Here is a 72,089-nt window from a genome sequence, read left to right as displayed (position 1 = left end):
GTTCATGAGTTTGAGCCCCATTTTGGGCTCTGCTCTGACAATGCAGAGTCTGCTGGAGATCCTCTCTTTCTCTCCCTCTCTCTCTGCCTTTCCTCTGCTCTCTCTCTCTCAAAAATAAATAAATAAACTTTAAAAAAAGAAAAGTATATGACTAAATGTGAAATGAAATATAGAGGTCATTTCTGTAAAGTAAAAATAGGGGCTAAAAGGAGGAGGGGAGTAGTCACTTTGGATAGGGTGACTATAAATGGCATTGGTGAGCAGATAACATTTGCGGAGGGACATGAATGAATGGGAAGCAAGACACAGAAAGATGTTGAGAAATAACATTCCAGGTAGAGCGAAAAGAACATAAAAATTGCTGTGACACAGATAAGTTGAGCATGTTCTAGCAATGACCAGAAAGCCAGTGTTTTTCAGGACCAATAAACAAAGGAGAGAAGGATGGGGGATGTGGTCAGGAAGGTAGGGAAGGCAAGAAAATAATGGAGCCTTGTAGCTCCAGGGCAAGGTCTGGAATAAATTTTGACTACCTCAACATACCACTAGACAGTTTTGAATGGGCGACTGATGTTCAGATTTTCAATTTTAAAACATCATTCTGGTTTCCAGGTGTAGAATGTACCATAAACATATAAGAATAAAGGTACGAAAGCATGCTAGGAAGGAAATTATCTCAGTAATCCAGGAAGGAAACCAATGTTGCTTGAACTAGGGTGTTTATTCTGAAGCTGGGAAACTCGCTCAATTTGAGATCAATTTTTAAATTAGAGCAAATCAAGAGGACTTGGTTTTGGATTGGATAAGGTATCTGAGAGGGTGACAAAAGACAACTTGGTTTTTTTGGCCTGAGCTGGTGATGCCCTTTATTGAAATGGGGCAAACCTGGTAAGAAATATTATGTGAGGGTTATAAAATTAGGAGCAGGCCTTTGTGCAGAAACCGAGATATTTTCATTCTCCTTGAACTGGTTATATGCCCAATGAGTATTTGGTAGGTACCTGGAAATATGGGATAGTCAATGGCTATATACTTTTGATGCCCAGATTCACTACTGAATTCTACTTTGCCTCATTAGTAAGACTCTAGGTTCACTTCCTTTTGAATAGAACACTGTCCAGAGATTGGGCCCTTATATTTGGATATTCTAAGAGTGTGGTCCTTTAAAAATTTATGAGCTGATAACCATTTATGCCCTAGCCTCCCAAACTAGGGAAGGAAGAACAGGGAATAAATTCTAAATTTTGAAGCCCTAAAGTTGTAATCTGATGACAGACATTGATGAGCCATAAAGTCCAGTCAAATGACTCCTTGATAAAATTGTCCTCTGTCATTTCCTCAGAAATCATAGACTACCTTAGAAAGAAATTAAGCAGAATTGATATCAACAGTCTCACCCCTAAGTGATTCAAACATTCATGAAAATGTTTCTACATTCTAGACAATTTTTTATTCATAATGTCATAGGTAAGCATTTAAAAAAATACAGTAAGACTAAACTTGGTATTCATTCTTTTTCTCCTTCTTATTCAATTTTTCTTACTTTTATGAACATTTATATACTTGGGAATGGAGGGTCTTTCAAGTATATTTACCACAGCTAAGTTAGTGCCCTTTAAGTATAAAAATGAAAAGAAAAATGGTATGAGTTGGGAGCTGTGGGCAAGCTAAGTAGGGGCAGAGTGTCTCAGGAACTCCAGGTGGGACAAAAAATAAAAAAGATTTTGTAGATCAAAAGCACTTCCGGAGTTTGATATGTTTTGAAAGCTTCCCACAAAGCAGTTTAATATAATCCATCAGTGGTATAATTACAGCTGAAACTACAGCACAATAAAATAAACCTATAAACCTTAATCCATTTCCATACAAATATCCTTACTAATGAAATCAGGAAAATGAATAGGAACTATGTACAAAGGCAGGCTGTGCTGAAAAAAGCCTTCAGTTCCACACAAGTTCTCCATAGGTCTCTAAAATATTATGCCATTTATGCAATTACAATCAGCTACTATTCTTAGGGGTTAAAGGCCCCAGCAAAATAAATGGAGATACTACTTCGGTAAAGACGCCTCAATCAATCTGGAAATGTTTCTGCTTGTTCAGGAGGGTGACATACTCTAATCTGTACGGCAGACAATGGAGTTTCATTAAAAATCCTGATTTCACAACTCATTATATGATTGTCACATGAATGCATCCAGTCCCAATCTTGATAGTATAGGTTTTGTATTTCTCCTGGGTAGCAGGCACTGTATTGCACTAGAAAATGGAGCACAACCAGCCTTTTATGCTCCTTCTGAGAGGAGTGACTAGGAATATTGTAAGAATTCAAATTTTCTGATCAAAGTGATTGTTCTTCCAGGAAGTAATAGCATATAAAAGCAGGACCAACAGGGGTAGATGGATGCAGAGAGAAAAACCAATACAAATTATAGGGACCAGACCTTGACTGCATTGTGTATCATTACATATAACACTTAAAAATCATCACATCATCCCTTGAAGGTGTGAGAGTTTGCATGTCCAGCTGCAACCAGGGCCTAAACCCACTTAAGCTAGCTTGGTCAAGGCAAAAATATTTCCCTTCATAGAGAAATCGATAGCCAATAAAAATATCCATTTATGTTCTCTAACATTAAATGGCTCCACATGGAAGGCATTTTGGTCCCTGGATAGTTACATCCTTGGCAGCAACCCAATTTCTGCTTATAAGCCCGATTAAATGGCAGGAGGAAATAATGTGGCAGGCTTGCTAGGAGAAAACTCACTTTCAGAGGGCAGCTGAGGTTGCATGTAGCTGGGAAAATAACGTCAAGTAACACTCTGAATATTGAGGCAGGAGTTAAAAAGGGAAAGCAAATAATGTTCTGTAAGTTGGAATGAACAGACAATATGGAGTGCCATAAAAAATGGATTCAAGCAAGGCATTCAGACCAATGCTGTAAGTTGTCCCCCTTATCCATGGAGGATACCTTCCAAAACCCCCAGTGGATGCCTGAAACCATGGAAAGTAGCAAACCTCCATACATCCTGTTTTTTCCTATCTATACATACCTAAGATAAAGTTTACTTTAGAGGTTAGGAACAGGCAGAGATTAGCGATGACTAATAATAAAATAGAGCGATTACAACAATACACTGCTGACCCCTGAACAACACGGGTTTGAAATGCACGAGTCCATTTCTACATGACTGTTTTACAGGCCTGTAAATGTAAATTTTCTCTTCCTTATGATTTTCTTAATAACATTTTACCTCTAGCTTACTTTATTGTAAGAATACAGTATATAATACATATAGCATACAAAACACGTGTTCATCGACTACTTTATCGGTGAGGCTTCTGGTCAACAGGTTTTAGTAGTTAAGTTTTGGGAAAGTCAAAAGTTAGGGGAAGATTTTTGGCTCTGCTCAGGGTCGGCGCCTGTAACCTCATGTTCAAGGGTCCACTGTACCATAAAAGTTATGTGAATGTGGTCGCTCTCAAAATATCTCATTGCGCTGTACTCACCATTCTTGTTCTGATGTCGGGAGATGATAAAACGCCTGTGTAAGGAGACCAAGCCAGGTGAAAGATGCAGGCATTGCGAGGTAGTCAGACTGCTATTAACCTTCTGATGATTCGTCAGAAGGAGGATCGCTGGCTTCCAGACCTCAGTTGACAGTGGGAACTAAAACTGTGGAAAGCGAAACTGCGGATAAGGGGAAAGTACTGCATTTTCCTCTAAATGCCGCCTATAGCTAAGACTGAGACAGCAGGTGATGGTGATTAGGTAGAGCGCTCCCACAATTAGAACGTAATTCCAAGGGGCTCCTGTGTGGCTCAGTCGGTTAAGCATCCAATTCTTAATTTCTCAGCTCGTGATCTCACAGGTTTGTGAGTCTGAGCCTCACATCAGGCTCTAGGCTCACAGTGCAGAGCCACTCTGACATTCTTTACAAGGTGGCCAAAACAGAGCAGGGATATTCTCAGGAGACATAAATTTCCTACCCAAATGAAGCCAAGAATATTTCTCAGGCTACCCAAGGATATTGACATGTCTTTCTCTTCCTGTGAGACTTTTGACCTGTGAGTTTCTTGATGGTGTAGTCTCTTCCTTGGATTGTGAGAGATCTTGGCAGCAAGGACACCCTCATCTACAGAATACTTAAGGAGGTAAAAGCAAACAAACAAACAAACAAACAAACAAAAAACAGGGCACTCATTTCTCAAGACCATCTACTACCACTTTCAGAAAAAAATCTCTCATATCAAATACAAAATCTATAATATGTGCAATTAGATGCTGAACCCTGTAAGTATCTGGCGGCTCTGTTGTGTGTTTTGGAAGATCTTATGCTCAAATGTATGCGCATAAAAATGAGCATAGAAAATGTGAGCTTCTTGAGATGGAAATGATGGTTTAGAGACTGGACATTCAGGATAAGGAAGAAGCAGGGAATGAATGACTGAAGCCCAGAAACTAAGGTCAAGAAGTAGAAGTCTACTTCTGCCACATGTGTATTGCTATATCTGTTTTGATAACCTCTCTTTATCATGAAGAATTGCCTAGATATCTGAAGGACTATCTGCTATGCAATGCCCATAATATCAAAGACATTCTGAACCATCTTACTTACCTACATAGAACTCTACTTCCCCTTTAAAAAACTAAGCATTGGCTTTTTCCACCTTGATTTCCACAGGGGGGAAAATATGCTTTGAGCTTGGTTTCTTTTTAGAACACATATCTCCCAGATGCTGATTTATGTTGTTGACTTCACCAAACTGAGTTGTTTGTAAGCCTGGCTTCTATCTTTGTTTGCTCAGCCTTAGCATTATTTTTAGACGCTAAAGATTTCTCAGGAAGTTTATGTTCAATGAATTTTGAGTTGGGCCACATAATATACACAACAATCACTTTTAAAATCCCATTTCTGATATTCACAAGGTTGCAAAGACCAAATTGCTTTGTTGATCAATGAATTAAGTACATTCAGTGACTTTGTATCCAATAATCCTGACCATTCACAGTTGGAGAGCCACTCTGTGATTCCGTCTTTTCTCTAATTCATGCTCACTGGGTGATTCTCCTGTATGCCTACCCTTCACCTTAGTCTTTTCTGTCTTCCCTTTCCCCTGCAAAAGCCTCAGCAAGAAAGGGTGTTCAGGATGTCATAAAAAAAGAGTATCACACTATAGTCTCAAAGAATTTTTATTATTATGACATAACAGAACCATCCTCTCTCCTTCATAAAAGGCTGTATTCTCTTAAGTGTATTTTCAAAATGTCAGTTCAGCTAGTAACGATTCATGTTAGAAATATGCTGTACGAAATAAATATGACAACAGTAATAATGATACTACTGATACAAATTTAAGCTCATGGAATCATTCAGTTCAAATGCAACAACAAACAAAAAAGAAAGTGAACAAAAAGAAAACAAAAAAAAAAAAAACCCAAAAAACAAAACCCATAAGCTTCAGGGTCAGTCAATAGGAAATACAGAAGAGCAGGTATGTTTTCAATTTGTCTAGGGCCAGAGGCTCAGATTTCCCTAGAAGCAAGTTTTGCTATTGAGTTATTCTATCACATAAATTGAGAATCTATAGAGGAGTTAGATGTCTAGAATTCTACACAGAATCCTTCATTCGAAATGTCAAACCATATGTTTCCTCATGTTCTGGAGAGATCTTCTATGCTAGCAGAGTTCAGGAAAATTTTGTGACCATCCTCAAAATAAGGAGGTTGGCTAGATACCATCTAGTGTTTTCTAACACTAACACTTACATGGTTCTAAACTATGGCACACAATGTACTTAAATGGAGAGAGTGAACAGTGCATTGAAATCAGAATCACCCTAAAATTTTAATTAACATAAGGGCGCTAAATGGAACACCTCTTATCTGTATCATCAGTTAAACATATTGTTTTAATTTTTACATGGAAGTCTGTGTTGTTTCCCATAAGTGCTACATTTTCCTTTCTGGAAGGAAAGATAATATTACAAATAGTGACCAATGATCTCAGAAGGCTGCAATTAAAGACACTTAAAACAATTAGCCTGCACTTGAATTCCTTCACACAAGCTGCATTTATGGTTCCTGCATAGCAAGGTAGTAATAAGCAGCTTAGAACGTCTGTTGTCCTGGCACCTCTGCCAGTATATTCTTGCTAAGAGCAGAGCCATCAGGAAGTGAGAATGTTAAATTTCTGCAAAGGATATCAATTGCACTTACCAGCTCTGCTCACCAAACCCTCTTCTGTTAAAGTATGTGGATATTAAATTGAATAATTCACCTTTTACTATTGATTGAGTAAAAAAAGGTTATTTGTTCCCGGTATAAGAATTATTTGAGTTGATTAATATATAAAGATTTTCTCTAGGACACACCTAAAGAACATTTAACATGTTCTCACTATAAATACATGATTACATACATGGTCACTCACTCACACATTTAAGAGATATTAATTGAGAACTGATTATATGCCTGACAGAGTAATAGACTTTCCAGATTTATCAGTAAGTATAACACAATACTTTCATTCAAGGAACACACGAGAGATTAAGACAAACATAACTGATACTGTTCGTTAAAGACACATTGTGTCTATGTGCATGCATGCATGGGTGAGCTCATATTCACGTGCGCATGTGTGTCTTCTAAGGCTGCCTCACTCTTGTGTGATGACATAATGGATGGTCTTGCAGTCATTTGACCTGAGTTTGAGCCCATAACTCCATCTTTAACAGCAAATATCCTTTGCTTAACTAAAAAGCTTTGGAACCTAACAATACACATGGAATATAAGGATACTTAACCAGTATTGTTTTCCATGTGAAAATTCATTTATATAACATGTGACATTTCATAATTTATATTTATAATTTGAACAAGCCGTCTTTAACATCGCCAATGTGTATGCATTTTCTTTTTTATCATCTTTTCTCTGTGAAACTTCCTGCACAGGCTTTAAAACCCTCTCACATATCAGCACTAATATGTTGTCTATTCACAACTTTAATTGTTTGCTCTGGCAGAAATGACATCCTCATGACTGGCCAACCAGGGCCACTAAAAACAGTATCCCATGCCCTATACCAAAGTGTTGTTTATCCGTCTAGGGAGCTTTATAAAAATTGCCCCCAAATTGAAGAAAATATGAGCAATGACAGTTAGAATGCCGACTGCCGATTTCTTACTACATAATGGGCATATTGCGAGATATACCAGAATCTAACTCAAACAACAAAAGGACTAAAACTTCGAGTGCTCAGCAGTTTAACATATTTTTAAAGATACTGCTAATGCCTTTATCCAAGAGGAGACAATTTTTGATGAGGGCAACCTAAAATCTGTTTAAAATCAATAAGGTCTGTAACTTTACCCTTTGAATATGATGTTAGAAAATGTAGAACAATTGCTAAAAGTTACATCAATTACACATGAATATAGAGTAGGTGATGCACTGAATCTATCCTGCAACCCCCCCTCCAGTCCCTGAAACAACTCACTTGAGCGTGAAAGTCAATTTAATTTTTTTTTTCAATTCAAGAAATGGAATTTTCATTTTGTGTCATATTCATAAAAAAACTCATATATAACTCAGCAGGGTACTCACATGTGCTTAGAAACAATATTAGGTATGGGAATTACCTTTTGTACCATAAAGACAAAATTACTCACTGAGAAATAAGATTTTAAAGGATCTTCAGGAAGCAAACGAAGAAAAAAAAAGATACAGGATTTCATCCGAGACTGAAACTGTTGTATTGCTCATCTGCAGGCTAGCCTCATCCCTCCTGTTTCAATTTTACATCTCTACTTAGATTCTCTTCTCTCTCAGGAACACGAAAGACTGTTAGATTTTAATGAAGACGTGTTGCAGAGGGAGCCATGGGGCTAGAAATATGAGTTCGAATCCTACAAACTGTTTCTTAGGAACAAAAGCATGGAAGATTAGGTATAAAGGGATTATAGATACAGGTGCAGTTACAGCAAAGTAAATTTACTTAATATACCATTAAGTATTTTCTATGTTATTAGAAAGTCTTCAGAATTATCATTCTAATGATTGCATAATATTTTATAAAGCAGATGCACCATAGGCTACTTAACTAATTCCCAGTTGGAGACATTCATATCTTTCCCCCTATTTCGTACTGTAGTAAAACATATTACAATAATCTTCTTTGCCCTTTAGTGTTTCCCCTTTCCCCACACACTTTATGTAGTCAGAATATTTTTCTTGGTTTATATTCACAGAAGCATATTTATTAGGTCAATATTTATAAATATTTTTAAGCTCTTCTCATATTGCCAAGTTCCTTACCAAATGACTTATAAAAATGTAGCTTTATAAACAAGTGATCGTTTCAGTTTATCTTTGCAAGCACTGGGTATCATTTTTTTAACCTTAAGTTAACTAAATTGTAAACACATGACTGGTGTGCATGGGTGGTGATATGGCGGAAATGGACCCAAAGTCTGAATTTCTCAGTGATTCATTCACTTCTACTGAAATGGTGGTAAAACCTGGTCAGAACAGAAAAAAATCTTGGAAGAGCCTTAAGCAAACTTATAGGAGTTCTTTCTTCTCATGGTATCTTGAGGAATAATTGACAAATAAATTATATTTTAAATGTACAATATGGTAATTTGATATATTTATACATTGTTAAACGATTCTCATATTTTTTAATTATAGCTTAAGAGAGAGGCATATACTAGGGCCCAATGTCAAAGAGATCATTTGATCATTTGGATCGCCTTTGCCTTTTAAAAAAAGTTTTTATTATTGAAGTATCGTTGACATTCAACATTATATTAGTTTCAGGTGAACAACATAGTGATTCAACAATTCTATAAACATTACACAATGCTCACCATGATACATGTAGTTACCATCTGTCACCATATGTTATTACAATATTATTGACCATATTCCCTATGCTATACTTTTCATTCCCATGACTTATTTATAACTGGAAGACTATACCTCTTAGTCCCCTTCATCTATTTTGCTCATCCCTCATAACCCTCCCCTCTGGCAACCACCAGTTTGTTCTCTGTATTTATGAGTCAGTTTGTGGTTTGTGTTTGTTCATTCATTCATTTGTTTTGTTTCTTGGATTCCACCTATAAGTGAAATCTTATGGTATTAGTCTTTCTCTGTCTGATTTCACTTAGCATAATACCCATGTTGCTGCAAATGGCAAGATCCCACTACTTATGGCTGAATAATAGTCCACTATACACACACACACACACACACACACACACACACATATATATATAATATCACATCTTCTTTATCTATTCATCTATCAGTGGACCTTTGGGTTGCTTCCATATCTTGGCTATTATAAATAATGATGCAGTAAACATAAGGGTGCACATATCTTTTTTTAATTCATGTTTCTGTTTTCTTTGGATAAATACCCAGCAGTGGATTGTTTTCTAATCCAATTAAGTATTACAAAAGAATGTTAGGAACTGAATATAATGCAAAAGGTATTTATCAGCAATGGACTGAAATATATGCATACTTTATTCAGAAAGAAACTTGAAGGGGCACCTGGGTGGCTCAGTCGGTTGAGCATGTGACTTTGGCTCAGGTCATGATCTCACAGTTCATGGGTTCGAGCCCCGCACTGGGCTCTATACTGACAGCTCAGAGCCTGGAGCCTACTAAGGATTCTGTGTCTCCCTCTCTCTCTGTCTCTCTGCCCCCTCCTCCACTCATACTCTGTCTCTCTCTCTCTCAAAAATAAATAAACATTAAAAAAAGGAAACTTGAAAATCAACTATTTGTAAAACTGTCATATGCTTATACAACATCATATTTCATATATTATTTAAAGGTTTCCAAGATATAGCCATGAAAGTGTCAATGAGTGACAATGAAATATCTGCTTAAATGTCAATATTTTATATATATTGACAATGAATGACAATGAAATATCTGCTTAAATGTCAATATATACACACACACACACACACACACGGTTTGGTAGATTTAATATAAGCTTTGACGTTATATAAATCTAAATTAAAAGTATGATTCTATTATATACTAGCTTTCTGATTTTGACTCATTTTTTTAACCTTTCTAAAACTATGTGTGAAAATTGCTAGCACATGGTATGTGCCTAATAAATGGAAATAAACCATGAGGAATGGGCCAGATAGTTAAACTAACATATCTTATAGTTAGCTATCGAGTGACTGTTGCACTCCAGATCAGAGAACTCCACTACTGATGCAGGACAGCTGTGGTTATGGAATTTAGATTCAGCAGAGTGGTAGCAATGTATCCCTGAACACAGTTATCATAAATGTAGGCAAATGCAAATGTTAAGAACCCTGGAATATATATGTGATTGGAGGCTACTAAAATAATAAGCAATACAATTAGCAACTCTTCCAAATAAGGTTCCATACCTGTCACACCACATATTTCTGGGGACTACTTCACCCGCTAACAACGGGATCATTGAAGCATTCTTTGGACAAACTGGCAGGTGAGTCTGACAAATATAATTACACTGAGAAATAAGATCTCAATTCCCAAGGAAGGTAATTCGGAGAGTTAGATGCCAGGAGAAGAAAAACTGGTTCAGCCAAAGGGGGCAATGGGGAAATGAATTAGTACAGCAAAGTTGTCATTCATTCATATATCCTGTCGTTTGCAAAGTCTAGGGGCCAGCAGGGATTGATTGGACCCAGAAATCTGTTGAGCTGTAGTATGTGAGTCTGTCATGTCTCTCATACAAACTTCTTCCTTGCTAGAATAAAAGTAGTAATCATGAATAGCAAGGCATCATTTTCTTGCATAAGAGAGAGAAAACACAAGGATATAAAGATAGAAAATATAGTCTTTACCTGCTAGCCTAAAAACACTACCTAAAATTAAAAAGTATACCTAGAAGAAATTGAGAATGAACCACCCAAGTGCACTCATCTGATGGCTCCAGTCAGAGGAGGTTACGGGATCTTCATTCATCCATCCATTCATTCGACCTTAATGGAAGGGCTACTATGTACCAGGTATCAGTAGCACCAGAAATGATATATGACCCTCGAAGAATCTCATGATCTGGTAAGGGAGATCAAGAAGTAAAAAGAAGCCCAGTAGAGTGAAATAAACATTATGATGGATGGTTTTACAAAAGGTCAGTGGAAGTAGAATGGTAACCCTCAAAGGACTATCATTTTATGTATAACTAAAGAAGAGTCCAATCAACATTTTCTGAGTGCTTACTATATGAAAGGAAAGTTGGGGTTTTTTGGCTAGGGAAAATAACCATCTCCACATTCAAGAATACTATCGACATGAAGGAGAGACAAAAGTCATCCATTAATTATTAAAACATTTTTTCATATTGTATCTCACAGATATGTGCATACCAAGTATTCACAGAAGAGAATTCCTTACACTTTTCTTCATTGGACATTGTGAGGAATTGTGCCATAACTCTACTATCTCTCTGCTGAAGTTGGTTCCATTTGCCAATGATGTTGTTCAAATATGGTGTCCAGAACTGAATGTTATATTCTGCAGGAGACCTTGAGGTCCCCATAGGCAAAGGAGATGTGAAAGAAGAGATATAATGCCAGGAGAAGAGAGAAATGACAACCCAGCACAAGCTGATTTAGATGAGGTTGTATGGTTTTCCTTCTAGATTTCATGCTTGTAAGTGAAACGTAAAGGAGAGCCTTCCTCCAACACTCAAATGGCTTTAAGGAACATTTTTAGAATGCAATTGATTTAATGTATTTTAAAGATAAGTACAAGCAGAGCTCTTGTTGTCTTTGTCTCTCCTACAGGAATTAAATGCACAATATGAAACTTCACCTGTCTATTTTTTCCTCTCTGTATAACCTCATTGCACTGCATTGGCTTGGCAGGACACATCCCATTGGTGCTATCCCACTAACCTCTCATCACCTGTTGGATGCTCTGCCTCTCACTGCTCTTGCATGACTCACATGCCATTCTCAGTGGCTCTATTTCTAAAAGTTGCTCTCAAATCTCTAGCTTGGAAAGAGTTGGGGATGTCCCGAGGCTTTTCCAAGGATTGTTTCTCGATTTAAATAAAACATTATTGCATTCCTGTCTACAGGTACTCCTGGGCCTATGCAGATGATGGTATCCTGATACTTTATTTAGGAAAAGAAAAAGAATCCCGCAGCTTTCTTTGCTGCCTTGGTTAAGAATGCATTTCACTGGCTCAACAGGAGTCAAGTGATGTCCACAGTGCACATGGCTATATGGTCCCTCATGCTCTTGTCTTTGCTGTGAGCAGCCAGATTAGAAAAATCACAGGTCTCCAAAGCTAGTTAGACAAGGAAAATTCCAGTTTGTTAGCTTTTGCTAGGAATTTCTTGGCTATATAAATATCACTTGCTTCCCTGCAGAGGACGGCAATGCTAAAGGCATAGCCATGGGCTGGCATCTCAGGGGTCATTTGAACATTGAGGGTCAATGAGGTTAGATCTGGGCTTGGTAAAATTGGCTCCAGGTCAAACAGTGGCAGAAAAAGATATTATCTCTGGCCGAATTTTTACTTGTGCAATGTAAATAAGAGAGGTGAGAGCCCTACTCTACTTGTAAGCAATCAGTATCCTCCCTGAACCATTTATCACATACACTCTGAGAACCATATGGCAACATTGACTCACTGATCTAATTCTTTCTCCACACAAAGAATTTTCTGACAAGTAGAAATCTAACTCAAGAGGGTTGAATTCCTAGTCATTGAAGGTATTGAAGAGGGCATGTCATAAAAATTCAAGGTTCAGACGGTCATGGCAGCCAATAGACGACCTTGGGATACCTGGCCCTGAAATTCTATCCTTCTGTATCTCTTAGTAATCTCAGGTCATGATGAACTATATTCCAATGCCTAAGTGAGATCTTTTTTTCCAAGGTCCTTATCTAGCCACAGATACTACTGTTACCAACAGTCCAGCTAGCAATCCTCCAAAAGTAGGCCCTGATACCAGACTTGAGTACAAGTAGGTTACTTGGTTAGTGCAGGGAACACTGACAGGATATGAGGAAGTGACACAGGGATGGAAGTCAGCCAAAGAAGAATATGTCACTTAGCCAACCAAATGTGGGCAATTGGAGTATTCATCTCAGGAGAGAAAATCTGGGTAACAGTACAACACTCAGGCTTTAGACATTCCGTATGGGTAAGGGAACAAGTGTTTACATACCATGAGCTATAGGCCACTGTTTTAGGGTTGCTCTGGCATAATGTCCTTTCTCTGGCACTTCTAGACTGCTGTTGACTGGAGCAAGTGGCTGTCCATGCTTACTGAAAGAAGGTTCAAACACTGATAGGTAGTGGCAAAGGGGAGCTATCTACAGTAAAGTCTGAGGAATATGAGCCAGCCACTGGCAGGTCCTCCACATGCATTGTACCACATATTTTCTACATCTCACATGCTAACTTCCAGAAAGTGCCTCGTTTACCCAAATAGGAACAACTATTAACCTAACTCTCCTAGAATTATGTTTTTCCTGATCGTGGTCACTCTGTGTTCTGGGCTTTTCAAGCTGCACCTAGAGTTTTGTGACAAAACAGGTACTACGAATGTGTATACTGAGGAAGGATGCTCCACATAAGGAGCCAAACAATTACAGCCTTCAAAAAGTATCTTGCATTCAATACTGTATTTTAAGAATAGTCCAATGTTATTTCTTTTCTAAAACAATGTGTTGAATTAGAGATAAAAATAAAAATATTTTAAACCTTTGTGATCCCCAAAGTCAAAGAAAGTAACAATTAATATTTTGGTATATTTTCCTTTTCTCTTTCTCTCTGTCACTCTCTCCCCTCCCTCCCTCCCTCTGTCCCTCACTCCTTCCCTCCCTCCCTCCCCTTGTCCCTCTCTCTCTCCCATACACACACATTAATTGAATTTACCTGAGAAAAACATGAATTTAAATGAGTGCAACTAAATCAAGTTTAGTTATGCATAAAGATTCAAAATATATCCAAGCCCAAGAAAGACACCCAAACTACAAGCAGTAGAATCTTTCTGTTGAGATCAGAATATGACTATAGAATTTTGATTCAGAGGAACCAGATGGTTAATTTCCCATTTTCCAAAAAAAATGAGTACTTTTGAATGCCTGGTACATATGTTAATATGTAGTGATTGCCAAGATCACCCCCAGGAGAAAAATGCCAAGTGAAAATAGCATGTACATTCTCTCATTTGTGTGACAAAATATAAACATGGACTTATATACTCACAACTGATTTCGTATGGAGATGGTATTTCTAGAAACACAGAATTTTTATTTTACTTTTATTTTGAAACTCAGAGAAAAATCAAAGAATAGTAAAAATGAGGTTTTCCTGAATTATTTGAGAGTAAATTGCCCCAAACCCTTGAATAATTAAAGTTATTTTCTGGGGCACCTGGGTGGCTCAGTCCATTAAGTGTCAGACTCTTGATTTTAGCTCAGGTCATAGTCTCATGGTTTGTGAAATCGAGTGTCAGGTTCTGCACTGACAGCACGGAGCCTGCTTGGGATCCTCTCCCTATCTCTGCCCCTCCCCACCTCAAAATAAACAAGCATAAAAAAATTATTTCCTAACAATGAGGACATTCTCCTACACAACATAATAGAACCGTAACAATTAGGATATTAACTTTGCTGTATTATTACTACTTAACCTTCAGACACTTCCAGTTTCACCAATGTCCTCTTCAAGTTCTGCCAGTTATCCCAACAAACATCCTTTAAACAAAATTTACGATCCAGAGTCTTACATTGCATTTAGTTGTCATCTTCTATTAATTTCCATTGATCTGGAACATTCCTCAATCTTCTCTTGACTTCTATAACCACATTTCTCATAGGCCAGTTACAATGCAAACTTTCTCTCAGTTTAGGTTTACCTAATGTTCCCTCATTACTAGATTTAGGTGATGTATCTTTGACAACAAGATCATAGTAGTAATGCTGTGTTTTCATTGCATCCTGTCAGAAGGCACTAAATTTCAATGTATTCTATTACCGGTGATGTTAATTTTTATCATCTGATTAAGGGGGTGTTTCCAGGCTTCTCCATTATAAAGTTATTTTCCCATTATAAATAATAAGTATTTTGGGGAGAGAGATTATACAAATCTCATTCCTCATCAAACTTTCAATTTATTCATATATTTATATCACTATGGTCTTAGGGATTCTTCTTATTCCATGAGTTTTCATCCATTACTTTCATTATTTAATGTGATGCTAAAATCCACTCAGATTTGACCAGATGGAGCCCGTTTAAGCTGGTGTCTGTTTATTTTTATATGTTTTCATCATTTTTTATTTTCTAGCTTATTTTTTCCTGCGTCAGGCTTGGAATCAGCCATTTCTCCAAGGTGTGTTGATTCCATTTGGTAAAAATTACATTTAGAAACCATGATGCGGGCGCACTAGGTATATTATTTGCCATTGGGTATCACAGATAACCGGCTCTTTGAGTGGACAGGGCTAGAAATACATTCACACACACATGCGCACACACACACACAAGTCTCACATTTATATTTATATCCAATCTTTATCTCTATCTTTTAAAAACTATAAGCTCATATGAATATCTTCCAATTCAACACCAGGGTTTATCACAGGTTTTTTTTTTTCCTTTTTGCATTTAAAACACTCTTATCTGACAGTGAGAAACCAGGCTTCTATTATAATTAACATTTGATTTCATAATCTGTACTCTACAAGTAACCAATCTCTCTTCTGGCTAACCCATGTGTATGGTGGAGACCTGCTCATTACATTCCTGCTGTGGCTCTCACTATGTACATGCCCTACTACCCTCCCTCTTGGAGTCTTATACTCAAATCAAGTAGGCTCCTTACCCCTGGCACTGACTGAATCTTCATTTTGCTGCAGCTCTAATGAATGCATTGGACCATTGGAGAACCTCTGACCTCGTCAGGATGTCTGTCTTGTGTGGCCCCATCTAATGATTTTAGATAATCATTCAAGAGAAAAGGGAGGGGAGGGAGGAAGAAGAAGAGCTAAGGAACTCAACTGAAGTTGCTGCTAGAGAGGAGAATTAAATATTCAAAGATAAGAGAGTGCTTTAATTTTTTAGCATATACCCTTTCTAAAATTTGATAGCTTCACATAAATGATATCTTACATTACTTTTCCAATTTAAAAGTTAGGTGAAAAGAGTTTAATGGATGAATATATGTAATCTAAACATTTTAACTGATCAACAGTAATCATTTTTATTATGAATATATAGTTATATAATTATGTTCTTACATGCTTCCTCTTAAGCCACTACAAATGTTTTACTTTATAGGAAGACAGGAAGGAAGGAAGGAAGCAAGGAAGGAAGGAAGGGCGAGAGTGAGAGTGAGAGTGAGAGCGAGAGCTAGAGCAAGCAAGCAAGAAAGAAACAAAGAAAGAAAGAAGAGAACCTGAAAATGGTACCTCTAAGAACTTAGTAGTGATAGAGCATGTCTCCTAAATAAATCACCCCTGAGATTGATTCAAAGCCTACTGTACATTATAAAGGGTTATGCATAAGGAGGCATTGTTTTTATTCAATAAGGGACCACTAAACTGTCTAGTTCATGTGCTCTTGACCACAGTGGTGCAAAGTAGGTAGAAGCGATTCAGTTCTCAGGTTTTCATGTCAATTTGGCTCCAGAACCCAAACACAGGTCATTCAAATGACACCACACATGGCTATTTAGAGTCTAATTGATCTAAACTTGCAGTGTTTTAAACCTCAGCAAGCTACCCAGACTCCCCTTATGTTATTACTCTTCTGTAAGAAATTAAAACTTCTTCATAAGTAAGAAACTGCCAATACCAAAAAAATAAAGTGCCTAAGAGATATCTACCATAGAAGAAAAAATTTATAAATATTCATATTTTACAGAGCAATCAAGATGTTGATGTTAATATTAGAGCAATAACTTTAATTGTATTTCAGCAAACGGATGCCAATTAGGAAACAAATTATCTCATAGAAGCATGTCTTGCACACAGTTTTGCCCTGAAGGTAAGCCGAGGGCTATGCCAGCTTTCTGAATTTTAATGCACAAGTGAACACCTCCAAAATTATTAAAATTAAAAATGAGCATTTAAAAGCTTTAAATTATGCCAAAAAATAAATGACAGCTGCCTGCTTACTGGTAAAGGCAGAATATTTTCTCCCATAGATGGAAAAAGAAAATCACTTCTAAGAAATGTTAAAAGAGGTCCATTTAGGCTGCGATCCCCCCGTCGTTTCCGATCAAGAACTTAGAATTATAAATTGCCATGCAAACCTCATTTGAACTTTCTAAGCTCTAAAACTCCACATTGCTGAAAATACCAAGGTTTCACTTCAGATTTCTCTTTGCCTATCCAGAAAAGTTCCAATGTGAAGATCCAACAGGATAAAAGATGCATCAAAAAACACATTTGTTCAAAGGGATCCAGGAGAGTCTAGGAAATTGCTGATTTTTCAAGGTGTCCAGAAACTCTAATGCATCTAATTCTGGCGTAATATCTCTCACAAGTTAAGACTTACAGGCTAGAGCAGGATCTGTCCTCTGAATACATGCTGTAGAGTTTGCCTGCCTCAGAAAGACTTTGAGCATCCCAGGAGCTGGTCTTCCATTTGAGCTTTCTGTTTATTGCCATGACAAGTTGCTCACATTCTTGATATTGCATGGATCGTGGTACAGTGTGAATGTTTGACCAGAATGGTCTCCCTTACTGGGATAGAGGCATCTCACAAGAATGCCTTAGTTTTACATGCGTATCTGTGTTTTTAGCAGAACCTGGATTAGTTCTCAGTAAAGGGTAAGTCAGATGTCAGCTGAGATCTCCCTGGCTCCTCAGTTTTTATGTAAGTTTATCTGGAACACCCCTGTTCATGACATGGTGAAGACAACAGCCTCCTTACATTTAAGAAAGTTCCTAGGAACTTATTTTTCCACGGACCCTTTTGTTTCTGAATTCACACCTCTGAACATGTGTGTTCAGACATGACCTAATACACTGGTTTCAACAGACACAATTCACTTACATATTTTCCCATGAATAGAGTAGACTTTACTGGGGTAGCATTATGCTTTGCCTGCCCAAGTGAATTAAATCTCACCTTAGGCATTCCTGTTTTAAAACAATCTTGCCAAAATCCCCATCATGGGCTGCATGTGCATCCTCCTCTGGTCCCTCTCCTCTTCTCCCTCTTTCCCATTTTCCCCTTTACCCCCAAAAGCCACATTCAAGAACAACAAATTTATCTCTCTTTTGCATTTTTTAATCTCCAAATTTTTATAATAAGCTTACCTTGCCTATCAACCCAGACCATAGTTATCAAGATATTTTATTTTACCAAAGACTATTACAAAAAAAAAAAAATTCAATCTCACCTATCAAGAGAGTTGAGAGACATATGTAAAGACTAGTCTATAACAAGGTGGTAGTATGAGTTCAATGCATTAGAAGAATAAAGAGCTTGGGGTGCCTGGGTGGCTCAGTCAGTTAAGCATCTGATTCGGTTTCGGCTCAGGTCATGATCTCATAGTTAGTGAGTTCAAATCCCGCATCAGGGTTAGCACTAACAGTGTGAAGCCTGCTTAGGATTCTCTCCCTCTCTCTCTGCCCCTCCCCTCCCCTGCGCTCTCTCTCTCTCTCTCTCTAAATAAATAAATAAACTTTAAATAATAAATAAATTTTTTTTAAAAAAGAAGAAAGAGCTGAAATAACATATTGAGTATATGGTTTATAGAGCTGGACAAAGGATAGGGTCTGTTTGTCCAGTTGAAATATACAGAATAATGCAGTCATTATTTATACCATGCACACGCTAATCTGCACTAGAAATTAGAAGTCACAGACTCATCCCTGGCCTGGGATTTATTTATCTGAGTTAGGACTCAGACACCCTATGATGACACCCTATGAGGCAGAGAAAGCTACTGCTTGAAACCATTAAGCAAAGCTATGCTGCTGGGAAGAAAAAAAAAAAAGAAAAGACTATGCTGGAAGTGGCAGATCACTGAGGATTGCTCAGGCTAAAATTATGAAAACAAAAGCTGGAAATTTCTTCCATACACATCCCTCTCTTCTTTTTCTCTAGCTCTCCAATCTGTTTATTTTCTGGGTACTCGAATAGGGAACTTTTGTTTTGTTTTGTTACTAATTAATTAATCTAGAGAGAAATATTTCTATAGCCTCTTGATTTGCTTTCAAAACAACATTCTAGTGACGGTTGAACAGTCTTAACAAAACCCTGAGTTTGACACATTTGCCAAAGACTTGAGGTTATTTGGAAGTTCACACACAGGCTACAACAGGCTTCCATCCCAATGGCATTTCCAGCCCGATTTCCAGAGTGGGATTTTTGTTGGCCCCCCAGGCAGTTTTGAAAGCACCTGTTTTCTAAGAGCACCTGCATTCAATGCATGGTTGCAACCAATTCTTCAGAAAGTCCTCTCTAACTGCTGAGGAAGGGGATTCCAACCTGCCTTGGATGGTCCCAGTGCTTCTAGGTTCTTCTGTTCCAAAGTCTGCCATGATTCCATGCATACTGACCAGGGCAGCAATTCCAGGAGCCGCTCAAGTAATATTATTATAAGGAACAAGCCAATGAGATGTAACCTCATGCCTTTACTGATATTTTTCTGAAATTGTGGACTGTCTGCAACTCATCTGGATTCTATGTTCTTGAAGGTGCACTAAGATAGCCACCAGCTTTATGGCCTATGCCACCTAAAAAATATTTGAAGGCTTTAAAATTAGACCTACGATTCCCAGTGTGAGAAGTTGTTTTCCTGAAGATAGCCAACTGCCAACTACCTCCTCACACAGGCTCCTTTTGAAGCGTAAAATTGAATGTACCAAGATGCTTGGTACTTATATTTAGTTAATTGTGGGTGCAATCAGCCAACTGAGGATACAATTAGACACTGCAATTAGCTACTGTGGTCCAAAGTATTGGAGAAAGGCAAAAGGGGAGGTGTGGCCACAGCTTTTTAAAGATGCAGGTCTGTGGACAAAATCACTGATGAAAGTCATTCAAATTAATGTATTTGAAAAGCTGAAGAGAAAGTTGGAAAATAGCATATGCTAAAACTTATTTGTAGAACTGTAGGAGAATAACAGTATTACTCCACTTGCACATGTGTATGTATATTTTTTATAGTTTACAAATTTGCTTGCAAAGCCATTATACCACAGGCTTATTTTACCTAAAAGATGTCCCACTTCAACTACCTAGTGGAAATTGCAATGTACTATTTTGGAAGCAAAGATAGAAAAAAAGTCTCTCCCACTGGTAGATACTATCTAACTGAGATCAAATGTTCCCTCTCCTGTTAAAATTCCACAATTTGATAAGGTAAAAGGGAGAAAAGCTAATATCTACTTACCATCTCCTAGGTTCCAGGACATGCAGTGGACACGTGACAAGTGATATTACATGTAATCTTCATAACAACTCCACATGGGAGACGTTGTTTCTACCTTTACAGATGAAGAAACTGAGCCTCAGTGGAGTTAATGGTGAGACACAGCTCAGTAACACTAATAAAGTCTATCTGACCTCAAAGTCTCTTTCTTCAAAATTATGATCATCCAAATGTGTGACTTATTTTCTGTAAGATTTAAATACTACCATATGTAACTCTGGAAAACAGAGCTTAAACTCAAGTCTAAACTCCTAGACAACGTCAATCGCCTAATAAAAGTTGGTCTAAAACATTTACAAAAGGATCCTTTTCCTTTTTTTTTTTCCTTAAGTTTATTTATTTTGAGAGAGACAGAGACAGAGCAAGTGGGGGAAGGGCACAAAGAGAGGGAGAGAGAGAGAATCCCAAGCAGCAGGCCTGATGTGGGGTTCGGACTCACAAAACCATGCAATCACGACCTGAACCGAAACCAAGAGTCAGACGTTCAACCGACTAAGCTACCCAGGTGCCCCAAAGGAACCCTTTCCTTGGTGGGGACCACACTGATAATGAGTAACATCTCAATAGTTGCCATTGTATTCTATACATTCTCATAATTTCATATATACTTTACATGGTTATGGGTTCTCAAAATATTGGGGGTGAGGGGGACTGCTCTGATGATTAGCCAGTGAGTTCTTCCATAGAATTTTAATTTTGAATCACGCCTTTGTTTCAGCATTTAATTAAATTCTGTTTTAGAAATTCACCAAAATGGTTAAAAGAGGGGGAAAGATAAATGGTCATATGGAATTCAATGCTTTTTAATTACAGGAATCCATTCACTTTGTAATATCAGTGTAACAACTCCTTAATGAAATTGAATTATTTCTTTTAAAATTGACTTAATTAATGATTCAATTTATATTAGATTGATTTTATAATCTAATTTTAACTATAATAGTAAAGTTTAGAGTTTCTTTAAAAAGATAATTTTAAGAACTATTAAAATCTGAACTTCTTTGAAGTAGAAGTTTATCTGGGAAAAAAAAGATGAGTTTAGTTAAGACACTCAAAATTTTACTACTCTATTTTGTTTAAGGAAAAAATGCAATAATTTTATATTGTAATTAATTTTAGGGTTTTAAAAATCCAATTATTTCCTGAATAAGCTATTAAATGTTATTTCCTTATGTAAGAAGTGAACTGAACGCTTAGAAAAGAATGGCTCCACGGTATGTAACGGGCTTTTAGTCTGTTATTGAATCCCAACACTCACAACCTGCCAGACTCTTGGAACTGCTCACATTAAACTTGCCTCCCCTCTGCCTAAGCCCAGGTCTAGGCTGTAAGTCTGATCCTTTGTGTTTAAAAGCTTGTTCATAATAATAGTTCACTAAATGATTACAGAGAAAATGAGGGGTGTTTATTCTTTTTCGTAATTTCTCAAAGACTCTCCCTAAGGAAGCATATATTGGCTAACCCCTGGCAGTGAGTTTCAGAAACTTCCAGGCTTGGGATACACCTAAAAATCTCTCAGTAGGAAGAAAAATAGTGGCAAATATCCCCCTTTAAATGCCTTCACCTTTCAGAAGGCCTCACATGTAGAAAAAGAAGGTCTGTTTTTACTCCATCACAAATATGTGGAAATAAGAACTGTATAATATTGATTCATTTACCACTTAGTAAGCATCCCTGTATCAGCTTACTATTGCTACCATATGAAATTACCACAAATTTAGTGGCTTAAAGCAACACAGATTTATTCTATTACAGTTCTGGAGTGTAGATGTATAAAATGGGTTGGCAGGGCTCATCTGCTTTGGAAGTTTTATAGAAGAAATGGTTTCCTTATATTTTCCTGCTTTTGGAGGTTGCCCACGTTCCTTGCCTCATAGCTCCACATCTGCTTCCATCATCCCTAATCGATCTCTGACTCTGACTCCCCATCTCTTTCCTATAAAGACCCTCATGAGTTCATTGGGCCAACCCAGATATTCCAGGATAGTCTCCTCATCTCAAGATCCTGAATTTATTCACATTTGCAAAATCCATATTGAGAGGTTTCAGGAATTAGGATGCAGACATCTTTGGGGAGCCATTCTTTAGTCTACCACGATGTCATACAGAATCCATTTCATGTTATTGATTCTTTCATGTAGAAAAAGGAGGGTGGACATCCAATTTTCTTGGTCCTTTTCTGCCCCTTTTCTTAACTGATTCCCCCTGTCCTCACATACCTGAGGTTATATGTGATTTTTTTTGTACACACACACACACATACAGATATATATTGTATATGTACATACACATACAAACATATATATGTAAATACACATACACACACACACACACACACACACATATATATACATCCATCCATACACACACACATCCTTGTACACATACCCACATAAAGTTCCCAATTCCATCCTGGAAAAGTGATGGTCTAAGTTAAAAATGAGCTTCTCCTGATCTATGCATGAGTATAGATATATTCGGAGGGGGAAAAATCATTGATAACATTTTAATACATCAAAGACTACCACACCTCTCACACACACACCTTCCAAATGATAGAAGATCCAGAAGAAGAAAAAAAAAAAGGTGGGGAGAGAACAAGGCACAAGCAAAATTCCATTCTGTCATCCCTAGTTACCTGAGGCTCTCCAGAATAGCTTCAATTATCCATTACCTTGCAGGATTCAAGTTGTGAAGCCCTGATTTAATTTATTTGTGTATCACCTGCTTACTCCCTTCTCTCTCCCATACTAATCCCGTCCCGTTCACAACCCATTCTTTCTTTTGACAGAAGCTAGAAAAGCAAGAGCCACCTTATTTCATCAGTCTCTTACCTTGATGACCAGGAAAATACTGTCTCCAGGAGCCATGTGGTGGCTATGGTTCTCTCAGCCTTGAGAAACATTTTCCTTCAGCAGGAAAATAAAGCTACTACATACACAGTTGCTCTTTGGCCCAACATAGGTAATGTGGTTCGGGATTTCTCTCCCCAATCCAATAAAATCCTCTTTCTACCCTCCCCAAGTCAAAACCAATTGACACTCCAATAGACACATGGAGGTCAAAACCTAAACTTGGTACCCCCAAAATCCGATTAGAAAATGTAGTTTATTTTCAATATGAGACCAAAAAGGTATGTTATCTCTTCAGTCCTGAATTAAGCTATAAAGCCAGACTATAGCAGGCTGCTCTGACTGGATGCCCAACTTACTTCGAATATGTGCAGAACAGAATGAGGGGAAAAAAGGCTGAATTCTGTCTCGGAAAGTCACCAACCAGGTGAATTTTTATTCTCCTCCCTTGGAATTTGTGAGAAGCTGGAATTAGTTTCAGCTTCGGGGAAAGTTAAATGGATACGACCCTCATTTTGGAAACAAACAGTATAGGTTGGGGGTTGGGGGGGAAGTGTTCCCTTCTAAAAGGGAAATTTCATTTCCTTTTTTTTTTTTTTTTTTAATCAGTCATTCAACAGATATTTTTTTTTAATTTTTCTTTTTTAACGTTTATTTATTTTTGAGACAGAGAGAGACAGAGCATGAACAGGGGAGGGGCAGAGAGAGAGGGAGACACAGAATCTGAAACAGGCTCCAGGCTCTGAGCTGTCAGCACAGAGCCTGACGCGGGGCTTGAACTCACGGACCGCGAGATCATGATCTGAGCCGAAATCTGACGCTTAACCGACCAAGCCACCCAGGCGCCCCGGGAAATTTCATTTCCAAAGGGAATGACATGCTGGCTAAATGCTCTCAACCAGTCATATAAGCAAAAATGTCTTTCAAAACTAAGTATAATGAAAGAATTTTAAATTGCTGTCTTGCCAAGTAGGAAGACATAGTGAAAAACATAAAAGGCAAGAGAGAAGGTCATCAGCATGCTTTAGGTGAGTTAGGAGAACTGAAGAAAAAGAACTTCAGATGGAGGAATAGATCCTAGATGAGCTATAAATTCCTTAAAGGCAGATACTGAGGATTAGTCTATTTGTGTATCTAACTCCTGGCAGAGCACTGACACGTTGTTAGGCAATTTATACCTACTCATGATGTCAAAAGAAAATTCAGGGAGCTTTACTTGATAGGAGAACTCTACTGGCAAAGAAACAAAGTGCTCACGGAGGAGTTCAGACCCAAACCTGGTATGAAGTTCAAAGGCCTGATGTTACAGGATGGCTTATGAAGTGACAATAAGGATTTCGTCTCACCTTTACAATGATTGGTTTTTACAACAGGGGCTTCCATATGGCAGAGGGTTGGTTAAAAATGACGAAGATGTATCTTCTGCCATGTTGGGAAGATGACTTAAGTTTTGTTTATGATTATTAGAAGCATTTACAAGAAACCACCTACGTTTCACTTATGTTCATGAAATAAGCTGGATTTAGTTTTGCTCACACAGCTTAAATGGTTGTGTCTGGGGGATTTTCAAGTCTGGTCTTCATTTTAATTTATTTTTAACAGTTAGTTGACGGGGCTGGGATATTACTTTCACCCTTTGAGGCCGCAGTTTCCTGTTTTGTATGCAGTGTGTGTATTTCCAAAAAAAACCCTATCATACTAAAAAATTTTCTATTCTAAGTGAATAGTCCCCTTTTCTTCTCTAACCAGACCCTGCTACAAATTATGTTGCCTTCTTCCAGATAGTTGTTTTTTTTTTTTGTTTTTTAAATCGCTTTAACCTCCTTAACAAGCTCCCAGTGAGCCCTTTAATATACTACTTTAATGCACAAATTTGCTGTGACTTCCAGGAGAGAAAATGCTTTTGAAGGAAACCCCGGGCTGGGTTTCAGGTATTCTTAATCCTGTCTACACGAGAAGCATGGTTAGATAATTTGAAAAGCATACGCCTTTCGGTTTCAAGCTGTTAATGTTTGCAAACCAGAAAACCACCCTTAATACCACTGCTGGTTTATTGACACAAACTCTTTGCTTCCCACAGCTTGTAATTGAATCCCCCCACTGCTTAATTGGAAATAGAATGGCTCCACAACCAGATTTGAAACATCTTCTGAAGCTGGTAGGAACATCAGCTCTCCCTTTTAAAAATAAAAATTATATCATTAACTGTGTTAAGTGAAGATTGGTGTTCTGTTGAATATCAGGAAATGAGTGCACCCCAGGACTGTCTGAATTCGGGGCAATTAGGGATGGCTTTGGTTTTACAATGTGTGTACACACGGCCTCTCTCCCCACCAAAGTGTAAAGGCTAAAGCTGAATTAGTTTGTACCCTGGAAAAGTCCTAATGTTTGCACGATTCTGATCCCTTTTAAAAATGCTTTCTCTTAAACTTACTCATATCCTTTAACCAGGAATTATGTTCAAACAATGAATTATTGAATCCTTATTGCAAGCCAGGCACTGATCTAGGCATGGGAGATCAACAGTGTAAGAGAGAGAAAAAAATCAAGAAGGTAGATCATATGTTGCTTGTATAATATATATAAAATATAAACATATGCATATATTTCAGCTCTATCAAACTATATAGAGAAAATTAATTTTTGATCATTTAATAATTTGGGGGGATTTTTATACACTTAAAATTATTTCTATAAATTGTCATTGTGGCAAAATAGACATAAGAGTTACCATTTTAACAATTTTTAGGTATCAAATTCAGTGGGATTCACAAATTGGTCAACTATCCCCACTGTCTATTTTATGAGGACCCTTTTTTGTTCCCATTTTTTTAACTCAGGTATAATTGACATACAACATACTTGTTTCAGATGTACAATAAAATGATTAGATATTTGTATATATTGCAAAATGAACTTACAGGACTATTCATTGCAATATTGGTTGCAATAAAAAATAAATTAAAAACTGTGATTACAAAGGGGATGAGTAAAATAAATTATCTATGGTAAGGTATTATACAGACAATAGGGTAATAATTTCAAAGTACATTTAATGTCATGGGAGCATGTAAGTAAGTAGAGGAGTATAGTACAACTTAGACATTTTATTTTAAATATATGTTAATATATTACAGAAAGATGACAGACAATAATAATCAGTGTTCACAGGACTTATCTATATCTCCAAGAATTGGGATTTTATATAAATTTCCCTCTAATAATTTAAGTTATTATTTTATATTTCTGCAGAAAAATCTCTTAAACATTTTTTTTAATGTTTATTATTATTGAGAGAGACAGAGATTGAGAGAGAAGACAGCAGGGAGGGGCAGAGAGAGAGGGAGACACAGAATCCGAAGCAGACTCTAGGCTCTGAGCTGTCAGCACAGAGCCTGACTCGGGGCTCGAACTCACAAACCCTGAGATCATGACCTGAGCTGAAGTAGGAGCTTAACCAACTGAGCAATCCACGTGCCCCAGAAACATTTTATGATAGAATTAGTTATTATCTTTTATCTTATTTTTTTCTTTTTCTTTTTTTCTTTTTTGAGAGAGAGAGAGTACGTGCATGAGTAGGGGGAGGGGCAAAGAGAAAGTAAGAGCAGGGGAGGAGGGCAGAGAGAGAAGGAGAGAGAGAGAATTTTAAGCAGTCTCCATGCTCAGCACGGAGCCCGACGTGGGGCTCGATCTCACAACTATTAAGATCATATCCTGAGCCAAAATCAAGAGTCAGATGCTTAACTGACTGAGCTACTGAGGTGCCCCATTACTATTACATTTTAAAATGTTGTTGCTCACAAAAGACATGCTCCAGGCATCCATCAGCCAGAATTCCCTACATTCCTCCGCACTGCCCTTCCCTTCTCATTAGGTGGTTGTGTGGTGTAACTGGTTATGAGCCTGGGATGCAGGGTCCATACATTTGATTTCATATCCTGCCCCAGGCATTTACTAATTGCCTAACCTTGAAGGAACTACTTAACATGTGTAAACTAACTACTCTATTAGAGAGGAAATATTATCCCCATTACACATATAAGGCAAATAGTTGTGGCATTTACAATTTTAAAAGTTAGCAGACTGCCTGGCTTTTTAATGACGAGAGCCAGCATATATTGAGCATTTACTATTTCCTGGTGTCTCACCTCTCTTCATTCCATGTCCATCTTTACTTCATAGTCCCCTGCCTCACCTGGCCTCCTCCTTGGACACTTGGGTTGGGTGTCCTCTCCTCCCCTGTCAGCATGTCAATGTCAAGTCTCAGATGTTGCATGCTAAGACTCCACATAATAAGTCTGCAGGTGTGGTGGGGTAGAAGCAGTCACTTACTCTTCACCAACTCCTCACCACATAAAGAGGTCTTGGAATTCTGGTCACCATGTGGTCCTCCCACACCTTTGCTCCCCCTTCCCTCTGTGTGTGGATTTCAGCTGCTGGGCTCTTCTTTCTCTGGGGCACACCTGCAAAACCACACCCACTTCACGGCCCTTTCCACGGCCATACGTTCTCCCTGATACCTGAATGGCTCCTTTCTTCTGTCTTCACGGGTGTCAGATCAATGTTACTTTCTTGGAGATGCCTTCCCTGAATGCCTTCTTTAAAATGGAGGGGGTTGGCCTCATGACCCTGTTTTACTTACATTACAGCTCTAATTGCTAACTTAAATGATGGTATATATTGGAGGAGGCAGGTGCTATACAGGTTCAGTCAATGTTTGTTAATCAATTAAGCAGGGTTACCATCCTACCTGGATAAAAGAAGTTTATCACAAAATCCAAAAGAGGCAATGTACTGCACCCCCAGGGAATTGTTCAAACTCTATTCAGCCACACAGTGACAGGAGAACTTTACTGAAAGACTTTTTCTCTATCCAAGCATTTAATAAATAGTCCAGTCAGAGCCCAGAGAAGAAACGACCGCCCTTTCCAGCACACCCCAAGGCTCTGACCTACAAATGAAGAGGATGTCTGCTCCTGGGCACTTGAGAATGAGCTGCTGCACTCTGTAAAGTAGCATATGTGGAAGATGCTCAGATTGCTGATGATGGAAAAATGATTGCCCGCAATGAGACATGCACGTGCACTTGCCACTATGATAAACTCTTAGGTGGTGGCACATGTTGCCATATGAGCATCAGACTAGGTCAAACTGCACTCTGAAAGACATCCGGTAAGTCTTTCCTGAGCAAGAGACTATGGAGTTGAGATCTGCAGGGGGAGAATGGGTTAACATAGGCATGCCTACATACATAGGCATGTAGACAGAGAGGATGGAGACTCCTGCCTCCCAGAGAAGGAACAGCATGTGCATATTTCCTGGGCAGAAGGAAGAGGGATGTGTAAGCATAGTACCGTCCTTCGATCTGAGAAGGCAGGACTCTGGCTTGGACCCTACGAGGATGACCAGTTTACTCATTTGGCTGATTCCAGCCTTGAATATCCTACAACTGAGGAACCCCTCCATCGTGGGCTAGCAAGACATTAGGTCACCTTATGCAAGCTTTAGAGAGCTCCCACTCTGGTCCTTCAGCTGGGCATCTTTCCACAGAATAAGCTGTCTCTAGGGCCAAATGGACAGGCCTGCCTGCAGGTATCCCCTTCTAGATCTTGTCCAGGTGTGTAGCCCCCCAGAATTCCTTTCCCTAACTGTCCCAAGCTTGCTCTGAGATGCCTTTACACACCTTCCCTAAGTCTGCCCTTCTGAGAATGGATTACATCAGCAGAGTATGCAGCACTCACCCAGAGGGACAGCAAAGCACAGTTATTTGTGGAAGTTATGATAAGTGCTCAGAAAGGCAGGCTGGGAGTTCACACATACTCACATGAGCTTCTTGTGGTGAAGCCTGAGTTGGGATGGGAAAGGGAGCCAATCATGGTCTGTGTCCTTGGGAGTGGCTTTCCCCATACCACCCTGTCCCAGTCCATGCAGTCTGGAATTTCTAAATTCCTACTTAGTCTTCCAGGTCATTGTAAAGATACAGTGCCCATATGCATTTAATTATCTGGGAGCCTGCTTTATACCTTTTATATATTTAGACATGTGTTATATGGCCCTCCATATATACTATTGCACTGGCCTCCACAGATGTTATTTTTTGTGTAAGGAAGTAAGAGATGGGAGAAAACGGTTCAAGGTGAACACAAGAACCAGAAGAATCATCAAAGCAATAACAAGACACAACGACTATCCAATTCATGGTAATACTCTACTGTGCCTCCCACATCTGACCTCACAGAGGGAGAAATTACTATCTCAGTTACTTGGAGTAGCCTGGTCTGGGGACTGCTTAAGGCTAATGACAACTGCCTTACCCAAAAACAGACCCTCACCCCAATCTACAACACTTCAAAAGGGCTCTTTGAGGCCTGGAGCTCTTCCTGGGATTGACAGACACCTTCTCATGACTGCTTTCCAGCCCACCTTCCTCCTCTCCCCAATCCAGTTTCCTTGCCTTTACCCTCTGGTGCAGAGCCCGAGATAACTTCTAATAATCTTCCTTCATGTTAACCTCCGTCTCAACATTGGCTTTCCTGTAAACCCACCAGCCAGAATGCTTACAATTACCATTTTACTATTAGGTTCTTTCTGAGCATTTTCTGTAAATTGTTTCCTTTAATTCTCACAACTTTCTGATGAAGTCATTGGTCTTATGAATCCTCATTTCTGAAATGGTGAAAACTAAATGTCCTCAGTGCATATGGCTGAGTAACTGAAGGTCATACCATGAGAGGGGGGAGCAGAAGCTTCCACTCTTAGCTGGCTTTTGGACTTTTCCCTAGCTATGATAAGCACTCTTTAGGTTTTGAAATTATATTTTCAGTCACGATTCATTTATTTAGCTTTTGTGTGTGTGTGGGTGGGGGAGGGGTCGGTTGGTAATCTGGATCCATTCAAGATTGTAGTTTGAAAAGGTCCATATAGCTGTCATTTCCATAATATATTTGCAACACAAAAGGACAGAATGTTGATGACATCCAGAAGAAAACGGAAATGAAGCTACAGGGTGTTTTAAACATTAATGTAGTGGGCCAGATCCTGTTCTGAGTTCTATAATGCAAGAGTCCTTGTTACTCACAAGCTGCTGGCTGATGGAAGGTTGGCAGTAAGCAGGCAGCTGAATAAAACAGAGACACATGCCTCACAACAGCCTGTTCTCAGGCTGACATCATTCCTAAATGAACTATATATTTTTTTAGCTTCCTAATGATCTATTTAGCTAGTAACTGTTACAGTTTTCTCTCTCTCTCTCTCTCTTTCTTTCTCTCTTTTTTTTTTTTTTTGTATGGGGAGGGGAAGAGGAGTGGGGGAATGTTCAGGTGATAATTTACAGAAGTTTTCAATGAGATGCAGTATTTGGGATCTGTTTCCATGAATTAGTGGAGGTAAGAGTTGAGTTTTTTTAAATTATTTATTTATTTATTTATTTTTAGCAGCTCCTGTGCTAATCGTGACTTCTTAAAAAAAAATTTTTAACATTTATTTATTATTTAGAGACAGAGAGACACAGAGCGTGAGCAGGGGAGGGGCAGAGAGGGGAGACACAGAATTCAAAGTAGGCTCCAGGCTCTGAGCTGTCAGCACAGAGCCCAACATGGGCTCGAACTCACAAACTGTGAGTTCATGACCTGAGCCGAAGTTGGTCACCTAGCCAACTGAGCCTCCCAGGCGCCCCACAAATTGTGACTTCTAATGCTTGCCTCTGGGCTCTTGCTTAAGATATCCTCTCTCCCTCTGGAAGCATCTTTAATCTCACCCTGATAATTCCAACTGTTTCTTCCTAAAAAGTGGTGATGTTAAGCTAATTCTTGAAGGCATGTTCTACCGCATCCTGTTAGATTAAGCATCCTCCCTTGGTATACGTTGTACTCTTCCCATTACACAAGTCACTGGAATAAAAGTGCTGTTAAATTCTCAGAGCCGCACCTCCTCATCTATAAAATGGGATCACACACTCCTATCCTAAAGGGTACTTGTAATTACTTTAATTATTTTCTGTAAATTTCTGCCCAGAGTAGATTCTTGTGAAATTTTAACTCTTTTCCTTCTGCACACGCACCAAGTACTTATTTACAGACATGGTAAGGATGGGCTGGAAAGAAGGATGGGCTGGAAATCAATCTCTTCTCCTGTTTCACCTGGGGAATGGCTAATAACTGATCTTGTGTTGGCAAATGCCTGAATCCCATCCCTACATCCCCATTTCTTTACAGACAAAAGAGCAGTCTAAGGGATACTACCTGGTTAATAATAGCTTTTTTTTTTCTGATAAGGAGTTAATAAAGGCATAGCAAATGCTCTTTTCAATGAGGAAGTCTGAGTTCTTACTGCCTTAAGGAATGGTAGAGGGGGTAGGGGGTAGTGGTGGACGGGTTGGGAAGAGAGGGGAAGGGAGAGGAGAGGGGAGAAGAGCAGAGGGGAGAGAGAGCAGAGGAAAGATATTAAAAACGAAGAATAAAGGAATACAGTTTCATCCAACCAGGTCCTTCTCATCCAAGAAAGAAGACTGGTCAGGCTGCTTCAACTGCCTCCTCCCTCCTGGCTTCTGAGAAATCCTCACAGGTTCAAGACGTGCTACTGAGTATTCATTAGAGTCTAACACTTTGTCTTAAACCTACTGGCCTTGCAGAGAGGGCTCACTCTGCAATCTGATGTAGTTGCAAGTGTGCTGGAAAACAGTAGCTTTAGACACCAGGGAAAGTGATATGCCATTCAACAAAAGCCCCCTGTCATTTGCTTTATGATTGGAAATGAGGTGGGGAGCAGTTTCCCAAATACTGTATATTACGGAGCAGATGTATAAGAATCAAAGGGAAAACGGTTGCCAGGGAGACAAGACAGTCATGCCAACTCTGTTGCAGACTAATCATAAAATGTCTCCAGGGGGCATTTTATAGCCACAAGCACAGACAGGAACACAGCCAAGCCAGGGATCCAGATGTTGCCCTTGGAACTGGGCACCCATTTCAGGGGCTGGCATCTGCCTTCTGCCAAACAGAATGTGTGTGGCCACATCTGCTCACTGCAGAAAGTTAACACACACTAAAAACAGAGGAAAGGTTGCCATAAAATAATGATTTGGCACGATGTATGGGGAAGACATTAAATATTAGATAACTCTTCTGTTAACCCTAAGCACATTTGCACAGCTCTTTCCTAACTCACAGCTCACCCATATCCTCTCTCAGCAATTTCCATTCTGTTCACCTGAGAACAATCTTGTTTGCAAATAATACCTGAATAATTTACAATCTACCTAAGTGCATATGACAGCAAAGGAGAAAGAAAGGAATGGACTTGTTTCTCCAATTAATCCAATAAAATACAGCTTTTACTTTACAGCTCTTAAAGAAGACATGATATACATTTGTATCTGAGACTCTGCTGTTAAATTACTATCTCCGATAAAAAGAGTAGATGACAACAAGGTATTTTCAAAGTGTTTATGTTCACTTTCATCGAGTCTCACTTAGAATGATGGGATTTTTGAGCAGTAAGCTACGGTATTTTAACATCTCAAGAACTTTTTTTATGACCAGAGAAAAGTTCAATGAGGCATAATTTCAACGAGTGCCGTATCTGATTCTGTATATATGTCAAGCATTTTCCAGTTTACACGTCTTTTTTCATTATTTTGTCTGTGATTCCTAACCTATCTTTAGCGATAGTTGTTTAGAACAGATGTTATTAATCTTTTTTTTTTTTTTTTTAAATTGAGGCCACTGAGGCCAGAGAAGTTTGACAATTTATTGCAGTAGTGAGAGATTTATGATGAGATTACTACATGTAAATTGTTGACGTCGAATTCTTTGTTCTCTGTGTTAAAAAGACTATCCTTAGAGGTACTTGGGTGGGGTGGCTCAGTAGGTTAAGCTTCTGACTCTTGGTTTCAGCTCAGGTCAGGATCTTGCGGCCTCACGGGTTCAAGCCCCAAGTCAGGCCCTACACTGACAGCATAGAGCCTGCTTGAGATTCTCTCCCTCCCCCCCTCTCTCTGCCCCTCCTCCTTTCTCTCTCTCTCTCTCTCAAAATAAATAAACCTAAAAAAAAAAAAAGACCGTCCTTAGGTTTTGAGGGAAAAACGATCAGAACTTCTTACCCAGACATGAATGGCAAAATTTTCGTTGGTTGGATTGAATTAGAACCTTCTTACCTGAATTAGTTTCCAGTTGCTGTGTAACAAATTACCAACCATTTAGCAGCTTAAAACAACACCATTTATTATCTCACAGTTCCTGTGGGTCACAAGTTTGGGCACAGCATGGCCAAGCTGGGTTCCCCACGTGGAGCCTCACAAGGCAGAAAGCAGCCAGGCAGCTATCTGTTCCAGAGTCTCTGAGCATGAACCCCCTTCCAACCTCATTCATGTTGCTGTGGAATCCAGCTCATCAATGGTGTCAGCCAGTTTGGAGGTCTCCATTTCCTTTCTGGCTGCCAACTAGGGGCCATGCTCACCTCTTCAAAGTCGACAGAGTCCTTCTCATGTGCCCCCTCCACGTTCAAAGTAGCAGCCGGTCACACCCCTCTTACGCTTCAAATGTCTTTGACTCCTCTTTTCCCTCTAGAGCCTGCCATTTAAAGGTCGTATGAGATTAGATCAGGCTCCACTGGATAACCTCCATATCGTAAGGTCAACTGACTTGAGACTTTAATTACAACAGCAAACTCCTTTCCCCTTGGCTGGGGAGGGGCTTCATTAAAATTCTGCTAACACACTACTCAAAATGTGGTCTTCTGACAAGCAGTATCAACATCACCTGGGAACTTGTTAGAAATGCAGAATCTCAGGCCTTACCTCAGAAATAGTGAAGCAGAAATTTATCAAGATCACCAGGAGATTCACATGCATATTAATAAGAAGCACTTACTTAGACTTGAGTTAATTAGGTGTGTTTTTTTTTTCATTTGTTTCTCTTTTTGTAGCAGACACTAACTTGGCAGAAACAAGAAGTAGACCATTCAATTCTTTATTCCATCTTGTGAGTGTTTCTTCTCTCCAATTCTGACATGGAGAAAGGGGGTCAGTTGAGGCCAAAGGCAACTTTATGGATCATGGCCTGAGAGTGTAAACAGAGCTGTGTCTTGCTGAGCTGTGGAAGGAAAGGGATTTTTCAGAGCATTTGCAATGGAGTTTTTGATGGTTTATTACTTCTTAGCCGTTAGCATTCTTAGTGGCACTTTTTGCTGCTGAGAGTGGACGATCTTGAGAATATTATGGAATCTTTTAGTGTTTGTTTATGGTGCATGGCTGAAATGTTTGAAACTAAGTGAAACAGATCCCTCTGCAGAGCAGGGATAATAGTTAGAAGACAAAAATCAATTTTGTTTTAGATGGAGGGAATTACGCACCATCCGACTGTTACAATATGCTGCATTATTTAGAATGTATCTCATCAGGGCCAGCTTTCCATGAGTGCATATTGATTTCATGTCCACTTAGCTATAGACAGGCATGAGACCATAAGGAAATCCAAGTGCTATTGGTCAAGGGTTTTAAACTGTATGCTCAGCTGCCCAGTGCTAATCAACCTTACCAGGAGTGTGTTGAAACTACTAACTATACCCCTACTTGGTGTCAGCATGCCCATGATGTGGCAACTCCTAAATATAATGTAGGATAATGTAAAATGGATATAATGAAAGAATGGTGAGATCAAAGTTCTACTGGGACTATTAGAGCTAATGAAAAAGTGAATAGCTGCTGAGAAAAAAAAAAAAAAAAGAGAGAGAGTTCAGATCAAGAAGTGTTTGAATTTAGGATATACGTGTGTTTAGGGTAGAGGGGTAGAGGGAGGCATTGAATGCAGGAAGAAGCCCCAAGACCTTTTTAACAATTTAGAGCCAGAAATACCTACAATACATTTTGAAGAAGGGATATGACTCACATAATATATGCTATGAATGCTTCTTTATTACATTATATTAAAATTGCACCATTATCCTTGGTATATGGTAGATATATCAGGATTTTTTTCATGCTTTATATGAAGCATAATGGGAATTTCTTCTTTGATATCCGATTTTCTCCCTAATGGTAATGTGTCCAAAACTGAAATAGGAATGCCTCTCTAATATTAATGGTACTAATATTAGTGGGCGAATATTGTTGCATTTAACAAGCGTGTACTAAATGACAGACATGTCTCTGCCAGATAACATGCAAGATGCAATGAATACAAAAATGAATATGTCTTTTCTTCAAGAAGCTAGCTGTCTACAGATATAGACAGGCATGCAGAAAACTAGAAGGTAATTTGATACGAGTACTAAGAGGCATATGAAAATTGTTATGTGACCACAAAGAGGTAATGGCCAGATATAGGAGACTAGATAGAGAGAGCAAGTCTTCAGAGAGATGAGGACATTTTGATGTGTCATTTTTTTAAGTTTATTTATTTTTGAGAGAGAGAGAGAGAGAGTGTGTGTGTGTGTGTGTGTATGTGTGTGCACAAGTGGGGTAGGGGCAGAGAGAGAGACACAGAATCCAAGCACACCCCAGGCTCTGAGCTGCCAGCACAGAGCCCGATGTGGGCTTGAACCCATGAATGATGAGATCATGACCTGAGCTGAAGTAGGATGCTTAACCGACTGAACCACCCAGGCTACCCACCCCCAATTTTTGTTTTAAGTTTATTTATTTTTGAGAGAGTGATGTGTCTTAAAGGATACACATCCTTTTTTATTGAGAAAAAAAAAAAAAGACATTTAAAAAGTGTATTGGATGCACCTCGGTGGCTCAGTTGGTTAAGTGTCTGACTCTTGATTTAGGCTCAGGTCATGGTCTCATGGTTCATCAGTTTGAGCCCCGCATCAGGCTCTGTGCTGACAGTGTGAAGCCTGATTAGGATTCTCTCTTTCTCTCTCTCTCTCTCTCGGCCCCTCCCCCACTCATATGCACACACATGCATGCTCTCTCAAAATAAATAAATACACTTAAAAAATAAGTGTATTGGTGTAGAGGAGTTGTAGCAACTCTATAGGTCAGTTTTATGTGACACTATGGATATACCTGATTATAAGAAGATCAGGAAAAATAAAAAAATAAAATAAAATAAAATAAAATAAAATAAAATAAAACTTTATAATGTCTGAAAGATTATTTTATAAATTCTAATATTGTGTAAATACTCTGCTCATTGTCTCAGGATTGTGCTCGCATCCTGCTGGGATGTAGCAGGCAGTGCTACATTTTACAGATGCAAAAGAAGGTAAAATGACTTGCTCAGGCTTTTTGAGGAAGGAAATGTTAGAAACTCTAAGACTACCATTTCTACTATAATCGATGACCTCCCACAAAATAAAATTCTTCACTCCATGTTTTTGTGGTTATTGTTTTCTGGTTAATTCTCAACCTTTCAAACCCGGATGCAAGAATTACTAAACGTGGAGCACAGAGCCCAGTGTGTGCTCCCAGAAGTCAAATGATCGATGTAAGGTCCCTTTTCTTCTTCCAACGAGCTGCATTACCACCACTTGTCAAATAAATGCTCTACTTGTTAAGCTATGATACCATCAACACCTGTACTCTATGCTTAGCCCACTGACCAACTTCTTTCAAGCTGGATCTCCAAATCAATCATCCTTAATAAATGTCTTCACCAGCCTTTTGTTCTAAAATCTATGTGGGTTTATTAATAACTTATGTCTATGAGAACATAACGTGTAGCAACCTCTGGGCAGACCGTTTTGCATATATTATCTTGATTAATATTAAAAACGATACAAGGTGTTATCATCCCTCCCTTTAGGAAAGGAGTAAAAGCCAAGAGCAACGAGGTTAAATTTATTTACACAATGTAAAGAGTCAGGGTCCTGATTCATAGCAGTCTGTTTACAGTACACATGCTCTTAACCCCTAAGCTTATGCTGCCTCCTGCAGCAAGCCGATGACCAAAAAGGTAGAAATAAATATTTATTGGATATGCAGAGCAGATACAACACAGGTGAGGAGTAATCAACTTTGTCTTTCTGATTTTGGATCTGGACCAGGAAAGACAGAAGTATATCCACTGAAAATGAAACTTTTTTGCATTTTGGAAAAACTACAGATCAGTTGCTGGATAAAACAATTTTCTTTTTCTCTCTTTTTTCTGTTCCTTCCTTCCATCTGCCTATCCTCCATTCCTTCCTTTTAATTTAAAATTAGAAGCTCAGAATCAATTGCTTTGCTTTCCTTGGCTGGAGTCATTTTAGAGAACAGGCATCATCATCGCCATCAGCAGCAGCAAATATGATCATTAGGCTTTAAATTGCCCTTACGTTTTTGGTCGTTTCCCAGTGCAGTCAGATTTAAGCTTGGTTATTACGTTACAAAATGGAATGTGTGGAGTTTGCTCAAGTTCAGCTCCGGAGTTTACATCAGAGTGCTGTGATTATACAGTATTTGGACTGAAGCTAAAATTGACATTTTCTTAGCATATATAAAGATTAGATTAAACTATTTCCCAAAATAAACAAAGACTAAGAAAATCCCAATCAGCTTAAAGGTCTGAGAATAGACCTTTGACGTCACATGCAAAACTTATTATACATGCAGCAGCTCTAATGTCTAACATATAGCCACAGGAAATGCTGCCTAATGATAGAATTTGATGCTCAGATCTATCAGTCCGAAATGGAAATGTTCATAGCCGGTATATACTCAGCAATATGAACCTGAGAGTTGGTGAAGGAAGATAGAAGGAAGTGACTTCTTGTTGTAGCAATCATCAGATCCTGTTTTTCTATTTTATACCTCTCCCAATTTTGATCTTAAATGTAGACTTAAAATTCCATCAATTATAATTTCTCTCACATAACAGCACAATGTGGTGTAGTGGTTCTCATGCCTGTTCAAATGCAGATTCCTGGGTCCCCCTCTCCAGAGATTCTATAGTCCTGGAGATCGGGCCGGGCAGGGATGTCCCATGAATGACACCCTCTAAATATGTGCAAACGCATTCCTAGCCAGGACTCTAGGCCCACCAGTGAGTCTGCTACAGCTGATCCATGAACCACATTTTGAGAAACATATATGGGGAAAGAACAATGGCTTTGCAGTTTAAATGACTTGGGTTTGAATCCCAGATTCTGCCCATCAAGGACTCCAGGAATTGGAGAAAGTCTCTTACTCCCTGGCAGCCTCAAGTTCTTCATAACAGAGATAAGAATATTTATCTGCCAGGATTGTTTTAAGGATGAAAGTGAATGCATGTTCATCAGCTTGTTTTGCGTTTACATATGGTAAATGCTCAGCATAATAATTTATTTAAAATGTTAGGTTAAAAAAGTAAAGCAGATGAGGATGGTGACAAAAATAGCCAAGTTCTACAGTGAATAGTAACACACTCTAGGAATAAAAGAATGCATCCAGGGCACCTGGGTGGCTCAGTCAGTTGAGCGCCCGACTTCAGCTCAGGTCATGATCTCACACTCAGTGAGTTCGAGCCCCGTGTCAGGCTGTGCTGACAGCTCAGAGCCTGGAGCCTGCTTTGGATTCTGTGTCTACCTCTCTCTCTGGCTCTCCCCCGTTCATGCTCTGTCTCTGTCTCTCACAAATAAATAAATATTAAAGAGAAAAAAAGAATGCATCCCATCTCTACCGACAATATTCCCAGCCCAAACACACATACATGCACAGAAACACACTCATAAACTCTGTTTTAACCTCAAACAGACCATGGATTCCTCACTCTGTTAGAAATAGACCTCTCTAACAAGTTCAAATTCCATGAACATCTACATAATATTAGTTAAAACAGTGTTCGCTGACTGTGAAATCTTAACATGCTTGTGGATTGCTGGATCCCTCTTATAATTCAACATCACCTCTACATGATCTACTCGCACACATCCTACTCCTGATAAAGGGATCTATGACTCAGGCTGTTAATCTGTAACCTAAGCTACACCTTAAAAAAAAAAGAAATTAAATACCGGTTTTGAAGAAAGAAGTTCAAGACTATGCCTCCACTTTATGATTTTTAAAATGAGTTAATTACCATTGACTAATTCATGTAATGGATTTCAATTTAATACAACAAATATTAAAAGCTGCCTACTAGCCAACATCAATGCTAGTGGCCTGTATGTGCCAAAGGAAATAAAAAAACATGGTCCCCGTTATATTTGAAATCTGACTAGAAAGGGATACTACATTAAGCATATTTTAACATATATATTGCAAAAAAACAAATAAAGGAAACCTCATTTAAAATGGAGTTGAGGAGCTCTAAAGGAGGAGCTCTCAGGCGCCACCACTGACAGCAAGAAGCATAGCTCACATTCCCCCACAGAAGGAAGCATACTTTACACACCCCAGCGGGAGGAAGAAAGGATTTCACCAACTGAACTGGCAACAGATTAGCCAGTAAGAAATCAGCAAAACAGCCCCATGCAGCTTCCTCCTTTCTCCTATAGAAGCAAGTCCCTCTCTTCACACTTCTGGACTTGCCTATGGTTCATCACACTTTGTTTACCCTGAATTTCAACTCCTCTGCAATTCCCAGATAAACTCAATTTGCTGGTAAAATAACTGGCTCTTTTGTTTTTAATGTCAGCATTACATAATCAAATATATTCTCCACCATTGGGGCAAGTTAATGTAGGATTTCAGGAGTGTATAAAACAAGAAGACTATGCATACTTTGGGAATGCTGAAAGCAGGACCTTTTATAAAGTGAGAAGATGAAGAAGATCTAGGGATCCCCTAAGTTTTGTGTTTTGGAAAGTAGATTTCATGGTAAACACTGAAATCTCTTCTTGTCATGAGTCAATGACAAAGAATATGCCATGCAAATATTTCTGGTTTTGTTTGTAATCTCAGATTTACAACCCTAACTTTATAAGCAAGGTAGAGGACAGGAAAAAAAGAATGCTTATTTCTCGCATTTTTTTCCCAAAAAAATCAAACACAAATGAAATGGAGATAGTTTTAAAAGTGATTTCTCTGCTTAGTAAGAAAATTATATGGGGTGTTATGCAGGCATATACCTATAGTGATGGTGGCCTAAAACCTCGTTGCCAAGTTCAATTTAACAAAAGTTATTTAATAACATGAATGGCATGCCCTAATAGGGGGAAATCAGAAAACTCTTAGAAACAAAGTAGTCTAATATGTGAACTCTTTTCTTCCCATTCAACCTAAGACCTTTGCTGGCTTGGTGTTGCTGCGTATCAATGACAAATTTCTGACATTGAGACTGGAGAGTATAATGTACCCTGTTCTGTTTTGCTGTTTGTCAGCTGAAGGTCTCATTTTTGAGCTTGAGTATACATACCAAGTCTTAATTCATTGCAAGTATCTACAGAGCTCCAAGCCTCTATAGAGGAATACAAGTTTTATCACAATGCAAACCAACTCTCAAATGCCTATTACTCCCCTTGCACCTTTGTTCACCGTCCATGCACATGTAAGCAAGCACACACAAACACATTGCCACTATATCATCATTTGCAGCTTTCTAAATATGCCATGACCTTCCACGTTTCTGAGGCTTGGGATATGGGCTTTCTTGTGCCTGGAATGCCATTTCCCAACCTTTACTGGCTCAAAGAACTCAGATTCAGATTCAAAATTTAGCTCAGGTCTTCACTTCTTTAGGAACTGTCCCTTAACACCTTTCTCCATGACAAATCTGTACTCAAGTATATGTTTCTGTTGCTCCATTGAACTATATCTTGTCTACTCATGTCTGGTGTTACGGGTATGCGACCAGTCCCTTCACCTTCTCCAGAAGGGTTAATGCTCTCTGTAGTTGCTATCTTGAAATATTTATTCATTTCTTTGAATTTGTGCATTGTAAGATGGGTTAATGGGGCATGTGCCTGGGTCTTGGAACCTGGTTCACCAGCGGTTCCACCTCCCATAGCCTCCCAGGAACAGATTCTCAGCTGTCCATTCCCTTACCTCTGGGATCCCAGCCCAGCCTCCCCTTCCCACCCTGCCTCCCCATTGCTGCCTCCATTCACCTCCTCTAGGTGAAGGAAAGGCTTGGTGCACATACCCATAGTCTCTTGGGGAGGGTCTTGGTGGCAGCCCTCCCACAGTGACCTGCCAGGACCCCAGATTATCTGGAAGGTGTCTGGTCATAGGGAGGCTGCTTCTTGGTGGCAGTATGATTTGGTAATCTCTATCTAGGTACCTAGCACTTTCAGGCACCAGGTTTAAAGATCCTTGGGGAGTTTGCCCATCTTCCATGGTGAGGTGATTGGCTCATGAGAACGGGGAGATGCCTAGCTCAAATTCGCACACCATCTCTGGCTAGGACACTGGCAATAGGGTCTGATGTGCTGATAAGAGGGGCAACGTACCTGTGAGAGTCCTCGTTTGTTCCCTAAGTATCCCCCTGCTCTGCATCACCAGAACATCCTATCTGGTGCTCTCCTCCTTTCCTCCTTCCAAACTTTGGGAGGCTGGCTTGTGTTCCTCTCTTCTGGGAAGCTCAAGGCACCCCTGAAGGATGAACCATGTATTAAGACTAGGTAATATCAGCAATTCTGCATAAAGGTTACATGCTCTGATTTTTTAATTTAAAACTGTCACTGAACAATATAAAGACGAATGGTAAAATGCATGCTAATAACTTAAGATTTTAGTTTTTCTACACTTAGACAAGCATTTGCTAGCGAATTAAAAAACAAACAAAACACCATGACAAGTCAAGAGGAAGAGAACACGGAAAACAGGAAAAATCTTTGTGTGTACCTTTAATCACACTTTTTTCTGCTTTTTGAAGAAAGGATCCCATATTTTCATTTTTCAATGAGTTCCTTAAAGTCCGGGCATGTGTTTTGTCACTTGGTATTCTGTATCTAGCATAATAATATAGAATTTATCAGGGGCTCAAAGAGAATTTTTGAGATAACTTGCATTAATTGACTTTGATTTATGTCATATATATGTGTCTGTATATAAATATATATAACAAATACATGCATGTGTGCATATCTGCATAACACCTCAATATCTAAAAATTTATGTATATATGTTTATATAGTATAATATAAACATATGTTGTGAATATATAATCATAGATGCAGAAGATAGGTATAAAATATTTAGAAAATACCCTGATTTTCAAACATTTTGGTCTTACAAGGATCATTCTGTATTAAGACAGTACTGGTGCAGTCTCTCTGAATTTAAAAGGTCATTAATCCAAATGCTAATTTAATCAATATTATATTTAAAAAACTATAAAAAGTAAATTAATATCAGGTAAGCAGATTCATTGCACTATAAGCTTTCAGAATGTGCCTACTGTCAGCACATTTCTATGAGAAATGACTCCCATTTATACCAAACAGAACTCACTTATGAAAACTCACTTTCTTCATTGTTTATAGTTTGATTCATTGTGAAAGCTAAGATAAATATGAATACTCTTACCATTTTTGGTTTGTCTACTTTCCAAGTGCTTATCATTTTTTTAACACCTGTGGCTAAATGTAGACAAAACAGAATTTGGTATAAGCAGATGTCTTTTAATATGAATTTTTCCAGAACATTAGGCTCTAAGTGGCTTATTTTTTCTGCAAGCAACACTTTCATTTATTTAAAAAGTAGGAAGTAGGTTTAATGGTGCGTGCGTATAGACACACAAACTAACACAAGTAGACACACATGCACATGGTAACTATATACACAGACACACACACAAATTCACATATACACAAAGGCACATATGTGCACAGAGGTACACATATGTCTGCACAGGCACACAGATACATATGGATTAAAAAATACACACATAAAGACATGCACACATAGCACACACGTTTTATGTGTGATACAGTGCATACATACAGATACACATAGACCTGTGTATACAGAGACAAGCTCACACATGCAGACATGTGTACACAGATATACATCTATGTGCACGTACACAGCTTGTGTACACAAACTCATGTCTATATCAATACATAGGAACATACATACATACTCATGGATACACAATGAAACTCACGCACGCAGACACACAGAGGCTTATACATACATATATACCCACACATTCGAAAATCTTCTGCCATTTGCCTTTGGAATTGAGCAGAATTTTTTGCAAATAAAGGAGAAAAGCTGGACAGGCTGCTTCATCAAAAGAGAGGGATATAAGGGGAAAAAAAGCAGGAAATAAAGACATAATGAAATAATTACCTATACTGATACTACCCTTTCCTCTCTGATAGTAAGTAACTTTAATTAAGCATTCAATAGATGTTTCCTGAGCACCTATATGACAGGTCACATCTAAAAACCATAGGTCACATGAAGCATATATCATATTGACACAGATGAACATATGAGTCTTTGCTTCATTTTCTTAATACATTGTAAATTTATTGCAGAATTGTGGGAGTACCATGACATGTCTGTAGGGTTACAAAATTTGCCACCCCAAAATGTGTCTCTTTGGCATGTGGATTATTTTAGGCTGATTCTTTTTGAGAAACAGAAGGCTCAGAAAGACTCTTTGCCCTTTCTCCTAAATGTCTAAAAGAGTATAGGTAGAGGATCTGCTTCAGGAAAAGAGCTATCACCACAGGTAACTACATTGTAATATGAAATGTGGGTGGTAGACAAGGAGGCATTTAGCAAAATCTGTTTGTTAAAATTCCTCTCCATGTCCCATGGTTTCTGTGTGACCCAGTGAACACTTGTTTACCAAATATTTACTCTTTTTCACCTTCCTATGAATTGTCTTCTTTCCTTCAAAGTCCCAGACCCCTACCCACTTCTTTTTAGCTCAGGACAGCTTATAAGCATCAAGTGCCTAATTGCCTGTGAGTTTCATATTCTTATGGAGCCCCTGCATGTATGTAATTAAATTTGTTTTTCTCCTGTTCATCTCTTCCATATCAATTTAAATTTATAAAAATTTTTTAACATTTATTTATTTTTGAAAGGTAGAGACAGAGCATGAGTAGGGGAGGAGCTGAGAGAGAAGGAGACACAGAATACAAAGTAGGCTCCAGAGTCTGAGCTGTCAGCATAGAGCCTGATGTGGGGTGTGAGCGCATGAACCATGAGATCATGACCTGAGCCAAAGTCGGACCTTTAACTGACTAAGCCACCCGGATGCCCCTCTTCCATGTCAATTTAATTATTAGACCAACCAAAAGAATCTTGAAGAGTAGAGTAAAAATTTTGTCCTCCCCAACATGTCCTTAAAGTTCAGAGGAGGTAATAATGTTAAAGAAGACAATATATGACCCATAAGCCCTTCTTTCTCCATGTCAGTTTTTGTGGGGTTTTGTGTGTGTGTGCATGTGTGTGCGCGTGTGTGTGCGTGCACATGCAAATCAAAGTACAAATACATTATCTTGAGAAACTGCAAAATACCTCCCTATCTGTCTGTCTTCTCCCTGTATTCCCTTCTATCATTGCCATTTGAATAAATTTGTGGCATTGTTTTGTGTGGGCATCTGTATTTGTGTGTTTCTTTTTGTTTTATTGTGTTTTGTTTTTCAGATGCAATATTCAAAAGGAGAAATTTAATATAATTGGTAGATATATAGAGATGTCAAAGTCACAATGGAGCATTAAACACAAGTATGTAGATCACTACAGGACTCTAATGAAGAGAATGAATTAAAAAGCAAGGGCACCTTGGTGGCTCAGTCGGCCAACTCTTAATTTTAAGTGGCCAACTCTAAATTTTAGCTCAGGTCATGATCTCACAGTTTGTGATTTCAAGCCCTACATGGGGCTCTGCGCTGACAATCAGGAGCCTGCTTGGGATTCTCTCTGTCTCCCTTGCTTTCTTCCCTTCCCCCACTCTCTCTCATTCTCACTCTCAAAATAAACTTTAAAAAGTAGGAAAAAGCACAGCAGAGTTTATTGCCATCTTTTAGGTCTTCCTTCTACTTCTGCTAGAGTATGGGATCTGAGTTCATGAAGAGAGAATGGCAGCTAAGTTTTATAGAAAGCTATTACTACAGTCATATGGATTATGGTTTCTGCTACTCAACAGTGTAAACTCTATTCAATTTTCTAACCACCAAACTGCACATACACATAATTCCTCACTTGAACATGGGGACAGCAATTAACTTCTTAGTGGAGTTGCTCTATGACTACATAGATCTGGAAGTATCGGATCAGATAGGACTAAATAGGATCTTTCTTCTGAAACATTTACCAACACTATCTGGTACTTGAAACTCTAAACAAAGTTAAATAAAATTTAATAAAATAAATAATATTTCCCCTACAAACTTTAGTGTTTATAAATTCTTCTAGAATATTCTTTGGTTATCTATTTTTTATTTTAGGGTAGAATATCTGGGAGAAAAGGTACTTCTTTTCCATCTCTTTCCTTACAGGAAGTTTTGCCACTGTATTTGTACATCATACACACATACACATGCACACACAAACACACCTCATTCTACTTTTCAGTATCAATAGGATTCTCATTCAGCAGAAGCAGAGCAGAATTGGCCACCACAAAATATGCATTTTTGGCAAAATGACTATTTTAGGTTGGTTATTTTGTTTAATTTTTTTTTAATTTTTTTTAATGTTTTTTTATTTATTTTTGAGACAGAGAGAGACAGAGCATGAACGGGGGAGGGGCAGAGAGAGAAGGAGACACAGAATCGGAAGCAGGCTCCAGGCTCTGAGCCATCAGCCCAGAGCCCGACGCGGTGCTCGAACTCACAGACCGTGAGATCGTGACCTGAGCCAAAGTTGGACGCTTAACGACCGAGCCACCCAGGCGCCCCTAGGTTGGTTATTTTTAATAAATAGCAGCAGGCACAGGAAAAACTCCGAAACAAAGTAAAAGTTATCCTTTGGTGAGACATATTTACATTTATAAAGGAAATCTCCATTTGTAAGAGGCACCTTGTTTGTATCAGGAAGAGGGAGATGACTAAATCAATGGATGACTAAATCAATGAAACTTATCAATGGAGAAGGCAGTGACTTAAATCTGCACAAAAATCATACCTTTGGTTACTGTGCTTTGTCTAAAAATCTCCCAGAACTGGCTTCCTGGTCTGGCCCAGCATCATCTTCTTCTGTCTTTAGGTAGAGAGGATATTTAAGGTGATGGCTTAGACCATTGTGGGGAGTTACACAGTTTTCTTGGGTCTCTTCCATGTACACAGGATGTATACTTGTTACTAAACTTCAGTTTGTTGTTTTCATGTTGATCCATCTTTTATTACAGGGAAGTCTCAGCCAAGAACCTGGAAGGGTAAAGGGAAAATTATTCCCCCCCATACAACTGATATTAATTAAGTGTTGACAAAGTGCCAGACACTTACCTTCTGAGGTTTTTCCAACGATTAAATGAGAAAACATATATGCATTCTCATGCTGATCTAAAAGGTGAAAAACTGAAGTGCAGAGAAATCATGTTGTGGTATCTCCCTTCTACCTATTCAGACTAATCTACTTTCATCATAATTCATCCCCAATCCTGTTTTTTGCCTCAGCTCCCCCCCACACATGCTCACATACCATATCCACCTGCCCTTCTGACCTACTTGTGTAGTCTCCTGAGAGATCATGAGAAATTGCAAGTGGCTCTTTGTTCTGTCTTAAGTTTCCTGCAGCCTGAAAATCCTCCACTAATTAAGTCTTCATGCCTCAGCTGAACTGCCTGAAAAGGTTCCACTTCTGTGAAGGTCTCTCTGACTGACATAGGCAAGTTTTAGTTCTCCATTTCCCTATGATATTCTTCCCTGTCAAAGTTCTCTTCTTATAGAAGTTTTTGTAACTATTATTGTCCTCCTTAGTAGACCAAACCCCTTAAAATCAAGGACATATCATGATATGTAATCAACGCATATGATAAATGAATAAACGATAGGCCCAGGGTCACAGTAGTATAAGTCAAGCTTGCATCTTTTTGCAGTGTTTTGTTGTTGTTGTTTTAATAACCATATCACAGTGACCTTGATATAGCATTCTTATATTGACTTCTTCCTTTTCAACTGTTGTTTTCTCTCCACTAAAAGGAACCTGCTATTAGGAGAAGAAAGAGCCCCTGGTCTCATAATAATTCTTCACATGCTGGAGGAGCTTGTGATAAGGTCCTGGATCACATGTAATGTTGTTGACCTTTACTGACTCTATTCTGAACACCCACAGGAATTGTCTATAAAATTAGAGCAACTCAGAATAGAATTCTGTTCATTTAGTTCCAACGTACATTTTGAGAGGTTAGTAGTAGTAGTAGTATTTAATTTGTCATTTTCTTGCTTTCCTTCTACATAACGATTGCTTACCTGTGTTAGTGCATAAATAAATAGAGTTATTAAAGGGTAAAATGACATCTCCTTCTGCTTCTTGCCTAAGCACTAATAAATCCTACACTACAGCTTTAAATTTATTCTTTTGTTTTGATATTATTAGGAGACATAAATTAGGATCATTGATAAGCTCACAATTATTCTTTATTCAGTGTTCATATCTTGATAGCTATATATTTGGGTAAATCAGGTTACACCTGACCAGGGTATAAACTTATGACCCATGATGGGTCAATGACTCGTCGTAGCTACAAAGATTGGTCAAACTATTGCTATGAAACTAGTCAGAGGAGTCATGCCCCATTCTCCTTGGGTAGAAAAGGCTCTCTACAGTAGCGCAAAATGCTCCTCTCTCTACATTTGCATTGGATAGAGACTGAACATAAAAATTGGGAAAGAGTGTGAGGAGAAAAGAGAGAAAGAAATAAGAGAATGACAAAGTTGTTATTTTGGCATGCCTCATGTCCCATCCCCACCCTTTCTTAGGTAATGTTGAAATAAACAACACAATCCCCCGTTCTGGTCATAGTGGCAGAAACCAAACTCCATCTAGCACTTTACTATGCAGAGCATGGTCTTTGGACCAGGAACACTGACATCATGGGGAGGTCTCTCTGGAAGAGCTTCTGCTCTGTCTCCACTTAGAACGGGCTAAACCAAAACCTGCATTGAAAAGAAAATCCCCAGGTGTTTTATATGCTCGAGAAAGAGCAGAAGCAAGGACACAGCTGCATTGGTTCCCTGCTCTCTGCGTTACATTCACACTGGCCTTTTCTTCAGACTTCCACAACCAGTTCCAACCACAGGTCTTTTGCGTATACTATTTTCCCTGCCTTGAAAACTATTTTCTGTTCCTTTTCATCTGGTTAACTCATCGTTAAACTTTACATCTCAATTTAAGTGTCATTTTGCACAGGTCTCTTTCTGAGCACATGAAGGTCCCTGTTATATGTGTTCATGCTATAGGAACCTTTCAAGTACATGGAATTCGTATTAAACTTCATGATTGTGGGGGGGGGGGGAGAATACGCATTTTGGCATATTGATTTTTTTTGAATTAAAGTTACTTAAGAAACAGCCAGTGCAAGAAACACACTGACCCTCCTTTGACCCTTGAAAGCAGAAAATAAATCTCCCATGTGAAAAGTACCCTCCCTGTACCAGGAGGAAGAGAGACATCCTTATCACCGGAGAGAGGGAAGGTAAAGGAGCCAGAAGGCTATATAAACAAACCTTTTTACTGCTTTACTTATTTACTCCCCCAACCCCAAACCTTCTGTTTTATCCATTCTTCACAAATGTATTGTTTCTTTGTCTGAAAGCTGCCTGCATTTGTCACTTCTTTGAATTCCCATATTTTTATAAGTCCCATATATACACAATTAGATTTGTTTTTCTCCTGTTAATCTGTCTCAGGACAATTGAATGATTAGACCAGTCAAATAACTTAGAAGGGAAAAATGGGAAAGGTTTCCCCCCTTATAATTCATTGATAATAGCGGATTTTTTTTCTTACCATCATGTTATTGGTACATAGATTGCCACATACTACATTTCCAGTATATACTTGTTGAATGAATGAATGAATGAATGAATGTAGAGATGAATGATGGAAACTTTTTTACAGACAAATAGGCTTAAGCCCAGAGAAGTGAGCCGATTAACCTACAGTTCTTTAAAAAGTGGTACAGGTGATTGCCCTTATGCCTCAGAATGATATCTTTGAACTCTCCCTAAATCCCCTACAGTTTGTTCACCTAAAGTGAGAAAATTAGAAACAAACAGATGCCAGATGGAAAATAAAAGTCCCACCTTGAAAATTCATGAACATGAGAGAACTTTTTTGTAAAGTACCTTCTTTTCTTTAATCAGAAAGGCTGTCAAATATCCTGCTGCTGAATGGGTAGCTTGGCTGATTCAAGTATATCCATTATCAAGTGATGACACTTCTGTTTGGACGCCAAGTTCTTTGGCTGCAGAAAAAATAAAATGCAATGGATCAAAGTAAGACCGCAGTGGCTGATCACTTCTGACCAACTGGCAAGTAGGACATCCTCAGCAAGTGGGAACCCAGGTAATCATCTGATATATGTTCCATCTGTGGTAGGCTTCTCAGGTACAGAATGAGTACAATTTATCAAAATAAACTTTATGGCATTTCTATTTGGGGTACAGTGCAGTCCTTATGATTGGAAGGTTTTCATCAGCAGATCAATGTAGGGAAGGGGTCATGGAAGTTTAAAGCAATCATTATTCTGGCATGCCTTGGCATAAAGCGGATGCAAAGGGATGAAGGTCCTTTTCGTTATTTGTTTACTTATTTAGTTAGTTATTTCTTCAGCTCATCTGAACAACTCCTGTACTGGTAAACTTACCAACTGGCCCTGCACCCTCACAATTCACCACCTCTTATGAACTATTCCTAAGCATCCCTTTATTTATTAGAGCCGATATGCCAGATGATTGCTCCTTGCCCACCTTAGATCCCCCTTTCCTGAAGCGTTTACTGCTGTCCTAGCTTCTGAACCGCTGTTGTGTATCACAGTCATAGCCCTGTGTTTTGTTTCTTTTGAACTTAGATTTGTGCCACTAATAGTGTTCTCAAAACCTTTGTTTAGGCGTGGCTAAATTTCTGCCACTTTTTGATTACTTTGTGCACACAGGATATCACACACTGCTAGATGCTAGAAGATAAACACAGTTCTTGCTCAAGGGCTTGTAATTAAATTGTATTTAATAAACACCGTTATATAATTCCAATACAGTGAGATATTTCTGTGGAGACACAGATTGCCCCTGGATATGTTAAAGACCTCAGAGACCCATACGCAACCCAGGACCCTGCCTGGGCACTAGTCTCCTTTCTCTGGGTTTGTCTCCATTCCATTGCTCTTAAACTTTCAAACTACCCATTAGGTCCACCTGTGTCTTCCCTTACTACCCTTTGCTGACCTCTACTCATATATTTCCAGAAAAGAAAATTACAAAGTTCTGCTCTGTTTGTAACTCTCACCAGACATTAAATATCTTGATGGAAGTGACTGTTCTCAATTCATCTTTATAACCCTGGTATCCAACCGTGAGTCTTCCATTCAGAGGTGCTCAGTAAATGTTGAACTCACTGGCTCATTTGATAAATGCAAAACAAGCTTTGAGTGTCACTTTCTTCAAATGGAACTCAAGATAGGATTAACTTTGTCATCCCTCAGAAATGAAGCCATTTCTAACATGCCTTCAGTGAAGTAGAAGAGGAAAAAAAAAAGCATTTTGCAAATTACAATAACTTGACAGCTGCCTGCTAAACAATAGCACATTAATTTCCAACATTCTACACATGGCTGAGTGGAAGATCCCTTAATCCCAGGTCCCATTTTATGTTTGCTTCATTGTCTCTGTCCCCTCACTGTATCACTTGCAGAAATCACCAGTGGCTGTGCACTCTCTTAAACCTTATTATTGCCAGAGAAGTCCTAGACGAGGTTAATGTAGATCTGCTTCCCAGAGGTATGTTAAAACGGATTTAAGTTCTTTATTTTGAGTGATTGACTTTGAGAAATCCCCGTCTTTATCAGTTAGTACCAGAGAAACAGAACTTTTCAGGAGTGACAGTAACTAACCACATATTCTTGGGTTCTACAGGAATTATACCTTTTAAAGGGATTGAGATTAATTTGGCCATTTATGAGGAGGCATAATCAGATGACCCTGTGTGTTGGGGCCAATGAGACAGTGTGTCAGGTGTTTAATTTACTGGCTCCTAAAAGACCTGTGTTTGGGGAACTTTTCTGAGCAAATTCTCCAAGCTTTAGACATGCCACTGTGATTCTTTTGTTCTTGGCTTACTGCTTCCAACAAAGGGAAGGGAGAGTCTAGAAGGGGCTCTTTACTTTTCAAAAAAACCAAACTGTGTTATCTTATTTTTAAAAACCTAATAATTTGCTTAGGAAAACTAAAGATGCCTTTCAAATACAGAATATGAGTGGCACAAAATACAGTCTAATAGAGAAAAGGAATGGTAATTGCAATGGAGCCAGCATGTTGGTGAGTTAAGTGTTGCTCAATATGTTCATTCTCATTTCATAATAAATTAAGGGATTTGGATAATACATATCTTTTGCTCTACAAATCTGTTTTTATTTATTTGTTTATTTTGGCTCTTCCAAAAAATTAGGATATCAACAGGAATTTCAGAAACCACTGTCAGAGCATACCAGGAGATCTGTTTCTAGGAATAATGATGTAGACAGGGAAGTTACAGGCCAGAAAGGACATTCTGATAGCACATTCCACACAAAAGCTAAATGATACCTGAAAGTCCTTAGAAAAGTCTCCTTTTGGGGACTAATTAAGCATCAGCACACAACTGATTTCAAGAAGCACAGCATGACATGGAGGTGGAAAAGTGAATACTGAGCCATGCTCCTTACCAGGCCATTCACTGAGATGCTACAACTTTCCTAATTCTATTAAGGTCACACTTCATCAGTACTCAAAATAATAAGGAAAGGTACAAGAAATTCTTTTTATCATTCATTCAAGTTTTGAGTACTGTATGAAATGAAACAAGAAGGAGTAAGATCAGTCAAAATGTGACCATTCCTATAAGAGAAAACAACAAAAATTATAAAATGGAAGGAGGAAATAATGATCAAGATCTTCCTTTCGTGTGCATCTACTAGTCGATAAAGTTGTTGCTTGTAACATGTACTTCAAAAATATATAGGGGCGTCTGGGTGGCTCAGTCGGTTAAGGGCTGGCTGTCGGTTTCGGCTCAGGTCATGATGTCACAGTTTCATGTGTTCGAGCCCCACACAGGGCTCTGCGAAGGCAGCGCGGAACCTTGGGATTCTCTCTGTCCCCCTCTCTCTGCCTGTCCTCCACTTGTGCTGTCTCTCTCTCTCTCAAAATAAATAAATGAACACATATATAATTACATATATGTGTATATGTATTGTGTACATATGTGCATATATGTGTATATATTTGGAAATTATATCTAAGTCCATAGTATATATAATTAGTATATATATGTATATGTGTATATATATATATGTGTATATATATGTGTGTGTGTGTATATATATGTGTGTGTGTGTGTATATATGTATATATATATATATATATATATATATATATATATGGTTTCAAGGGGCTCCAATATGACAGGAAATAGGGTTACACATGTGCTTCTGTGCATTCCCCTTTATGGTTCATGGTCTGACCTCTGTCTACCTCAGCTTTCTCAGACTCAAAGGTCACTCTCCAAAAACGAACCTTTATAAGTGAAAATCAGAGCCATATGCAGCCTTTAGGGTCATAGGGAAACATTTTGAATCCCAGCTGTGTAGTAGTCTATCTTATTGTGGTTCCTCTCTGAGAATAGGCCTCGCTTATCCTTCTGGCAGATCTCCACTCATGTTTCATGAATGAAAAAAAAAAAGCCACCTATTTTTGATGCCACAACATCACCAACTCCTTCAGCCCATCAAGGGCCATATTCTCAGGGCTTCACTTGCGTCTCTTTCACTCTGCTACACAAACGTTCATTATACCTCTGAAACTATGTATTTTCCCAGCATCTTCACCTCTGCGGACAAGGAGACACCGGAGGGCAGGCGACATACATCTTGGGCTTTGCCTCCCAAGTACCTAGAACTACATTCTAGATGCAGATTGTAGATTCTAGAATGTAGTCACATTCTGCAAATATTTACTCTGGGAATGGGTTATGGGCCACGGGGCTTTTATTTTCGGATTCTTATAACTACTATTGTGAGCACCATCTCGTCACATTTTAGTTAACATCTTCCTACTCACAGGCATGAACTTTTACCAAGAAACTATAGATAATGTTGTAGCAGTGATCTGTGGGAGCCTATAAATTCTGTGCCCACATAATCCCTCAGAGTTATCCTTCAAAGATATTGTATAGGTTTAATGCTTCATCTCTGACATTACTGGGTTAAATCCAGAAAAAGAAAATAAAGAAAACTGTGTCTCCTCCAGCGTAGTGCACAGGCTCGTTTGTATCTAGAAATACTCACCCAGTCTTTTGTTGTTGTTTTTTTCTCTAATAGATAGTTCAGTTTTATCTACCTCAACAGTTTAGACTATGCTCAGTTTTCTTAATAATTGCAGAATCCAATCTCCTGAATAAATAAAAAACATTTCATTTCTATCATGTTGAATAGGTAGACTGTATTGCAGGTCATATCAAGACAGAAATAACATTTTTAGAGCTCTTTTGGTAAAGTCAAAAGTCTGAACAATGTTTTATTTTATTTTTTCTTAAGCTTCGTTTTTCTCTCCCATAACATAATAACCCAATTAAATAACATATATGTAAAATTGCTAATTGTTTGGCACATGATGGATGTTCAATAAATGCTGAATTCTTTGTTATAATTGTTTAGTCTTTTGTCCACATATCCTTTCATGCATTTATTCTTTCATCCCCATACTCATTCATCTAACAATTCCACTATTCCACCACCCTCCATCTTTCAATTCATGTATACGTGGAGTACCTTTTATGTTACGAGTGACTATACTAAGTGCTGAGGATATAGCAATGAAACCTGGTTGCTGCCCTTAAGATCCCAGTCCAGTGGGAGTCTATGATTCACAAAACACAGCTCTTGTTATGAGAGAGAAATTAACGAAATGCTATCATGTTCAAAGGAGAGTAGCTGTCGGGTATGATAAGCATTTGATACATTTAAGTCTATGCTTTCCAGTCCTTGAACCAAACAGTGCTAAGCACTTTACCCAAGTTATTACATTTATTCCTCACAACATCACAAAATTATACTTATTTTAAAGGTAAAGATTCTGAAGCTTACCTAAGTAAGCCATACGGTCAAAGTCAAGTTACAAATAGTATATCTTGGGCTTGACCCCAAAATTTGTTCTCAAAACTACTCTGCTGCTGCCATTATGGGTAGGGGGCTTCAAGGCAGATGTGAACAACGTCATGGTCTAAAAGTGAGGTCAAGCAGAATTGCACTCTCCAGTTGCATATTTATATTGTCCAGAATACAGAGAAAAAAGAACTGGGATACATAATGATTAATTACAGCCTCTTCATACTAGAAAAACACCTAACTTCCTGAGAACAGTGATTAGACAACTGAACAGCAGGTACAATGAGGCAGACTAAGGGATCATAGCTCATAATATCCATTATATGTATATATATATATATATATATATATATATATATGTATATATATACACACACATATAAATATGTATATATATGTGTATATATACACACACACACACATATCTATATCTATATCTATATCTATATCTATATCTATATCTATATCTATATCTATATCTATATCTATATCTATCTATATATATATAACCCTAACCCTAACCCTAACCCTATTATATATAGATATATAATATATGTATATAATACTCGCATACAATGGGCAAGGTTGGCCCTTGTGCTAATGATGGATATTTCACTGTACATGAAACATATCCTAATTATGTTTTGTTGAAAGAAGCAAATTCAGGTGAACAATGCTTTTTGGTTTTTGCTGTTCTTTGGGCATGGGCAATAATTTCTGTGGTGTGTAATGAGAAAGAACAATGTGCTCAACATTGTTTCAGCTAGCATCACTTTGGGCACTTTTCTCAAATGAAAGCAATTGATTTCTCTATGTTTTTATTTTACTTTTATTTTATTTTTTTTTTTAATTTTTTAACATTTACTTATTTTTGAGACAGAGAGAGAGCATGAACAGGGGAGGGTCAGAGAAAGAGGGAGACACAGAATCCGAAACAGGCTCCAGGCTCTGAGCTGTCAGCACAGAGCCCGATGCGGGGCTCGAACTCACGGACCGTGAGATCATGATCTGAGCCGAAGTCGGACGCTTAACCGACTGAGCCACCCGGGCGCCCCTCTATGTCTTGTATTTTAATTAAAAGTTATGATTTGGCTTTCTTTCCTTCCTTCCTCCCTTCCTTTCTTCCTCCTTACTTTATAATTCTGCCCAACAGCCATTAGATGGGATTGAATAAGCTTAGGAGGGTCAGAGCCTGTGTGGGTGCAAGGGATACTCATTTGGAGGTGAGTAGTGCACAAGCATGGAGGGGGAATGAGTGGCCACAGTAGCCTGGCACAGGGATGCGAAATTCATATGGGTAGGGGGGGGAATTTGCGCAGGAGTGTTGTGAGTGAGAGCTGAAGCCCACGCAGGGTGTTGGAGCACAAAAAGCGTGAATAAGACCCACAGATACCACTTTAATCAGGTGATCAACATTCTTACCTTCAAAATTAGGACAAATTGTAACTATAGCCCCTGACTGGAGTCAACGACAAGAACACGGCAATATTTCTGTCACATGCATGCCCGTGAATCTAATCATGGGGAAATATCAGATAAACCCAAACTGAGGGAGATTCTATAAAACAACCGACTTATCATCTTCAAAAGTGACAAGGTCATGAAAGCCAAACCAAGAATGAGGAATTCTACAAATTGAAGGAGACTCAACAGACATGACAACAAAATACAATGTATAATCTTGGACTGAATCCCTTTACTATAAAGACATTACTGGCACTAGAAGTTAAACTTAAACAGAGTCTTGAATCAGAAAACAGGTATCAATTTTTCTTTTCCAGTATTAATAGTTGTATTGTTGTAAGGGAAGAGAATGTCTAGGTTGTAGATATCATTTGGTAAGGCTTTCAGGGGTGGTAATGCATCATATCAACAACTTTACCTCAAGAAAAAGAAACTGTGCTATTCTTACAATGTTTGGGTAAGTTGTAAACAACTTCATAATAATAATAAAAAAGTTTTAATCTGTCATTAAGCTGAGCATTTAAAGTTGAATCTCTAAAGTGTCCTAGGACTCTTGGTTCAAATTCAAGTCCATCCATGACTAGCTGTGTGATACTGATAAGTAATGTAACCTCCATACATACGTATGATGGGGATAATGTTATTTTGCACCAAGAGTAAAATACCACACAGTTTTCACACGAGGATTAAGTTTTTTTGTGCGTGAAAAGCGATTAGAAGAATGTTTGACATCGAAGAACCAAATCACTTTAGCTACTGTAATTATTATTATTACTAAGTTTCATCATTATGTTACTGAATGCCTCAATTCTAGGACCTCATAATACATAAGGTACATAATACATAAGCTGGGATTTGCAGTCATAGAAACCTGGTGTCAAAGGATCACTAATTAACTAGGTGGCCCAGAGAAAGTTTCTTAACTTTGAAAGTTTCTTTAGCTTCCTTGTTTTCTGGCACCTTCTGTGATCTCTCCCTGAGGTATAACTCATCTTTGCTTACTATGTCCAATCTATACCCGCCTCTGTCAGTTCCTCAAAAACATCAAGTTGTTTCCAGCTCTAGAGAAGAATGTGTTCTCTTCTCCCTTCCTGGAAAACAGCTTTGCCCTTTTCCTGGACAAGTTGCTTCTAGTACTTCCGAGTCCTCCGTATAAAATTAAGCCCTCATAGTCTCTGATCATTAAGCAATTCGCTTTCATTGTCTCAATTTTTATAGCACTTACTGAAATTCATATTTTTTACACTCCTATTGCCTGCATCCTACCCTAGACAAAAATATCTTTGAGATCAGAGTTTAGGTCTGTTGATTTCTGTTGTAGTCACCATTGTGTACCCAGGATATAGTACAGGGCCCAATATATAGTATGTTTTTCCCCAAAATCACTGTACAAGGAGTTCACACGCAAAAGAGCAGAGCACTGCACCAGGCACTGGGGATTCATTGTATCAACTCTGCAGCACTCCTACAAGGCTGAAAACAAGTACCTGTTACACCATTACTATGAATACAATCTTGCTCCTTATCCCAGGCAAAAATAAAAAGTGCCAGTAGATCTTGACAATTCTCAAAAAAAAACTAATTATTTTCAGGTATTAAACATCCAGGCAATTGAGTAAAGCAGCCTCACCCAAATTATGTAAGGAGACCATGCTGAATGCAAATTTCCAGTTCCCACTAAGAAATGAATGATTACTTCAGAAGAAAATAATTGCTTTGGCACTAAATGCAGCTGTTATTTATGTCACATTATTTATAAGACTGATGTGCATAATATTCTTCCAGTTCTACTATAAATTAAAACAATCCAGGAACATACTATCTACAGACACTTATGAGAAGATATGCTTACACTTGCTATGCTGCTGATTCTAATAAGAACAGGGTATTTTCTCAGAGGAAAAAAAAGACATTTCAGGTTTAAAATGAATAGGGGCACCTGTGTGGCTCCATTGGTTGAGTGTCAGACTCTTGATCTCGGCTCAGGTCATGATCTCACAGTTTATGAGTTTGAGCCCCACATCGGGCTCTGTGCTGACAGTGCAGAGCCTGCTTGGGATTTTCTTTTTACCTCTCTCTCTCTCTCTTCCCCTCCATTGCTCATACTATAGCATATGGACACCCTTGCTCACTCTTTCTCTCTCTCTCAAAATAAATAACTCTCAAAATAAATTCTCTCAAAATGAATAAACTTAAAAAAAAAAAAAAGGACAAATAACCTCATCATTGTCACACTGGAGTGATGGCCAATCAGTGGCCAAGTTATGCCGTACAAAAATTTCCTCATGATTTTAAGCCACTTATTTTTAGTCACTTGACCTTAGATGAGAGAATCATACAAAGAACTATAAATGGACATTACAACCAGAAAACATGGCTCAAACTCCAGCCTCTTCTGTATTAGCTCTAGAACTTGGGGCATATTATTTACCCAAATAAGCTGCATCTTCCCCATCTATAAAATGGTAATAATAATAATACTTACCTTGTAAAGTTGTTTTAGGGATTAAATGAGATAATGTGTGTAACACAGCCCCATGACGCCCCTGTTAGTCTGTTCAGGCTGCTATAACAAAACACTGAAGACTGGGTAGCTCACAAACAACAGAAATGTGTTTCTCGCAGTTTTAGAGGCTAGAAGTTTGAGATCAAGGCACCTGCATGGTTAGGTTCTGGTGAAGGCCTTCTTCTGGATGGCACACGCCTACTTCTTACTGTGTCCTCACATGATGGAAGGAGTAGGGAACTCTGTGACACCTCTCTTATAAGAGCAGAAATCCCAAACATGATGGCTCCCACCTTCATAACCTAATTACCTTCCAAAGGCCTCACCTCCAAATACTATCAGCTTGGGAATTAAGATTTCAACATAGGAGTTGGGGGGAGGGGGAGACACAAACTTTCAGACTTTAGCAATAGCCATATAGAGAACATGTGACAAGTGATCATTATGACAGTGAAGGTTTTGGATGAAACCATTTAACCCCTCCTTAATGAGTTCAGAGGTAGGGTTTTTAACGGCAGCTAATGACAGCAGTTTCAATGCACTGGCTTATTATTTAGTATTAAGAGGAAGGAATAGAACTTGATATTACTTCGTGACCATGATGCAGAACATAGTGAAAATGGAAGCAAGATGAAGAAGATGATAGGGGCTCGGATACCATCTCAGGTTCACCCTGTCACGGATGAGATCTTGCTAGTGGGGGCTGGAGCGGCTGAGACACCTCCCCTAAAAAGACCCTGTGACAGGCACTTGATGTGTGGATAGAAATGGCACACAGTATCCCTGTCTATCAGGTTTCACTGTTGGCTCCATATTACCAAGGAGGGAACTGAAACGTAGAGAGTTTCAGCAATTTACCTATAAAAACCCAGAGCCCTTTCAATGATGAACATGAGGAACTGTTCAATAGCTTCTTCTCTGATAAAACCAACAGGGAAACTTGATTTCTATTCCTCTTCTGGCAGAAGCTAGTGATGCTGGCAGGGATTATCTGCTTTTAAGTGAGTCTAATGGTGTGCTTGCATGAAACAAGGGGTCTCTGAGTGGAAATGTCTTCTTGCGGTATCCTATAAAACAGAGAACTAAAATAACCTGAAGCACAAGCGTTTGTCTTCATGTCTCATCAGAGCCTTGGCCAGACCTCACTCAACCAGCCAGAATCTAGACCCACGTCCGTCCACTATCTATGCTTCACTGCCACCCTTGCCTCTGGCCCCTTTAGAGGTGCACAGACACTGTTTTACTTCTAAAGAAACTCATTCTCTCTTTTTATGATGGAAATTTCTTGAAATAAGGACTAGAATATTGAATATCTATGTGTCAGCCACCATGCTACATGCTTTAGATACACTATCTCTAACTCTGGAAATGCAAATTGTTATCCACATCTTATAGAAGTAAAGTGCATTGCCCAATGCCATGGAGCTGTAAGAATGAAACCATAGGGTTAATTAAGTCTGTCTGATTTCAAACCCATGCTTAATCAACTATAGCACAATACACACAGATTTATATTTGTCCTAGTACTTTCTACTACTATTATTATATACATTTTTAAGCTTATTTATTTGTTTTGAGCGAGAAAGAGTGTGTGAGCAAGAGTGTGAGTAGGGAAGGGGAAAAGAGAGGGGAAGAGAGAGAATCCCAAGCAGGCTCTGTGCTCTCAGTGCAGAGCCCAATGTGGGACTTGAACTCACAAACTGTGAGATCATGACCTGAGCTGAAGTCAGACGCTTAACTGACTGAGCCACCCAGGGGCCCCTTTACTACTACTGTTATTAGTATTAGAGGAATTAAAATCTAATAAATATTTTGGGGATTCACGGTGAATCATTATTCTGTTAATCTAATGGCGCCTTAGATTTATATTATGCAATATAACTTACACATGCCTTTTAGGTGATTTACTTCCTTGGTCCTCACACCAGTCTTGTGTTTTTCACATATAACCTCGTCTTCCCCCAACACTTCGAGGACCATCCAGATGGAGTTAGATACTGGGAACTGAAGTTGTTGCTGTTTAGCACTATTATCTACCTTGTATCAGGGCAGTGGCTGATGGGATTACTAAAAGATTCAACCTAAGGAGGCCTGAGGTAAAGAAGTAGAAAAGCTTATACATATTCTTTCTTTCCTTTGTTAAGTTACTATTTCCCATAGCTGAATATCAATTAAGATCCCATATTAAAATCTAATTGAAATCTCTGAGCTAGCATTTGGAGTTTCCCTCACTTAAAGGGATTTTATGCCAATTTTGGGAAACTGGCTTGTCCAGCTACTAATAGATGTTAAGTTGTAGCTTTCTACTAGCCTATTCAACTTCCCTGTTACCTTCCTAATGTTAAAAACAAACAAACAAACAAAAACCTAAAAAAGAGAGAGAGAGAGGGAAGCAAACCATAGAGACTCTTAACGATAGAGAACAAACTGAGGGTTGCTGGAGGGGAGTTGGGTGGGAAATGGGCTACATGGGAGATGGGTATTAAGGAGCGCACTTATGGTGAGCACTGGGTGTTATATGTGAGTGACGAATCAATAAATTTTACTCCTGAAACCAATTATACACTATATGTTATCTAACCAGAATTTAAATAAAAATTTTGGGGAAAAAAATCTACCTTTTCTTGTAACCAGGCAAAAACATTTTTACATGCATTAGATCAGAAATGATCAACAGATTCCAGGCACAGTCTCAGAACTGAGTTCTATCATAGGGGAGAGATCAGCTTGCCTGGTGGGAGAGAAAAACAGAATGTGTGAAAGAAAGAAGAAATGAAGAGAGACGTGTTGACTCCAGAGATCATGAGGTATGCACATACATTACTTGGAGAATTTCAAATTTAAAAATACATAACTATTACCTAACATAAAATGCCCATGATTATATGGTTCAAATCATCCACCTTTACCCTTTGCTACTCTTAATTTTTTAAATGATGGCTTAATGAAAGAAATGCAAACATTTGAATTGCTCAATAATGAGAATAAAACTGGCACCCATTATCTGGATTCTTCTGTGGCATCGAGATGCTAATGAACAGTCAGTGTTCACAAAAGCCTCACCTTAGTATAATGAGAGATTAGTAAACTAGATTGCATTGCCCCTTGAAATTGTGCATTTGAATCATCTCTCCCTACAATGAAGCTCTTTCCAAATGACACATTCTATAGCAGGCCAATAACTCATTTCTGCTTCCCTGAAGGTTTCTCTCCCTATCTCTGAACCCAAAATGCATTACTCATAAATATTAACATTTTGTTAGTGCGGGATCTTAGGCCAATTTGAATTGTTGAGATTGGAATGTGATTTGACTTGAAAAGAGTAATGAAGCTATTGTGAGTCCAAGGATAAGGATGAGTTTTGCAGAAGAAAACAGTGCATAAAATAAGTGACAACCTTTGGCTTCTTTAATTAAACTTCAAATAAGGAAAATCACAATGAAGATATTAGGTCCATTTTTACAGCCTTAAAATTGGATAGTGAACCTTCAAGCTCCTTTATTTTCCCTCCTCCATAAACCATGAGAACAGCCTTTTTAAAATAAAAGAATGCTTAACACATACTAGCTGTTACTATTAATATTTCTATATGGATCGTTTCCTAACATCTTCATAAAAATTTAGCTGGATGATTATTATTATTCTTCCTGAGACTTACTGTCCTGTTACTTAACTTCCCTACAAGCTGTAGAGGCGAGATTTGAACCCAGAACCGTTGAAATCCGAAGCCTGGGATCAGAACTACTAAATGTATATACTGCTTAAAGTGAATGTGGTGTGGGTGAGAACAGGGCAAGGATGAGATTGCTCTGTCCCGTGCTTTGTAAAGCTCTTCCTTGCTGTTTAGAGGATCATTTTGAATTCACATTTCTCCCAGCTTAATGATGGCACACATCATTAGGCTCAAATAGGTAAACTTAAACTATTTTTACATGCTTTTTTGGCAAAATAAGATTCTGTATTAGACACCTTCAAGGCGGTATTTGTGAGCAGTGCACATTTGATATCTCTAAATGTATCTATATTGATGGGCTCTTTGACTACTTAATGTTTTAAGGTAATTAAACCACAAAAACTCATTGGAATAATGTTTAGGGCTGACTTAAACCCTTAAAAGCCATTAGCAGTTAACTGCCAAGTTGCTCTGAGTCTCTGTCTGCATGAAATTGAATCATATTTGAAAGGTTTTCTGGCTAGTGGCAAGATTCATAAAACCCCGACAGCTTTACATCCTTCATCACAAACCGGGAAATCAGAGGGAGGGGAAGCAGTACTTAATTTTTCATCAAATCTTTCTCTAGAATCTTCAACTAATTAACCCCATTTTGCCTTCATATGGTAAAATTGCAAATATTCGTTTGCCATTTGTTTCGTTCAATCCAAATCAAAGAGCCTCGGTGCTACACCTATAGGGATTGGTACAGGGGACAGAGAGATTAAATAAAGCATTGGCCCTGCCCTCAAGCAGCTTTAGAGTCAAGAGATACCTGCAGATGAATACAACGAATAAAAACGTTTAGTGTTGTGGTAAACACACCGACAGAGTTATGCACAGAGCAAAAAGGGAGGATTGTGAGTGGTGTCAAGGAAAGCTAATGGGAGTTGCCAGGCAGAAAAAGTGGCAGTCTTTCAGATCGAAACAAACAAACAAAACAATCAGAAACACACAGGGAAAAAAGTAGTGGTCGTTTTCACTCAATTTAAGATTGCAGACAGAGTCCCTCACACACACACACACACACACACACACACACACACACACAAGTAAGTATTTGACTTTTGAACACCTGGCATTCTGATAAAGATTATGAGACCACTGACTGACCTGGCTCACCCATGACCTTCTGTGGGCCTGAAAATGCTTTTGGCACTCAAGACTGTGGCATGCTCACAACCCTATTCTCCCAGCCCCTACCCATGTCCACTGCCAGGGCTGCTGGTGCAAACTCTTCCACCTGTCTTCCCTCTCTGTGTCTGCAAAGCTCTCTCTAAGCATAGACACTCCCACAGCCTCTCCTCTGATCACCGCATACTCCAAAGAGCCAGGAGAGGCTGAGAGTTTTGAGTTCCCTGTTCAGATAGAGATGGTAAAGCCCATTTAGATTTCAAACAGATTCTCCATCATTTCAGCTGTAAGATAGGGTAATATAGCAAAGAGCATAACTACCATTCATGGTACCAGTTCAATGGGAAAGCATACTCATTTCAATCAATGTGGTCAGAACTTCGTATATATAATGTAAGGAACTGAGGTGTGGGTGAAAGCTTTTATGTCTGGACTGAAATACAGGTTCCCCTAAATTGTTTTCATATTTCTCTCAGAGACTTCGTTGGTGCGTCTTCATCTGTAGTGATATTAATGTTTACTTCCTGTGGCTATTAAGTGGATTAATAAGGTAATGTATATATAATACCTCTAATACAGGCAATGCTTATAAGAGCTTCACAGTAAATACTTCTTTTAGTTAACACTCTGGGTTATTAGGAGATGGTCCAAATGATTTGATGGCTTCCCTTTGTATACAGAAAAAAAAAGTGACCAAAATCTATCACACGGCTCTAATTTTCTACCTAGAAAGTTCTGATGACCATGTGACTACATCCTCCTTCCTCAAATATATGTTACAGCTCATCAAAGGTGGATGAACTAAACTTTCTTGAACATGTGACTGCATCTACTCTCATTCCGTCCCCCATAATTCTGTTAAGAAATACTGAAGAAAGCACCGGACAAGTTGTTTTGCCATTAGTGCTATTGCACTTAACCAAAATGTCAGGCCAAGGTCCTTTCGTTGTTGTCTTGTTCTATGACTGCTTCCCATCTGCCAACAGTCTATGATAGAAGACAGTCTTTTTTATTTTACTATTTCTTTTTACTAACTTCCTCAAGTCTTTGCTCCTCAAGGAAGTAAATAAATTCTTTGTGAATTCCAATAACCTTTTTAAAGTATGTTCCAGGGATATTCCTGGGGTCCTTCAAGGTTAAACAGGGCCACCTTGATTGCCCAACCCCACAGCCCTTATTGACATTTTATATTTTAGGATAATGTTACCCATGTGGAATACAGTTCCAGTAGCCCACCATCAAAATTCAGTAGCAAATTACCCCTTAACCTGCATTATGTGACCTCTTTTATTACCTAAAGAATCCTCACCATAATATACAATCATCAACTTTATGTATTGATTTACCATCGGGTTCTCATCCAGAATGTAAGTTCTTTGAAATTATTCATGTGGTCAATATTGTCTAACATTTAAATTCTTACTATGTTCCAGCTACTGTGCTAGGAAGAACGGCTAAATAAATAATTGGAGAATGTATGACCGAGGATTAAATGGAATTATACATTTAAAATACTTTTTAAAGTCCAAAATTCCATGAAATATCACATTTTTGTTAATGCACAAAATGGCTCCCAATGGTTGTCAACTGCACAATGTCTCTCAAACTTACATGCAGCCACTATGCCTCCCACCACTGTACCCCAGCTGCTATTTACTGAATATTTATTTATGCTTACCAATTTATAGACATTATCCCATTAACCCTCATACAATCTATGACAAATGGTTATTATCTCCTCCCTCCTTTCCATTTTACAGGTAGAAAAACAGGTGCATAGAACCTAAGATATTTTAAAGGGAGAAGTAGTGGAAACACCTCTGGAGGAAAGTGTCAGCTCATGAAAGTTTCTCTATTCAGAGTTTTGATTCTGTCTTTAGGTAACAGAACAACATTGAATGTTACTTTTTTTTTAAGTATTCTCAGATTATGTGAAAGACAAAGACAAAAGGAATGCAAACACACACACACACACACACACACACACACACACACACACACATTCACATGGTGTTCAGGACCACAAATTTTAGCACATGATCATCTACAGCAGGATTCAGCAAACTACAGCTTGTGGACCAAATCTAGCTTTCTGCCTACTTTTATAAATATAGAATATAGATAGTCTTTCCCAATTGTTTGCATTGTCTATAGCTGCTTTGGGGCTACCACAGCAGAGCTGAGAACTTTCAACAGAGATCTTAGGGTCTGCAAAGGCTAAAACATTTCACTATCTGGCCCTTTAAGGAAAAAGGTTGCCATGCTCAGTTCAGAGGACACAATTGCCAGAACTTACTGGTCAAGTAGAAGCAATAAATAACATGGATTGAGCATACTTCAAAAACTCAAATTCTTACTGCGGCCGAACAGGAAATATCAATAAGTGAGGTGGAGGAGGTATGAAATGATAAAGAACAGTAGAGGCTAGCAAAAGAACAAAGTAGACTTGAATTAAAGGGGGCAGTACTTTTAACCCAAGCCAATTGTTGCCAAATCTACTAATTTTTCCACCACAAAAAAATGACAATTTTTATATTTTTCTAAACTATTCTGATTGTTTTTTTTTTAATTTTGTGGATAAAGAAAATACAACTGTATATGAGTACAGCCAATCAATGCCAATTTGAAATCTCTAGTCTAAAGAGAACTGTAGATTATTGGCTTGTTTAATTAGGTGGTGCTGATGCTTTCACTAAATGCAATTATGTCTATTGAGGAAATTCCAAGTATTTGCCGTGTATTCTCCAAATGTGTAAAAACAACAACTACTACTACTATTTCTGCTACTACCAACAGCAATAACAAGCATGATTTGAGAGTAGTTTTCTACTTTCTTGAGAGGTGAGCAGGGCATGGGAAGGAACACTTAGCTGAGGTTGTAATATGCTGATATTTTTGGAGTCATGAGAAGAACAATGTTTTTCTAGACATAAATCAGAAAAAAAAAAAATGCCTAAAATGGAGAGCAAGGAAAGCCCAGGTTTTCAGCAAAAGTAGTTGGCCAGAAAAAAGTGGGGGGGGGGGGGTGTGGAAGGAGTTCAATCTGAAAAGCTGGCCATATGGGAGAAAGTCAAAAGAAAAATAAGCAATTAAGAAATAAGACAAGAATAAGGCAAAGAAATGGAGAGGATAAAGAAATGGCAGGACACGGTAAATCTGAAACCATTATAGTACCCAAAGCTACGGGCTGGCAGGAATATTGCCAGGCATCCTTCAAAAAGAAAATATATTTTTTTCAATGAATAACTGACAACTAAGACTTCAAAATGTCCAGCTGGAAGTGCAAATAAATAACAAGGCCTTGCTAACCTATGGTACTTTATTGGTAAATTTTTTATTAGAATTAAAATGCAGCTAGTATCAGGTAGGAAAGAAGCTTTCCAAATGAAGAATCTGCTTAGTAATAATGAGATCAGGTGTTTGAAAACAATTAAATCTTCATGGATTCTTTAAAGGATTCACATAAACACACATACAAACACACACACACGTGCATGCACACACACACAGACACACACCATATATAAATACATACATATACATATCTACATACACATGTAGTTATTATTTTTGAGAGAGAGATTGAGAGAGGAGAAATACAGTCACTATGGTGCATGCAAGGGGTACATAAGCAAAGAAGAACATTCTGGTTGAAATGCAACCTTCTCCATGAACATTTATTGAGCCCAACTCTACCCATGGAGAAGTAGAGAATTTAGTGTACTTTATAAATGGCTTTAAAAACGAAAATGAAATAATGTTGGCCAACCACTTTTTTTAATCAAATTTTAAAAATGTTCATGCTAATTGCAAATGCAACCTGCCAAATGAAGCTAAGCTGCTATGGCAGTGCTAGATACTTCAGCTTTCACCTTGGGGTTGATGAATGGCACGAACCCTCAGAATAATGTTGCTGGCATTATGTCCCTATATTCATAATTGGACTTTCATCTAGCAAGATGGCTAATATTTTTGCAATTGGTGTTTTTTGTTTTTTTTTTTCTAACTGAAGTGGTAGCTAATCTTATCCCAAATTGAACTTAGGCAGGTGACTCCTACCAGACAGCAGGCATGCTTTTACTCCTGGACATGATATCCACAAACACTAATGATACATCTGTTTTCTCCTTAATTCATTTGAATAGAACCCAAATTTGTATAAATCCACAAATGCAATGAAAATGTTTAAAATGTAAATTGTTTTAATAAAGTTTGAATGTAATTCTCACAGCTAAGATGGATTTAAATAAACATGTTACTAACAGACTTTGCCTAAGCACAATTTCATTGCATTTTAATTTGGGATACCACAAAATCTGGAAAGACAATTACTTCAGTTCTTGCATATCAAGGTTGAACATATCAAGATTATTACCTTCATAAACTGGTTTTAAATCTTTTGATAACAAAGGTCTTAACCATGTATTGTAAAATTTGGCCAAGTAATAAGTTTCAAAAATTCTTTTCCATTAATGCATTTTTCCCCAGTGTGACATCTTTCAAGAGAAGAAAATCCTATCATCACCACTAAATCCTTCTTAAAGTTCTCATTGATCATAGCCTTAGAACAAGATTATAAAAAATAGTCCTACACTGAGATAATGTGTAAGAGATTTTGGAAAATCTCAACACTCCATTTTAGATTAAATCTAGCTGGTTTTCAAGCTCATGTTCCAATCCATTGATAAAGATGGATTATCAGTGTTCGCCTCTTAATTAAAGACAGACAATACCTATTGCTTCTTATAGTTGTAGCACAAATACCATAACCTTTCCATTCTGTATTAAAAATCCCATATTTGATCTATTCGTCATTTAAGTGAATAATCCAACTATTGTGCCTTTAAAGAATCAGGTATTGACTTAGGAAGGAGCAATCTACCTTGGAGTAAGATTGTGTTTTTATCATGATTGGATTTAAAACACTGCTACTATTCCTACTAGTTCAAAACTAATGAAAGAGAATAGTTGAATTTTGAGTCAGCTTTTGATGGTAATAATGGACATATAATTTTGTTTAATTAAATTGTTTTTCAATTTGGAAAACAAGAAGCCAATTAGGAAGATTTCATGCTTTACTCCAAAATTATATAAGTAGTTCTGGATCAGAAGTGTTAATGATGGCAAATCTTCAAAGATACTTTTTTTGTTGTTGTTATGTTGCAATATGTTGGTATCCATGAGCCAAAAATCAAAGCAATATTTACTCTTTGATAAAACAATATTTGTTCTTAGATCAAAGAATAATTTACACATGGAATAACCATTTAGCACCACTATGATCTCACACTGAAATATAAGAAACACTGTGCTAATCCACATTATAGCCAGCATTTGATAACTCTAGAATCATAAAATGAAAGCAATTAATAGAGTTGTCTGTTATAACCCTTTTTTCAGTTTAGCAAAAGAAAACAGAGAGAGAGAGAGAGAGAGACAGAGAGAGAGAGAGAAAATGAGACACCCAAAAATACATGAATTGTTCAAAGATCATGTTAACTGGGGATGGGAATCCAGATGTTGGGAAATTGTGTTTGTTAGAAGCAGAGTCAGTGTGAGGAAAATATTGGGAGCGGGAGCCTGGATGCACCATGAGACCTCAGTTCAGGTTTAACAAAGAATGCAGGATGCAAAGAATGCCTAGCAGAAGTTTCAGACTGCAGTACTGTTGTAACACAGTTTCACCAAACCCAGTAATTCCTAGAGCCAAGGCATGGATCCTCCTGTCAGAGGGTCCCACGTCTCCCAGCAAGCAGCCTGCTTTAGTGTCTGCCAGTCTCCTGGGCTTGGAGCAGCCAGTGGGAAGCCCAGTTCCATGTGCAAAAACTGTGAGGGAACTTCAGGGTGCAGGACTTGGGTATGATTCCTGCAGTTGGAGTTCTGAGAACAGCATCTTCATGGCCGCCACATTCCCTAACTTACTGAACGCTACTTTTCTCATACATCTTTTAATTTTTTTTTACATTTATTTATTTTTGATAGACAGAGCACAAGTGGGGGAGGGGCAGAGAGAGAAGGAGACACAGAACCAAAGCAGGCTCCAGGCTCTGACCTGTCGCACAGAGCCCGATGCAGGGCTCGAACTCACAAACCGTAAGATCATTACCTGAGCCAAAGCCGGATGCTTAACCGACTGAGCCACCCAGGTGCCCCAACTTTTCTCATACATCTAAAGATTGTCCTCTGACATTCTCCACCCATGCTGGCAATGCTTCCTGCCTTCTAGAGAGAGATTTTATTTTACAGTGGGTGATGATTCACTGTTGCAGAGAAACAAGGGCCACGTTGTTAGGAGACCTTCCTAAAATGAAGCAAATAGAGCAGCAGATTTAGGTGCTAGTGATGGTGATAATAAACAGGAACTGTGATCATTAGCAAGTATCTTCTATTCACTAGTTACGCTAACAGCCATTTTGTGTGAACTGACTTGAAAGCTCACATTAGTTAATAATAATTCCGCAGGGGGTTGTTTTTTCTCCATTTTAAAACGATAGTGCCAACCCAGGCTCTTTGCAAGGTCGCTCAGTCAGTCAGTGTTCAGTCGCTTACCTTCTCTAAATCTGACTTCCTAGTCTGCAAAATAAGATAATAAAACTACTCTCAAGCAGATATTATGAGGATTCAATGATACAATAACTTGGCCTAAACACCTACTATATCTGCCAGCTGCTTTTACACACGTCTCACTCCCTATTTCCTGTTAGATTACTATGCTGTAGCTCCTTTTCCTCACTCAGTGTTTTCTGAGCAACTACCTTGCAAAAGCCCCCCCCCCCCCCCCCCTTGTAAGTCTCGGCTATTCGTGGATAAGTCTACCGTTTTCTCTGACTAGAGAGCAGTACCACAGCCCAGCAGTGAAGATGATACATTTTGGAGTTGTGGAGTCAGAAAGTCAACTTTATCCAATTTCCCTCTTTTTAACCTATAATTAACCTCCTTCTAATTGACACAAGCTAGCTGTGAATTTTTTGACTTAACTTTTCAAGCCTCAGTTTCCTCTTTTCATATAAATAAGACCAATAATCCTAATTTTGTAAGGTTCTGAGAAGTAAAAACAGCCAATTTATACAAAATGCCTGAATGGTAGGAAAGTGGGAACTATTACTGTAATTATTATTATTATTATTATTTTTTAAAAATACAGTATAAAATGGTAATTCTCTGGTTCATAGTCTACAACTAACTTTGAATTCTAGCCTTTTCCTTTTTGTCTCTTTCTGGTCATGATAAATATGAACATGCTGGTCAAGAAAGTCACTAGAGAGACAGGACCTACTCAAAGGCTAATTCACCAAAATAACTAGAAACTATCCTCAAAACCTGTCTTACTCATTGCAGGGTTAATGTAATGTTTCCTAACTGTAAAGGGTCAGACTCCTACTTTGGAAAAATTAAAATACTTCCTGGAAATAAATTTTAACAAAAACATCCAAGGTTAATACATTCCATGAAAGCATGGATGAAAGAAAATGATGGTCCAGAGTCATAAAGTCCACAAATTCAACCCATAATATGGTTGGTTTCTGCAAATTTCTCCTATTGTGGAATAAGAAGAACAGTATCAATTTATTTGGAAAGTGGACCATTGACTGCTTCATAGATGTTGTGTGTGTGTGTGTGTGCGTGAGAGAGAGAGAGAGAGAGAGAGAGACAGAAAGAGAGAGACAGAGAGGCAGAGAGAGAGAAAAATCAAGTAGGTTTACATTTTAAAGTTGTTGACAGTTACTCTATTTGCTTTTACATAAAAGCATCACATTTTGAATAGCTAAATAGAAATATAAGGGAACCAAGGCCTAAGTAGAAAATGCACAACCATAAACCCATTTACTTTCCTTCCTAGACCCAATTTCAACACCATATAATAAGAATAAATATTGAAATGAGATATGATGCCCCAAATTACTCCAGCTTTTGAGGGAGCCTTCCACTGCTTCCGGTATGAATTCATACAATTTAAGAAATATGTTCCCTATGAATATAGCTCTTACTCCACCCTACTTGTCTTATATACTCTCTCTGTATCCCTTGATTATTTTCATTATAGCACTAATCATAAACTCTACTCATTTTATTTTTAATCTAATTTTTCTTATATGTTCTTTACTAAAATGTATGCTCCAGGACGTCAGAAACCATGCATTCTTTTTTACTCTAAATGCCTACAGCCTAGCAGAGGCTCCACACCTAGGAGATAGTCAAACACTTTCTGAGAAGGAAGGGAGAAGGAGAGATAATAAGCAAGAGGGGCTGATGGCAGGAAGGAAAAGAAAGCTACAGAAGAGAGAGGAAAGCAAAGAGAGGGATAAAAAAAAATGGAAGAAACAGAGAAAAGGAAAAGGTGAATATCTCAGAGAATATCTCTTCTCTCATGTGTTGAAAGACTTAACTATTTCCTTACGGGGCCCCATTACTACTTGCTTTATCATTTTCTAACAATCCAAGCTTTCTCTCTTCATCCTGCCATCCTATCGCAATGGCCTGTCAAGTCTCACTGTGGAAACTATCATTTCTCTGTGTCCTACCAATTCCAGGCTGTTATGGTAGCAAGGTTTACCAAAGGTTTGCTGTGGTAGAGGGACATTCTTAAAGGCAAACAAACCCATTTATTGAACCTAAGATTTCTCTGGTCCCATAAACTGATGGACGGTTCCCACACAGAATTTCTCCGTGGCAACCGTAATTATTTTCCACCTTGCCCATCGCCTCACATTTCTTTACTCTCCTTGTTCCCAGGAAATGCCACCTCACCCTAGTCTAGTTTGTCATGCACAGTAATTTTGATCTCCTTCTTCCTAGTCCTGCTTCTGTATTCATTTTTCTTCCTGCTCCAAAGTTATTGCTTACTTACTCGTAATTTATTTATACCTTGCC

At 38.4% G+C, this 72,089-nt stretch overlaps 1 long non-coding RNA gene across 2 annotated transcripts; it reads right to left on the bottom strand.

Moving 5' to 3' along the window:
- Positions 1 to 33,377: 33,377 nt before the first annotated feature.
- LOC109270833 (uncharacterized) lies at positions 33,378 to 49,506 on the bottom strand. Of its 2 annotated transcripts, none has more exons than XR_002081703.2 (3): positions 49,394 to 49,506; positions 46,230 to 46,471; positions 33,378 to 34,386 (listed from the first exon to the last, which is right to left on the bottom strand). It is a non-coding gene; the product is annotated as an uncharacterized LOC109270833 (long non-coding RNA). The 2 variants fall into 2 exon arrangements; XR_002081704.2 differs by lacking the exon at positions 33,378 to 34,386 and adding an exon at positions 41,390 to 41,729.
- Positions 49,507 to 72,089: the final 22,583 nt, after the last annotated feature.

Source organism: Panthera pardus, unplaced genomic scaffold (genome assembly GCF_024362965.1).
Source record: "Panthera pardus isolate Hobbes unplaced genomic scaffold, ASM2436296v1 HiC_scaffold_19, whole genome shotgun sequence".
Classification (NCBI taxonomy): Eukaryota; Metazoa; Chordata; class Mammalia; order Carnivora; family Felidae; genus Panthera; species Panthera pardus.
Note: the sequence above shows the minus strand (reverse complement) of the source record. Positions and strands in the feature narration are given on the sequence as shown.